This window comes from Borostomias antarcticus, assembly GCF_949987555.1.
Source record: "Borostomias antarcticus genome assembly, chromosome: 18".
NCBI classification, from domain to species: domain Eukaryota; kingdom Metazoa; phylum Chordata; class Actinopteri; order Stomiiformes; family Stomiidae; genus Borostomias; species Borostomias antarcticus.
In genome coordinates, this window is record NC_140251.1 from 5,703,146 (window position 1) to 5,765,996 (window position 62,851).

General features: G+C 46.6%; 4 protein-coding genes and 1 pseudogene across 9 annotated transcripts in view; 2 read left to right on the forward strand and 3 right to left on the reverse strand.

Moving 5' to 3' along the window:
- Positions 1 to 3,867, reverse strand: part of LOC311321017 (homeobox protein aristaless-like 4) — a 17,458-nt pseudogene extending 13,591 nt beyond the window's left edge. Inside the window, exon 1 of the transcript in view lies at positions 3,522 to 3,867. The product of the transcript in view is annotated as a homeobox protein aristaless-like 4 (transcript). The remainder of the gene's footprint in view (positions 1 to 3,521) is intronic.
- A 20,349-nt stretch (positions 3,868 to 24,216) lies between these two features.
- On the reverse strand, positions 24,217 to 26,081 carry lmo2 (LIM domain only 2 (rhombotin-like 1)). Its single transcript, XM_084452885.1, has 3 exons — positions 25,968 to 26,081; positions 25,166 to 25,381; positions 24,217 to 24,767 (listed from the first exon to the last, which is right to left on the reverse strand). Exons 1-3 carry the CDS (start codon positions 26,006 to 26,008, stop codon positions 24,545 to 24,547), a joined length of 480 nt encoding a protein of 159 aa, XP_084309011.1. The 5' UTR covers positions 26,009 to 26,081; the 3' UTR covers positions 24,217 to 24,544.
- Positions 26,082 to 31,652: 5,571 nt separating this feature from the next.
- Positions 31,653 to 39,369, forward strand: caprin1b (cell cycle associated protein 1b). Of its 2 annotated transcripts, none has more exons than XM_084452700.1 (18): positions 31,653 to 31,794; positions 32,607 to 32,786; positions 33,566 to 33,628; positions 33,750 to 33,836; positions 33,932 to 34,173; positions 34,331 to 34,413; positions 35,566 to 35,739; positions 35,867 to 35,919; positions 36,014 to 36,097; positions 36,261 to 36,410; positions 36,515 to 36,623; positions 36,742 to 36,803; positions 36,939 to 37,049; positions 37,310 to 37,453; positions 37,805 to 37,955; positions 38,204 to 38,389; positions 38,576 to 38,679; positions 38,815 to 39,369. In XM_084452700.1, exons 2-18 carry the CDS (start codon positions 32,607 to 32,609, stop codon positions 38,899 to 38,901), a joined length of 2,070 nt encoding a protein of 689 aa, XP_084308826.1. In that variant the 5' UTR covers positions 31,653 to 31,794; the 3' UTR covers positions 38,902 to 39,369. The 2 variants fall into 2 exon arrangements, with proteins under 2 accessions (XP_084308826.1, XP_084308827.1); XM_084452701.1 differs by lacking the exon at positions 31,653 to 31,794 and adding an exon at positions 33,154 to 33,218 and having other exon boundaries at positions 32,660 to 32,786.
- A 1,149-nt stretch (positions 39,370 to 40,518) lies between these two features.
- Positions 40,519 to 53,103, forward strand: nat10 (N-acetyltransferase 10). 3 transcript variants are annotated; one of them, XM_084453125.1, is made up of 30 exons: positions 40,519 to 40,804; positions 41,107 to 41,255; positions 41,593 to 41,714; positions 41,806 to 41,897; positions 41,995 to 42,166; positions 42,263 to 42,385; positions 42,475 to 42,536; positions 42,633 to 42,747; positions 42,828 to 42,935; positions 43,070 to 43,203; positions 43,350 to 43,443; positions 43,564 to 43,662; positions 44,059 to 44,195; positions 44,665 to 44,789; positions 45,113 to 45,263; positions 45,655 to 45,751; positions 45,892 to 46,008; positions 46,115 to 46,216; positions 46,337 to 46,411; positions 46,752 to 46,868; positions 47,178 to 47,311; positions 47,712 to 47,760; positions 47,850 to 47,946; positions 48,063 to 48,173; positions 51,307 to 51,479; positions 51,594 to 51,713; positions 51,832 to 51,930; positions 52,319 to 52,392; positions 52,484 to 52,564; positions 52,780 to 53,103. In XM_084453125.1, exons 3-30 carry the CDS (start codon positions 41,601 to 41,603, stop codon positions 52,895 to 52,897), a joined length of 3,090 nt encoding a protein of 1,029 aa, XP_084309251.1. In that variant the 5' UTR covers positions 40,519 to 40,804; positions 41,107 to 41,255; positions 41,593 to 41,600; the 3' UTR covers positions 52,898 to 53,103. The 3 variants fall into 3 exon arrangements, with proteins under 3 accessions (XP_084309251.1, XP_084309249.1, XP_084309250.1); XM_084453123.1 differs by lacking the exon at positions 40,519 to 40,804 and having other exon boundaries at positions 41,243 to 41,422; positions 41,552 to 41,714; XM_084453124.1 differs by lacking the exon at positions 40,519 to 40,804 and having other exon boundaries at positions 41,243 to 41,422.
- A 169-nt stretch (positions 53,104 to 53,272) lies between these two features.
- Positions 53,273 to 57,135, reverse strand: mapda (N6-Methyl-AMP deaminase). Of its 2 annotated transcripts, none has more exons than XM_084453110.1 (10): positions 57,023 to 57,135; positions 56,787 to 56,917; positions 55,587 to 55,647; positions 55,223 to 55,310; positions 55,066 to 55,147; positions 54,672 to 54,798; positions 54,486 to 54,566; positions 53,951 to 54,089; positions 53,579 to 53,679; positions 53,273 to 53,490 (listed from the first exon to the last, which is right to left on the reverse strand). In XM_084453110.1, the coding sequence occupies exons 1-10, from the start codon at positions 57,065 to 57,067 to the stop codon at positions 53,299 to 53,301; spliced, it is 1,047 nt and encodes a 348-aa protein (XP_084309236.1). In that variant the 5' UTR covers positions 57,068 to 57,135; the 3' UTR covers positions 53,273 to 53,298. The 2 variants fall into 2 exon arrangements, with proteins under 2 accessions (XP_084309236.1, XP_084309237.1); XM_084453111.1 differs by having other exon boundaries at positions 57,026 to 57,111.
- Positions 57,136 to 62,851: the final 5,716 nt, after the last annotated feature.

Genomic DNA, 62,851 nt, shown 5'->3' on the forward strand with positions numbered 1-62,851 from the left:
AAGGGGGGGTTAGGATTAGGGTTTTGTAGAGAGTATGGGGAGGTTAGGGTTCTAGAGAGAGTTTGGGAGGGTTGGGGTTCTAGAGAGAGAGTATGGGTGGGTTAGGGTTCTAGAGAGAGTTTGGGAGGGTTGGGGTTCTAGAGAGAGAGTATGGGTGGGTTAGGGTTCTAGAGAGAGTATGCGTGGCTTAGGGTTCTGGAGAGAGTATGGGTGGGTTAGGTTTTGTAGAAAGAATGGGGGGGTAGGGTTCTAGAGAGAGTTTGGGAGGGTTAGGGTTCTGGAGAGAGTATGGGGGGGTAAGGGTTTTATAGAGAGTATGGGGGGTTAGGGTTCTGGATAGAGTATGGGAATAGTAGTGTTCAGCAGAAAAGCTGAAATGTTCTCATTTAGTGGATGTGTGCTATTCCAAGTAAGGTGTGAACATAACAGATGCAACAGGCTTATATTTACAGTAAGTGCCAAACATTCCACATTTCATCTGTGAGATGAGTGTTCATGCAGTACCTTCACAGGTCGGCACAAACTGTTTTTTAGTGCTTTTATTTTGTGTTCAGCTGTGAAGTCAGCTTCAGCTCACCTGTGGTTTCACAAGGTGTCTTTTTGTAGCAAGTAAAGGGTGGCAAGACTATGCTTTTCGATTTATTTCCACAACCTTTGTTAGGCCTATAGGACATTAGGTAGCATGGAGTTGTAAGTAAAACTTTGAGAGGTTACTGTCTCTAAAGGAGGTACAGTTTGCGTTCTGTTGATGGAGACAGTGCATTCTTGCTTGTGCAATGAATCCTCCATTGAGGACCACACGTGATAACTTAAGTCTGTTGACGCCTGAGGCTTTGGCTACGGCCCAGGGCGTCCTCCTCGAAGCTATGATGCCTTCATCTGGCTGCAATATTCTTTAAATGATAGCACTGCAGAGTTCTCCTCTGGGGAGACGTATTGTATTTAATTATGCCGTTTAAATGGCGCTGTCATTGCACTTGCCAAGAGTTTTGTTTAATGCAGGGGAGCGCTACCCTGCTGGGGGTTCTGTCTCTCACCTTTAAGAAAAACACTTTATGCTGTAGTCTGTGTGTCGATGATTTAAACCAAAATAAAAGGTCTACAGTCACGGCAAAGCAGCTTACTTTGTGCTTTATGTGGTATTCCTTGGCACGGAGCGGTGCTGGCAGACAGCTGCGGTACCTAGTCAATCAACCAGACAACAGTCAGAATATAGCTCAATAGGCTATAGTGCGGTTTCTCTCCCCAATCACATTTACTCTTATCGCTTGATATCTATGCTTTTAAAAGTTATTTCGCTTTGATTGGTAGTTTATAGACTATATAAATAGCCTAATGAAATCCAAATGAAGGCAATTATATAAAATGGCAATTAATATTGTCAAGGTGGGCTTTAATTTTGTCAAACCACACTAGACAAATAGAATCGAATACGTGATTCTCATTGGAAAGGGCTTCGGATACAATTTAGAAAAGTATGGCTTAAATATATTTTTAAGTAGGCATTATGTTTCAAATACTCTGCAAAACAACAGCGCTGTTACTGTAGGCCTATATGTTCGGTCAAATTAGCAAAGAATTGAAAAGCCTTTAAAGTTAAGCTATATGAACCAATCGAATAAAAATGTGATTTTGTGTGAGTAGGCATTTGTATGAGTAGACTTAATAATCTGATATGTTTGCCTATGAAGTGTAGGCCTACAGTCATTAGCCTATGATTGACCTGTAGCCTCCCTTTTTGACATAGTGATTCTTACTATGGTTTTACTTGCTATAACCGGGCGTATTTAAACAGAGCACTGTGTGTATACAATGTTTTATTGTTATTCCCCAATAATGTAGTTTGTTTTAGTTTTGTTTCATGGGCCTCCAGTGTGGCTTTTCTCTGGAGCGTCGGTGTGTGTGTTCAGAGCAAGCTGTACTTTGCTCTACCCTTTCAGGTCCCATAAAAAGCGCAGCAACTTTGTAGGCATTCTTTTTAAAGGTCGCGTATTTATACAGCAGAATAAACTGTTTAAACAACAGCTGTAACGCAGTTGTTTTTAAACACTGGAATTTAGGTCTGAGTAATTGTCTAAACTGAATAGGCCAATCGGAAATGTGATTGAATTACTGGATGATAAAGCCCGTTTTCATGTGACTTTAGTTTTTAGTTTTTCGAATTAATTCCGTGACAGTTTTACCATAGACCGTAGGCCTATAGGCTACCGTAAGGGGAAATCAATTAAGTGAACAAATCATTATCCAGGGTTGTTTTACGCTGGTACGTAGACCATGGGCCATGTGTCAAACTAATAAACTGTCCACTGGACATTATTTATCATGGACTTCATCATCCAATAAAACTGAAGCACATTGTGACAAAATGATCTCTGTGATCTTACGAGGTCCTCTCCTCGGTGATGTCGCGCGTCCTCCCGGGAAAGACATATGAGGGTCACTGGTCATTCGGCGTATCTGGATTTAGCCTGTGAATTAATTGTTCTGAATTTTATAACACTAAACCTGGGACCTGGGAAAATGTTACGAGCTTTGAGTTTAGTCTGACTGATGTGTAGTATTCCAGGTCATCCTATTATCAACATTTATTGAGAGGAATTTTTATGTAGCATAGATATTGACTGAAAGGATGTGGTTCCATTGAAATCAACGTAACGTTAAATTATGTGCTGTTTAATGCATTGGCCTTGTAAAGATTTGGTCGTAAAGGCGGTAGCCATACTGCTGTCAAAAATATTTTTCTATGCGCCATTGTGTGTGTGTGTGTGTGTGTGTGTGTGTGTGTGTGTGTGTGTGTGTGTGTGTGTGTGTGTGTGCGTGCGTGTGTGTGCGTGTGTGTGTGTGTTGGAAAGGGTTGAAGCTGCAGTACTTGTCTCAATAATCCAAGACGCGTCCCTTCGGGCCCAATACAATGGAAATAAATGTTTATGCATGCACAGCGGTTATGACTGCACGGTGTTAAATGACTGATGGTGATGATGATGATGATGATGGTGATGATAATGATGATGATGATGATGATGATGATGATGATGATGATGATAAACTTAATAGGCTACTGGATGGACATTTCTGCCTGACTATCCTGTTTCTCAAAACTGCCAGTGGTAAATGTTAGACTTTGACATTAACGAGATTAGCCATATCAACTACCCTATTTGTTGTGATTCTAAGTGAATTAGTTAGTGCAGTAAGTAGTCCATTCTCAGAGTTCAATAGCCTACTCAATCAACTCGAACAAATAATTCAATCTAATGATCGCAATGGATTGACGAATTCTGGATTAGCCTTCTGGCTCATGACTGAAAAAGGATCATCCCAAATGTAAACGTTCCGCGTAATTACGCATGATATTAATGACTTCCCCACAACGTCCTAGCACGGCCATCAGCCTCCACAAACAGCGTATTTTAGCCTACTATTCTATCAGCCTACCTAGTTACTCCTCGAGTATAATGCTCGTGGCCGTCGGGGATGCGGAGTGTTTCCACAAACGTGACTCTCTGTCGTGTTTGACTCACCATAGCACGGGATGAGCGCTCCGTTGTGCCCGCTGTCTTGGTGTAGTTTGTTGCCTTCGGGGGGAGTTTTGCTGGAAGGTCGTTGCATAAACAAGTGGTATTTGTTGTAGGTGCCCTCCTCAGCGGCGCCCTCCAATGACTGGCACTCCTGCTGGAAGGGGCTCCGGGACTTCTCACCGTAAGCCTGTCCTTTACCCTGGATGAATGTAGGGCTGTATTTTGTTTCGCTCGTTTGGAATGTCCTAAACGGGTTCGCCTGGTGATCCCTACCTTGCGCTGTGGACGTGCTATAATATGAATCCATGGATGTCATATCGCAATATGAGACGCACGTATCTGCGTTCATTCCTAAAAAAGTTTTGAGAATCTCAAAATCCAAACGGTTGTCCTTCTCCTCGCGCCGCGGCTCAGATATTCTTCTCAAATTCTCACGCGCGGACAAACACGGGCGCACGCATGCACACAGTCAAACACGCTGCTGCATCTGGGTCTGGTTATGAAATGAATCAGATGTTTTCCAGAGGCTGCAGACTGAACAAATGCTAAAAGCCCCCTCAAGGTTTACAGAGGTAACAGAAATGGCTTGCTCTGAAGTTGATGCCGCCCTGCAGTCCTCGATCAGCACACGAACCTCCGACCTCCTAGCTCCATAGATTTGAAGTCAACTTGTTCACCGGTATTATGCAGACACAGGGATGGGAGGTCAGTGCTGGGGGGGGGGCTTTTTTCGTAAACACGCGGGAGACACAACACATGACATTAATTCAATTAAGGATGAATATAAGTGCTTTGATATGCATGGAGGGAGTCCCAGGGTACAATTTCATGGTTGCGCAAGTTCTTGAGTTATTTATTTTGAGTTATTTATTTTTTGTTAGTAGAAAAATATATATGTTTAAGTTATAGTTTATTGTTAGGGGGGCTTAGCCGCATTGTGGTACATTTGGGGAAATAGTTTTGCTATACAACATTTTAGGTTGCGTAATAGGCTACCTGCAATGAAACGAAAATAGGCTATTGATGTACGTAGGCTACTGATGTTTATGTTTGTGGTGTAGGCTTATATGAGGGCTAGGCAAATTATTCTGATCTAACAAGGATCCAACCAAATAGCCTATAGGATGTCTGATACTTGCAATAATGGCCTCTTCAGATATCCTAGAGGTTAAACATAGGCTACATCACAAATTAAAATGAAAAAGGGAAGGAATATTTTCCATCTGCCTTTGGTGCCCTATAAAAGCCAAATGTTAGACTGTATCTTAACCAGTTGTTGGATTCTTGTTAATATTGAATAGCCTACGGCCTTAAACAGCATAAGCCTACAACCTTAAATACCTATTTAGAATGATTAATGTGCAGGATTAACAATTAGCCACTAATTTCATTGGGCCTCCCATTTTGACGAGAAGTCAGATGCCTATTATCCTAATAATTAGGCCTATCCTAATTCGTTAATAACATCAGATTGGAATAGATTTGAAATGAAAATATTACCTTACCACGTCTTAAATAAACATCTTTTCACTTTCTCTGGAATAATTCTCCCTCATGCTTCCCGTTCTAAAAATAGTAGACTATCCTGAAATTAACAGGGAAACAAGATTGTTGAATATTAAATCATGACTTGAAATTAAATCATGAATTGAAATCATGTAGGCTATTGAATTTTGTTGACCATTCCATTATTTATGCTACTACAAATTGAAGTTAGCTATGGTAACGGATATTATGACAACGAAATGTAATAATGCAATTATGACTACAACAATACACATGAAGACAACAATATGCCAATATCATTTAGAACATGTAATTTATTAATTATTAGCCTGATAATAAAGGCCTATGTTTTCATCTTTAGGTTATGGCCTCATGAGAAAAGTAGAGAAGCACTGTTGAGCAAATAGTTTAGGATCTATAATAGTATGAATTAGATAGAAAATATTGTATAGCTTTTAAATCTTGCCGTAATGGAAAACTACAGTAGGTGCAATTTTATTGCATCAGTGTTTTGCATCGTGCGTTTGCAAGTCGTTGCTTTCTAAAAGCGTGACCAGCCTCCGCTGATCGATGTGGGCCGTCTGGTGGAATAGGAGGGTCATATGTGTGACCGTTATGTGATGCTTTCATTATCTGTATTTATCCAGTAGCCTATTTGTCGTGATTCGTTTCACAAGCCACGCAAACAATCCGTCGAAGCATGCTGCGTCATATTAATTCAGATAAATTCAAATAAATTAGTTTTGAATGCTTCAATTGAGTTTTGCAAATAGGCTCTTTGAACGGTACCCCTCATAGTCTGTCTTCTGATTGGATAAGAGTTAGGCTACATTTAGGCATATCTTTGATTTGATATTATTTGACTAGAGGCAGAGTTTATGATCAGTGACCACAGTATTTACTAATAGCCTAAAGAGATTATTCCCGGATGCACAATAACATCAGAGGTGGCCTGATCTCTATTCATCTGTATTTGTAAATCGATATTTTCAGATGAACAGATCCTGTGACGATAGCCTAATTTAGTCTAGCCTAAATGTAGGCCTATTATTGTATAAGGCCTACTATCAGGCCTATTAATGTAGGCCTATTATTTTATTACTAGGCTACTATTAATGTAGGCCTATTATTTAGCCTATTTAAAAATGTTTGGTGGATGGTTTCAGAGTGGATTTTCCGTTTTAAATTACATCTGTATATAGGCTATGACAGAAATTAACTGAAATTTAATACCAGTCCTCTTGTTAATTCTAAGACAATCAGCTGCCAGCCTGCAGGCTAAAATGTGAGACCTCTATTTCTGATTAATTTGAATCTTAATCTCCAGTAGGCTAACCACAATCACATTTTGAAAATCCAGGCAACCGCCTAATTGTCAATATAGCAATTTGCTCATGAACTGAAATAGGCCAACCAAATTCAAAACAGTTTACCTGGCATTCTGCACACTGTTAAGGTTGTTGTCTGATTCTATTCGCCTGGTTCCGTTCCTACTGTGCAGGTATTTGTTAACAAGACAGTGCATTCTGCATCATTGTTTTATTGTGAAGTTTCCTGTTAAATGGTGTTTCTCAATTTAATGTGTTTTGCAAATGTCGTTTCCTGTCCCACAACTCCATTAAAGGACTTGCCTCATGAATAAGGCATTATTACTGATTTACTTTACTGAAAAAGAAGGTTAATATTATGCCTGCTGTTAATATTGAGTCACAATGAAATATTTGGTAAATATTAAGTTGAGCCCATGTTGTTTTTGACTTTTATGAGTACAGCTCATTTTATTAAAATGGTTACCCACAGTATAAAATGCTGCTAAAAAACATAGATACATGATTGATGATAATAAACTATATGATAAATAAAAAGAAGAACATCGGTAGGCTACAGAGTCTGGTTAATCTCTGAAATTTATGAACTCAGTCCCGTTGATATCTAAGCTTCTGGAGGAGAGGTAGGGTTATGGACCCCTGGTTTTCTGTAAACTACCGCTAACACAAAACACCCCGATCGCTACAGGGTAAAGGTCCAAACGTCACGCGCATATACATCACTCAACCGTGACATTCTCTCCAGCTAAAAGCTTTGTAGTAAATGGGTTGCGCGGTTTCCTCTCGTCTGCGTGTTTGACTTCCTGGAGGAAACGTGGGCAGGCAGGTATTCACCGTGCTGCCGGGGCTGGGGGGGCGTGGGGGGGTTGGTTATCCCCAGACTGGACAGCCCCCAGCGCCTGTGGGGTTTACGTTGGCGGAGGGCTCCTCCGTATCTATAACAGACTGTGTAAAAGCTACCCTGGCTATCAGATCCTAGGAGAGACAGGTTAGGGGGGGGGGGGCGCAGAGAGAGTGGGGGTGGTGGGGGTGGTGGTGGTGGTGGTGGTGGGGGGGGTCATCTTGTGTGTGGGGAAAAGCTGTTGATAGGAGATGGAAGCTATTTAAAATAATATTCAATACCTCTTTATTTTGAAATATTGTATCTGAAAAAAGATTTTAGCTCACAGAACTAACATTTTGATTTGAAACAGTGACAGGGGAAGTCTACTATTCTATGAGAAATGCTCTGAGTCGTTCATGTTATATTCAAAAACATAGGGGTCAGTGACATCTAATGTGTGTGATTCTTTTTCAAAAAATGTGGTATTCAAAATAAAAGTATTTTTTTCTTGGTGATTATATTTCTGCCAGTCTACGTATGGATATATAAACTTGTGATTTTGAAAGATGGGCCAAATAAATAAATTTTTCGAGGGGGCACCCAGCGTTGTACTGAATGACATGAGACACCTTATACATCATTAACCCATAGACAGAGACAGAGCACATCACAGACTCGGCAATAACATGTCACTGTATATGGTACGCTGTACATACATGTGACAATTAAATCTGAATCTGAATCTTAGAGGAAAACAGCAGAAACATGCCGTCTCTCAGTCAGAGAAACAGCAGTGTACTGAGAGCTGGAGCTGGAGTTGAACCTGGACCCTGTGAAGTCCAGCCAGCTCATACTTGGAGTCTGGACTAATTAAAGGAACGTAGAGAATTCGTGGAATACCAGCTGAGCCTAACAAACCCTCTTCAGTGTGTCCGCCTGCCACATCACAGCGCTGGACAGCACTGCGCTAGATCTCATGGCATCAGTCTGTCATTTGGTCCCGGTTTTATTTTAGCTTAATATTTTCCTGTGTGCTGTCTGTGGAGAGTCAATCTAGCATTATTCTCCCAGTGCCTTAATTCACTCTCTCTGTCTGGGACAGCTGCTGTCTGTCAGGCTGTAGCCTATGGCTGCCTTGACTGTCATGCATTGTAGCCTATGGTTGAAAGGTATGTTTTACATCAAGGACTTAGATAGTGGGGAGTTATTACCACTGTAAAGCACTTTGAATTACATTCACATGAGAAGAACCCTTCAAAGCAAGGTCGCTCTTATCATTTTCCACTACATAACATAAGGTAACTAGTGAAGTGCCATTTTCCCGGTGATCAAAATGTTTCATGTATCATAGGCACTCCCCTATATGCTGTACTAGTGAATCAGAGTGTTTAGACCAGAGGTCATCAGTTATGGCTAGACGACATGGCAGCCAGATGACGCTGCTGTGGTTACTGAACCGTGTTGAACAGACAGCAGGCCGCCAGGGAGACGGTGTGGGTGCTGCGCCATGGCAACCTCCTTGGTAAACCAGTGACTCCTCTATGGTAAACACGCTTCACCCGGCTACGGTGTTGATCCCTCACCTTGGCAACCAGACGAAGAGCCTCCTTGATGTTGCCATGTGACTGCGCTGAGGTACGACACGTATACAATGCCCAGCCCTAACCCCAACCCTAACCCTAACCCTAACCCTAGTCTTGAATATCCAGACCTCTCTCCACACTTCGTTTACGCTGTGCCAGCGCTGGAGAAATTAAACCAGTTACCAACTCCGTTCGGGGATAGGGGTGGGGTGGTTACTGTATGTCTTTAAACCAATCACATTCATCTTCGACGGAGCGGTTGCTTGGTTATTGTAGTCTGGATTGAATCTGATTGGCCCGGGAATCAGATCCGTTGCCACTGATTGGGCAGTAATAAACGAATGACAAGGCTTATCCCCAAAACCTACATCCCATTGAGACAGACAAACTACCCTAACCCTAACCTTGGGGCTAGGTTATTTATAATGTGAATATCGCCCAATGTTTATAAAAACGTTTAATTGATTTGGTACTGGCAAATATATGAGTTTAACACCTGAATCCCGTGTGTGGACAGGTCGTCAGTCACCGTTCCCTGTATGGGGTCTGGACGAGGGCTGGGAGATGGGACGCGGGGGGTGGGATAGGGTCTCTCTCTCTCTCTCTCTCTCTCTCTCTCTCTCTCTCTCTCTGAGGATGGGCCTCAGAGAGAGACTCCAGATTTTTTATGTGTAGCTTAAATTGGTTTCACATGAGTTGGGCACACACTGCGTCAGCAGATTCTCTGATCAAATTAAACAGAGAAGAGAAAAAAAGACCCAGCGGTTGTACTGATCTATAATTCAATAAACAGGACCAAGGAGTGAGACAGAAGGGTGCTGTATCCTCCCTCCACCAGTCCGACCAGGGCAACCCGTGGTAACCAGCGCATGAGAGACCCAGCCCAGCCCAGGAGACCTGACCTCCATCTGTCAACACCTCAACAACTCATCCCGGTACCCTCCACTAGGACCAAGAGAGACCGAGAGAACCGTATGCACGTCGTAGACAGCCCAGCGGATCCAATACCTCTGTAGTGACAAGCGAGACTCTGTGGAGCTGCGGCACTTTCGGGCTCACTGCTAGATGATAGGTTTCCGTCCAACCCCATCCTTCACGACTCTGACCCAGACGTATCCTTTTCCCCCAGATTTATGACGTGCCGAGTAGCCTGGGATGCGAGAGAGAGAGAGAGAGAGGATGGGAAGACAAGCAGGAGGGCTCAGGGAGAACATTAGCGTTCCTCCATCCCTCTACAGGTGGTCAGGTCCTCTCCTCTCAAGTCAGGTCGTCTCACTGACAGGCGAGCAGATGCAGAATCCCTGATCACAGCGCTGTACATTTCCCAGAGGGATTTAGAGATATCAATGAGTTTGTTTGCTTTTTTTTGTAAATGGATAAATGAACTGCACTTAGATAGCGCTTTTATCCAAAGCGCTTTACAAGAAGGCCTCTCATTCACCTATTCAGACATACATTCACACACCAATGGCGGCAGCTGCCATGCAAGATGCTAGCCTGCTCATTGGGAGCAATTTGGGGCTCAATGTCTTTCCCAAGGACACTTCGACATGTCATCAGGAGGAGCTGGGATTCGAACCGCCGACCCTACGATCATTGGACGACCCGCTATACCTCCTGAGCTATTTAGATTGCTCTGATTCTTAGAAGCTAGAGATCCAAGTACAGTACTTGATCTGTGCAATAAGGCTCAGTCAGTAACATACATTTACATTTGGCGGCTACCATGTGGATAATTGGTCGGTCACATGTGGCTTGGCACCATGATCACGGTGGCACCATGTGCACGATGCCCCCCCCCCTCCTCTCTGTCTCTCTCTCTCTCTCTCTCTCTCTCTCTGTCTCTCTCTCTCTCCTTGTTAAGTTTACACATCGAGTTAGCAGCGATTATTTGGGTCTGGGGCAAATGGGAGGATTCCCAGAAATTAGTTCTCAGAAGGCCTTTTGAAGAGGTGGCCATATGTCACTAGATAGTATCCTCACTGTAGGGTTCAGGTGAGGGACTACAACGTTCTCCGCCACTACATGGAAACCCAAATACTACCTACAGAGACTGTGTGTGTGTGTGTGGGTGTGTGGGTGTGTGTGTGCGTGTGCGCGTGCGTGCGGGCGGGCGTGTGCGTGCGTGTGTGAGTTCTCCGTCACTGTGTTCAGCACTTGTTGATGACAGCTAGAGGCCATCTCTGTAGAGGAGGCTTGTGTAGGGTGAGTCGGTCTAGAATAGCACATGAAGATGAGTCCCACCGTTAATACTGCGCAAATTGATTGCAGACAGAAATTGGGCCATGTGCTGAGCATTCCGGAAAGATTACACTAATATCCTGCAATTTTTATGTTCACTTTAATATTGTTGTAGAAAGCCAGATGTGCTTTGTTCTCAAATCATCAAATGCAACATAGAAAAGGACCATATGCTCACAATTTAACATGACTATTATTGTCAATGCATATAGTAGTACTTACTGGCTGATCACATCTATTGGTATGTCAGTGCATATGCTGTAGTAGTACTTACTGGTTGGTCATATCTGCTAGTATGTTTTCATCTGTGTAAGGACAGTATGTGGTGTGAGGACAGAGAAGGCGGCAACATACTACAAATGCAACAGCCCCCTACAAAGGTTTTAGACAAAGACTTGCATTCAGTGACAGCTTAATGGAAGTCAAATGCTTTCAATCTGAAAATAGTACTCTATGCCTTTCCATTATTTGCCAGGAAAGACAAACTGTTCATTTACCGTTATCTACAGTATTTTAGATAACATAACTTGATCAACTTGCTGGTTGATAAACTAGTATTACAGGTCTTTAGTCTACAGGTTGACAGACTAATTACAGGTCTTTAGTCTACAGGTTGTCCCAAAATAATATTATTACCCACCCACGCTTGTCTACTGTAGTTTTCAACACAAGACGTTTCTCAACAGAGACCAGACAGATACCTATGTAGTCAGACGATTAAATCCACATTAGATCTCTCCAGATTGACGCGGGTTTGGTAAAGGTATTTCTAGGGACGTGTGTTCATTTGATTTTCCTTAATTTGGTTTCGGCTCGTATCTTAACAATGTAATAGGCCAATTACATCTGAATTAGGTTTATAGGGGTTAGTAGCCAAATAATACACACAGGTCCTTACCGTCTACTCTCATGCCTCATCTCTCAACCGTTAGAGTGTTTGTCTTACAGATCTGTTTTACACTAACATGCTTAACATCCTCTGAATGACGGGCCTACAGAATGCGATTGAATGGGAGGGTGACCACATAGTTATGTGTGATGTCACTGTCGACCTGCCTATGACAGAAGGACGTCAGCTACTCGCCTCGTCCCGGGGGTCGGAGGTGATCGAGCGAGAGTAACGACAGCGGAACATTCCCGGGACGTTATCTCTGACCCATGGGGTCCCTTCTTCTCTGTCTCGCTGTTTGAAACCAGTCTGAGAGCAAGTGTTTGCGTTGTAACAGAACCCTATGTGTGCGCTGACCCGACCTGCTCTTCCCACAGCCCGGACCGGGCCTGGGGAGGCCGGCGCGCGCCCCGATCGCAGGACCCAATGAAAACAAGCCGAGGGTCTGAGGGAAGGGGCGCGGGGACCCAGGGTTCAGACGGGGCCGATGGGGCGCCCTATCTAGATGGAGAAAGCGAGCCACATTCCCCCGAAATGAGCTTCTCTGGGATGAAAGCTCCGTGTGAGCCCCCCGGATGACCCGCGACCCCGTCTGTGTTTGTGCAGGGGGAGACCCTGATCTCCCGGGGAGAGGGGCTGGGGGCAGCCCGTCACTGTGCCCTCCAGTGTTTAGGTTGTTGTGGGTTGGGGGGGGGGTGGCTCTCAGAGCAGCGGGCACTGGCACGGATCTGACCTCTGACCCCAGCAGGAGCCCGGGGAGGGTCAGCCAGGAGGGTCGTCCCATGTCAACCTTTGTAGCCATAAAGTATATCAGAGTGTCATTATTACAATTCCGTTATCACATTCAGTCAGTTTCAGCTAGCATTGCTTCCATACTCACTCTATAATTGTTTCCCAATAAATCATATTAGGGTAACACTTCATAATAACTATCCGTTGTAAGCAATTTATAAAGCAATTGTAAAAGACTGAATGAGCAAACGAATGTTTGTAAGCCATTATGATTGATCAGTAAATGAATCATTTACTGATCATTCACAGATCATACACAGAACGGCTGCATGAGGTTGAAATCAAACCCAGACCTCCATTTAGTGATGCGCTGATATACTGTAGGAAATCCCTCTAGTAGAAGCGCTTCAGTTGTTCAGTTGGCAGGCTCCACTGAGTGTGTGTGTGTGTGTGTGTGTGTGTGTGTGTGTGTGTGTGTGTGTGTGTGTGCAAAGGTGTGTGTGTGTGTGTGTGAGTGTGTGTGTGTGTGTGTGTGTGTGTGTGTGTGTGTGTGTGTGTGTGTGTGTGTGTGTGTGTGTGTGTGAGCGAGCATTGTGAGGGGTCAGGTCCAGGCAGACAGACAGACAGGAGAGGAGGTCTATGGGAGGCCTTCCCTGTGCCATCACATGGAGGGAGGTGAGGAGAGGAGCTGTCGGCAGGAAGCTGTTAGCTGCCTGTATCTCCGCCACAGTAAGTGTGCTGACATCATGATGAACACCCCGCCAACCTCAGATAACCTGCAGCAGGGACGAGGAGAGGACAGAGACAGGGTCAAAGGCCACTAAACTATGACTCTCAGCCATGGCTATTCATCCATATTACATGATGGGACGTCAAGAGTGATGGGGTTCAAGGTTCAACAGCACAGGGCCGTATCCAGAGTCTCTTGGTTGAGGCTACATTCGTTGCGGTTGGAATGGGTGGCTAATGCCTGGGCCAAGCTCTGCACTAAACCCCTAAGGCTTTGCAGGATGTCAGAATCAAGCCCTCAAAACACGCCCAATTACAAACAAACACAGATGCCTTAAATTCCACTTTCACTTGAAACAGTGGAGTGACCCCTTCTCTACTAGAGCTAGCCCTATCCCATTCCATCTCCCCCTCAGGCCAACGCTAATCCAATAGAGGCTTGTCTGGAAGGGAGGTGAAACAGGAAGACACTGTGGGGTCAGTGCCGGCGGCCTCCCTCCCTGAACAACATGTCTTCAGGGGTGGGGGGCGGGGTGGGGCGGGGTGGGGGTTCTTGGAGAACAGAGGACCATCCTGACCTGCCTGTTTGGATTTCGATGACCCTCCGCTGGTAACCTACAGCCACTATCATCTTCGTGGCTTAGCCATGGCTTAGCTCATGTTCTCTTCTCATTTGAGTTTTCTATGTCATCATTTTGCTGTTGTGCTGGGGGGGAAATAATTATTGTTAGTGACAATATTTTGTGTTTGATATGATGGCTTCGGTGTGTCGGCTTGGCTGTGTCCTCGTCTGGCTGTGTGTTGGGCTGACCTGCCCTCCTGTGCTGTGCTGGACCCAAGGTCAGGTACGAGGTCACGCAGAGATTGGCTCTGCCCTCTGTTCCCAGAAACACCACAGGGCCTGGAACTGCCTTCACAGGACAAGCCGGGCCCTACTGCACTTAGGCTCTGGATCTATCACATCAGCATGTGTGTCTGCCATAAAAACACCAGACCCACTATATCTAGCATCAGCATGTGTCAGACCAAAAAAACTCCATAGCTCTATTCCTCATTGTCCTCTCTCTCTCTCTCTCTCTTTCTCTCTCTCTTTCTCTCTCTCACTCTCTCTTTTCCTCAGCTTTTGTCTCTGTATGTCTCTATCTCTCTTTCTGTCCCCATCCCCAACTCTCGTCTTTTCTTTCTCCTTTCTCTTTCTTTACTTTCTCTCTCTCCTTGTGAGTGGGCTTGGTTTGCAACATTTAGCCCCCAGAAGGCAATATCCGGATATGGTTTGTGGCTGCGTCGTAAAGTATCCCTGACCAAGCTGTATTCCCCTGTGAACTCTGGGCTCATTCTGTGGTCAAACATGAGGACCCCACTTCAGTCACAGCGACTGTGTGGGTCCCTTAAACTTTTTAACATGATGAAATAATGTTAGTTAAAACATAGCTCTCTCTCTCTCTCTCTCTCTCTTTCTCTCTCTCTCTCTCTCTCTCTCTCTGATCTAATGTTTGAAATGACTGACCATTTCTTTTCTATTTTTTATTTTTTATATTTGGTTGTTTGTGAGTCCCCAGCCACAGAAAATATGGCACACACAACATATAGCCACCAACATTTTAACACTGAACTTCAGACTATCTCTGCTCCTTGCAAAAAACTTTTAACAAGTTAAAAGTTAACAGCCCAGGGCTGAGTTTCCCAGAGGCATCGTAGCGCTACGTTCATCGTAAGCTACGGCGTTCATCGTAGCGCTACGATGAACGTAGCGCTACGATGCCTCTGGGAAACTCAGCCCAGTACTGTTTCTGTCTTTAATTTATACTGGACTTCTGCTAGTCCTGTTTATGGGCTGGTACAGTAGAAATGTACTGTATGTCTTTAGTTTATACTGGACTCCTGCAGGTCCTGTTTACGTGCTGGTTCAGTAGAGCAGTATGTCCTGGGTGTGTCATGCGTCACATGTTGCTCCCTCTCTGCGCATCTTCTAAACATACTCTCAGGTAGTGCGACATCGCTGACCCCGAAGCCAGAGGTCGTCGAAGAGAGACAAACAGAGGCTTACTCATCCACCCTAATGGTCTGGAATGTCCACATGGAGACAAGAAAGAGGCTCTTTCACATGAGTCTTAATAAGAGTCATGCTGCGCAGGCTTAATTTGGGAGGACACTTGTTGAACAACTGCCCTGTCTTCATTCAGAGGCCCGGTGTCCGATTCACCCCTGCATGGACCACTACAGGCCAATATCTGTCCACAAAGACAGACAGACATGTCTCTCTCTCCCTCATGCCAGCCATACCCATTCAGAGCCACTTATAACAACCCACTGTTGTTGGTCTGTGGCCTGTCTGGTTCTTAGTATGGTATGGAATGGTATGATATATATAATGATATGTATGGTATGGCTGGTCATACATTTCCCACATAACATTCAGGGGAATGAAAATACAGAGCAGGTGTAAAAATTAGGGATGATATTAGGGATAACTGAAAACATGTGAAGCATCTGGGACAGAACGGCAAGATCAAATGACCTTGTCCGTGTTCATATTTAGATTGGGAGCCAGTGTCGCCTGTCCGAGCAGATCATCCTCACCCCTGACAACATTAGTTGCTGGATTTACAGTAAGTTGCAGGCCAGTGATAGCGAAGCCACTGCAGCTACTGTAGACTCCGGGACAGAGAGTTGGAAATGAATATCGTTCACTTTATACGATAGATGTTTTACAGCACAATTTTGCGAAGCTAGACTCTTCCCCTTCTCCTCATACTGTATTTGACGACATGAAAGATAACGTCATATGGCCGTTTATCTGCTATTATTGGGTGTCCGGATCAGTGTCACGTGGACGCTGTGTCTCTGCAGAGAAGCAGCATGTGATTCCGCTGGCCATGGTGCCTTCGCTCAGATGTGCTCTGCCTGAGCCAGCTGCAGTAGTCATCATCGTCTGTCCTAGGAGTCTGTAACAATTATTGTCATAAAACTTTACGACATATCACAGGAGACCCAGGTCCTCTGGGTGCCCCCCCCCACACGGTGGGCCTGTGCAGAGCGCCATTGTAAATCTACAGGCCCAGTCAGTGCGAGCTGCGAGGGTGTAGTCTAGTGTTTTACTAAGGTTGGCAAGGGGTCTGACTGCGCATTAAGGACACATGTTGAATAATACACTTGTCTTTACGCATTCAAATGCTTTCAGATGATGGCGAGGATTTTCCAGTATTTCTGTAATACCGGATTTAGAAGTATCGATTTTTTTTGCCACTCACTGAAATTGCTTTTGATTCTCAAAACCCTCAGAAGGCCACATCCCTTTTGGTGTCGCAATGAGACAGGTTTTACAGACCTCAGCTCCTCTGGTGACTGTAAGTTAGCATGAGAATTAGCAGACATCAGAGTAAAGCAGTGCATCAGAGTAAAGCGATGAATCTGGCCATTTTCATTTCTTTTTCTTGTAATGCCAGCCATTTCCTGCTCAATTTACATCAGCAAGTGCAGACTGACAGTGAGCGGCGGTGTGTGTGAGGGGGGGACTAACTGGTCCACACGCAGGGAGAACTCTGCATTCTGGGATTGGTTATGTTACTACCTCCATAATTCTGGATAATTGCTCAATACCCTGTCATTAAAGTTCCTTCATTGGAGGTCCTGTCTTCTCTGTCCTTGAAGGCAGTCCCTCAAGTGCATCCCCTGACATGGCTGTTCAATGTGCTAGGCAGAATTAGTCTGATTACAAACATAACTTAGACTGTCTCTCACGATAAGAAAGGATTTTTGTGGAAATACTTGGCCACTGACTATCATAATTGGAATGTTTAGCTCAGTTTGAGTTCAGGCTAAAGATAGTGTCTCACATGGCGAACACAAGACATGAGAGCAACAAGTACAAAATCTGCAAGGTTCGTGTCTCCTCAAATTGGTCAACTGGACACTTAGAGTGGTAGGGTCCATCCAGGGGTGCTGGCGGAATGCTGGTCCAGGCTCGTGATTGGGGCTGAAAGGTAGCAGCTATGAAGAAGGGTCATGGACAAAGGCTCCACTCACCAGCGTTCTTTTGCTTTACGCCTCAAACTCACGCGCACACTGCCCTTCGATTGCTTATTGAATTAAGTCTAATCACTCAATTAAAGTCACATGGAGGAGCAGCATAAGTTTCCTCAGCCAAGCCACTGGTCCCCAGATAACGGGCACAGTGTTGTTGCTCGTGGGAAGTTTCAAAACAAGAAGGCCGACATGTTAGCACCATGATACTGTAGCTCTCTCCATCTTCTCCACTGCTGTGACCGCTCCGGAGGATGAATGCTGAGGACAAGGACTGACAACGCCTCCGGAGGAAGAGAGGACATTTTGTTGCCAGCACATATTGTACCAGCGGTGTCACCTGATCCGGAGTTCATGCAGCACTCAATCATTCACACAGCTTAGTTCAGAGAGTGGCACCACACCAGGTAAAAATTCAGTAGCAAAGTCTCCAGGCCCTGGCAGAGTGGTGTAACACATCTCAGCATATTACCACATAGCAGGCCCAATCCTAGGGGTCCCTTCAAAGGTTTCAGTACAGGCTGTGAAGCTTGGCTGTGAGGCTTGGCCGTGGCTGAGGGGCTGCTGGTCCCGGGGACTGAGGAGGAAATGGACTCTGACATGTTGACTCAGGAACCAATCCCCCTGGACCCCTCAAAAGGCCGCTATTAGGCTCTAATGGCCCTGCTGTCATGGGCACGCTCTGGAGGCACGCTCTGGAGCTGGCAGGGACTACTGATGACTGGGCAGCCGGAGTTCAGCCAGCACCCTCCTGAACGGGACAGTCTCAGGAGGTTTAGTAACAAAGGCCTGGCAATGTCTGAAATACGAGATTGAATTCCTTTATATTATTTTCAAAGTTCTGGGGGAACAAATGCCATTATCCAACTCTCCCATGTACCGTAAGATGAGAAAACATGACGTGCGTGCGATTCCTTGAAGCGCTGAAGTTTACGAAACGCAAAACGTACGCGATGGGTTAACCCACAAAACCTCCCTCTTCTTCCGAGACTCCAAAGTCAATTTCATTCCCCAGATTTACTGAGGTTGTTCTTCACCAAGCGATGCCCTTTGTTTCCATCGAGCGGTCCTTATTTTCAGACACAGGGCCAATTCTGCAGTTGTCCATGGTACAGAGGAGCACCAGAGCATTGTCTCAGGCTGGTTAGCTTAATGACATATGAAAGGTTATGTCTGTTATAGTCTGGAGATGAGAAAGAACTTGTTTCCAGCTACCAGAGAGATGGAGCAAGAGAACAAGAGAAATTAACTCTCAAAGGGAGGAACTGAGCTTTCATGGACACTTTGATTGTGTTACAGATTGGTTCCAGGTGCGGGAAGGCAAGCCAGAGAGGAGAGCATCAACAGTGAAGATGGCATTCCACCATCCCTAACCGACAAGCATTAGAGTCGGATTTACGTAAAGAGGTGTGGAGAATTGGTGAGGCTTGCATGTTATGTTGAGGTGGGTGGCAACACAGCAAGGTTCCTCAGAGGGTTGGGGCCCCAATGTGGCCGTGCACTATGGAGCGTGTACCCCGCTGCACCGCAGACCAGCTGTGTAAGGTGATGAAAATACACAATACACAGTAACACAAATTCCTTGCACTGTCGGAATCCTTTTGGACATTGAAGTTGAAGCTCGCTACCTTTGGTGAGATCAGAGTGGATGTGCTCTGGTGGGAGGCGGGGCCTCCGTGGTGCCACTCTGGCCCAGCGCAGCCGGGTCTGGCCTGATTGGAGGCAGGCTTGGTGCGGTGCGGGAAGCCCAATTAGAGATGGAAATCGAAGCGAGCCCAACGACACGGCGCTCTGCCAAGCCGTGGCCGCCTCGTCACTTACCTGGACATCTGCACTGCTTTTGAAAAGCCAGTAGCCGTGTTTTTTTCACCACCTTAATTGGACTTTTCTCCATTGATTTCATGAGAGAAATACAGTACGCTGCTACGGTCTAGTTCCAGGAAATGGTCTGGCTTTTCACTGGTGTGTAATATTTGGGGAGAAGGGGGTGCCTTTTAGATTTATGGCGCACAGTCAAGAATCTGTTGTTCAGATGCTGGTGATCTAAATAGACAACCCTGAGCGTGTTTCATGTATAGTTGATGAAATGTGCTATCACTGGTGAGACAAATATTTCTTAATGCAGGAAGATCATGCATATTGAGGGTAGTTATATTTAGGCTCAGATGCTAATATAGCAGAATGTAGAGCCATGCACAGTATTGTACATATTCCACAGAGACTGGCATTTGGGGAAAAAAGATGATTAATGTAGATATAGATTAAATAGATTAATTGCCAAAAATACTTGCTGTAATGAAAATCATTTGTCTACTCTGTAAAAAAGGTTTAGTCTTCTTATTGCAGGGTGCTCGGTTTAACCTTTGACCTTTCAGACAGTACCCACTCACTCATAGTCATACCGTCTGGAATGTTTTCATGTGTCGTACTAACGCTCTGGCCAAATATGCAAAAGAATAAGGCAGTGGTTTTTAGATTATGGAGCGAAATCCCTATATTTTGTAGTCCAGACACCGTTACTTTATTTCCCTGGGTGAAAGCCAAAACAGACAGGGGACATTATCATTCTCAAAAGGTCCTGGATGGTGTCCCTATCACCACCCCTGATCAGACCAGCCAAGAGTCCTTAGACAGAGGGACCTCAATTGGTAGGCCAGACTTCAAAGAATTCAAAGAAAACATACATTTGTCAATATTTTTGTCCTTTTGTTAATGAAAAAAACACAGCCCCGTGCAACTAACACACAATCTTAGTGTTTTTGTTGTGTTTTACCTTCACGGCTGCAGAGAGCCGTGTGCCCACCACCACAGGTCCATGTGAGAGCTGCAAGCGGAGAGCTCAGCTGGCCAAGCATCCTCAGTCTCAGAAGCAAGTCTGTGGGTCTCGGGGCTGAGCCCCTGGTCCACGGTGTGCTGGTTCATCAGGAGCCAGGAACACGGCTCCACATATGGGGATCATTTCAGAGGGAAAAATGACTTACGGTCCCAGAAACATGTGTAAAAGACATAGATGGGCTTGAAGCAGATTTACAACGCTTGCATCAACGATTTTTGTCCATCTAGTGTATTTTATCATTTTGCCAAATCATAATAGATTATGATAGGGTGTGAAACCTGTCAATCATGAATGTACTGTATCTCAGTATGACTTACACAAAGGGCATGACATTGACTTTACTTTGTAGGACCCTCCATGATTTCTTCATGGATACTCAAGAATTACACGGCTTGAATATTCCAATACTGACAACCCTCTGTGTTTGTGTGTGTGTGTTCTTGTGTGTATGCATGTATTCTTGTGTGTGTGTGTGTGTGTGTGTGTGTGTGTGTGTGTGTGTGTGTGTGTGTGTGTGTGTGTGTGTGTGTGTGTGTGTGTGTGTGTGTGTGTGTGTGTGCGTGCGTGCGTGGGGGTACGTGCATACACGTGTGTTCTGATTAATGCCTGTGGTCTCCTGGCCTCCTAGTCTGACACGAGCAGATAGCTGGCCAGGTAGTAATAATCACAACTATCACAGGATCCATCACAGCACACATCCACACACATGTGTGCCAAACCCGGGGAGACGGGGGCAAGATGGGAAATCTGGAAAATCTGAGGGTGAACGACAAGAGGAGAGCCGAGAGGGATGAGAGAGAGGAGGGAAAGAACAAAGAAAGAAACCAATAGGGAAAATAGTGTGAGTGAGTTCCAAAAAAGGGAGTGCATGCTCAGAGACAGCTCAGCCCCGGTGGTTCGCGGAGGCCCCAGCGGTCAGCCGGACAATACATCCTCAGCACATATTTAATCCAGTCAGAACACACGTCCAGGGAGAGTTAAAGGATGCACGTTTATTACACACCTACCCACCTCCGAGTGTACTGCCGTGTGCTCTCCCCAACAAACCCAGCACTCCACCTCCCACCCCAACCACCCCTACACCCATCCCTCCCCCTGGGCTGTCCCTCCCCCCAGACGGCAGGCGCTATGGGCTATCAGAGATCGCAACAGGAATGTGGCTCCTGACAGGCAGACCTCTGAAGACCACAGATGGAGTATGTTACCAATTAGACCCATCTGATAAAGTGTGAGTGCAAGTGAAATCTAAGGCAGGCGTGATCAATAGCAGTTAGCTGGTTTCATCAGATCACTTCTGACACTGACGGATCGCGCTGTGATTAATCACGCACGTGTCCTAGATAATTGCCCGACCGCAGCTTCCTCTCAAGGTGTCATGGAACTCGGTCGTCGTGTCTTTAGAACTTTTATCTGTCTGGCTCTTAATTAGCGGCTGCAACTCATCTGTTCCGGAACCTGAACAAAATGTAGGCCTTCAACATTGCTTTCTTTCTATTACTTTTATCTGTATTTGCATTGCTCTCTCTCTCTCTCTCTCCCTCTCTCTCTCTCTCTCTTGCCCCATCCAAATCACCACTGGATCTATGCAATTTACCGTTATTCACATCTATCTGAAACCAAATCGCCATCTGCTGGTCACACAGAGCATCACACCATAGCATGAGCAAGGGAGGGGGGGCGATGTGTGGAGGCCGTTTTAAGGGCGAGCTGTTTGACAGAAACAAGCTGCAGCGCACTGCGGTTTCATCCTCAGAAAGTCTTCTTGGTTTCCATGAGCGCAGCTGGATGTTTTTAGGTCCACCCGTATGTATATGCTGTGACATCGGGTACCGGAGACGAAGCAGGCCTCCTTCTGCACACAAACACGGCACTACACTCTCTGCCTTGTGTGCAGCTGCCAGGGAGGACACTAGAGGCACAGGGCTTTATTGAGTTCTGCCGAGGGGCTGGTGTGTGAGTCAAGCCGGCGCTCTGGGGAGGCTCAGTCCGGCGCAGGCCTGCAGGGGGCTAGGGGGAGAGGGTGGGCGGGTGGGCGGGATGGAAAGCAGGCCGCCTGGCTGGTCGACCCGCCTGGCTCTCTGTGCTCTGTAGGGATGCGGTGGTGGTGATGAGACCCGGGCGGCCCGGCCTCTGATTGGCTCCGGTCTGATTAAACCCGGTGAACTCAGGGAGCGGCGAGGTGCGGCCCCACGGGGACGCGCCGGAGCAACTGCACCGCGTGGCGGTCAGAGCGCACGCCGTTACAGTCAGGACCCCCGTACACGCTGCTGCGCTGGGTCATCTAGTAGTTTATCAGTACATTGCTATAATTCCTGTTCGGTGTAGCTCAGCAAGCCTGTAACAGTAGGGGTATTTTCTCTATGAAACCAGCTCTTTCAAGGGCATGTCCTCACATCTCCCGACATCCAAATGAGCACAGGGCCTCTGTGACTTTATATTCCCATTGCTGGGCAGAAGCCATCATCAATGAATCTCTGCCTGTGAGTGAGTGAGTGAGTGAGTGAGTGAGTGAGTGAGTGAGTGAGTGAGTGAGTGAGTGAGTGAGTGAGTGAGTGAGTGAGTGAGTGAGTGAGTGAGTGAGTGAGTGAGTGAGTGAGTGAGTGAGTGAGTGAGTGAGTGAGTGTGTGTGTGTGTATGTGTGTGTGTGTGTGTGCGTGCGTGTGTGTGCGTGTATGTGTGCATGCGTGTATGTGAGGGTATGAGAGAGAGAGAGAGATGGGGGAGGGGGGGTGGGGCAGAGAGAGGGGGAGGGAGAGAGAGAGAGAGCACCTCATTTCAGCATGGGTGGGTTTTGGTTCCAGTACACGTCTGGCCCTTCATCATTCCCTCATCCAGTAAGCCGTTCGTTGTCAGATCTCCCAGAGAAGACCTCATCTCATACTGCAGCTTCTGTACTGGGCTCTCATCTTTTGTCCTCCTCTCTTTTTCCTATCCCCCCTCTCTCTCCGCCATATGGCTCAAATTGTTTCCTGATCACATTCTCAAACCACTTGTTAGTGTCCGCTGGTGTGGCTTCTTCCAACCTTTAATACGACACATTCAAGTGCTTTCTTTCACGTCCTCACACGCAAAGCAGAGGTCTATGGCTTCAATTATGTCCGTTAGGGCTGTAAAGATAACTGGAGGTGGCAGGGAGTTGTGAGACTGCACCGGAGGAGCACGCCTTGTGGGCTGCAGGCTGGGAGCTGACGGCGGGCAGACATGATGAGAGCATTACCAACCTGATGGGCACCAGATTTACAGAGAGGCTGCGGATCCTCCAGAGCCCCGTTGCAGTCTGGGAACATCATGACCTCATTATCAAACAAATATTTCTCTGTTGTTGTTGTTTTTTTGTTTTTTTTATATCCCCCACTCTGAGAGGCTATTAATACCACTAGAGGAAACGACTATTGTGATATAAATATCTGCTGTCAGTTTAGCTTATATCAAATTTTAGTATCCTTAATAGCAATGTTCACTGATACCTGCTGCTTATCTCCTCTTGAGGTGGGTAAATTGACATGTTTTGTGGTTTGATTGGGATGTAAGTCCATCTGATCAGGACATCTCCAGTGTAAAACGTGAAATGCTCTACTTTCCATAAAACAAGTAGGCCTATGTTATTTGAGCCATGAACCTTTCAAATAATCAGTCATCTTTCAAAGGTTTCCAAAGGCTACTGAAATAAGAGAATAGGTTTACTATAATATTCATAAACAAGTCTGTTTAATTAATAAGATCATTAAAATATATATTTTTAAATGTATTGATGTTCAATACTTACACTAACAAAACACAAACACTGATAACGTCTTTTGGGCCAGTAGAGGTTGTATTGCAAGGATACCCTGTGGTCACCAGGGGGCACTACCAGCTCAATCTGGACACCAAGTACTGTACAATAACTCTGAACAAGGCTATTTCAGAGTGAACTTTACAGATATTGCATTGCCACGTCGAAGGAGTATATCAAAAATATGACTATTTGTCTTTGAGATGATGTAACAGTGTTAAGACTACAACAAATTCCAGACACATTTCTTACATTTCTTTCAAATCTCGAGAATATACTGTGTGTAGGAAGTACAAATTATTGCATGTATACATTAAAGCATTGGCCTTGTTTTTTTGCATTAAGAGGGTGGAACCTCAAATATTACAAAGGTTCCCCATTTTGCTGATGGAGCCTTCATATTGCCATGAGTGCATTGGTGAAATCACCCTTTCCAGTGTATTAGGTGTGATATCCATTCAAGTGGTGTGACAGAGCCTGTAACAGGCAACACAATGTACTTTTAGTCATCTGACATACATAATATCTTCCACTCGGTGTTCCATAAAGGCGCGGGTCTTCTTAGACCATGCTGTTGTTGAGTTTGGTCCACTCAAAAATGTCCTGCTCACACACAATGTCTGAGTTGATGAGTAGGTAGCGGTCACCCACACAGAAGTGCTTCTGGCACGCAGCACATTTGAAGCACTCCAGATGGTATACCTTGTCCCGCACGCGCATGGTCATCTCAAACGCCCGGATCCGCTTCTCACACGAGGCACACAGCCCGTCCTGGCCAAACAACCTGCATGGAGACATGGGAGGAGAGGTGGAGAGAAATTCAGAGATTTAGGCCAGATGACGTCTTGTGAATAACACAGGGGGGGGGGGGCGGTGTCAGCCTGCGTGACGATAATATACATGGTAAATATTAAATGGACTGCACTTATATAGCGCTTTTATCCAAAGTGCTTTACATGAAGATCCTTCATTCACCCATTCACACACACATACAGATACCAATGGCGGCAGCTGCCATGCAAGGTGCTAGCCGGCTCACTGGGAGCAATTTGGAGTTCAGTGTCTTTCCAAAGGACACTTGTCAGGAGGAGCCTGGTTTCGAACCGCTGACCCTACGATCATTGGACGACCCGCTCGACCCGTATCAACATGGCCAGACTGGCCGGCGAGGGCCACACCAACCTGAGGTAGTCTCTCCGGCACAGCTTGCGCCCCAGTTTGTAGTAGAGCCTGCGGCCCACCTCCCCCAGTCTGCAGCCGCACAGGTCGCAGCTAAGACAGTCCTCGTGCCAGTACTGCTCGATGGCCTTCAGGAAGAACCGGTCCCCAATGCTCTGGTGGCAGCCGCCACAGGTCAGCAAGGCCGGGGGCATCTGGAGGACCTCGTCCACTGGCTCCCTGTAAGCACACAGCGCAAAAAAAACACTATGAAACCAATCTTCATCAACCACGATGGACTGGTAGCCTATCAGTGAAGCTAACCCCACAGGGGGAGAGCCATTTGGCTTTGCAAACGTTAACTACGTAGCCTAACCTAGGCCTATATGTTTTGAAGTTATAATCTAAGAAAATACTCAAATAACAAAACTAAATAATGATCAGGCTATTATACAGTAATTACAACATGTAAGACGTTTTCCTCATGTTGTTATGATCTGAACATGATCTGAACATGATCTGAAGCGCAAACAATAGCCATAGCCTATAAAACAACTAAAGGCTTTAAAATCATATGGCTCATCCAAAAATATGTATTTTTCTTTTTCAAAAATGGCATTAATTAAAATGGCATTAGTAGGCTACTTTGACCTACATTAACATGTACTGACTACAACACCGCCTATAGCTTACTAGCTCAGTAGGCTACAGCATCGTTAATTTAATTAAATCAACTCTAAGCATCTAGCGTCCTTGAACTGAACACGTCTGGGCAACGCTAAATGTTGTCCTAGACAGAAATTGGATAGCTGATTGAACAACTTACTCGTTGGCCTCTAACGTCTTTCTCTCAATTGCGGATGACATTCCTCAGAGTACAGATGTATTTTAGGTTGAAATCCAAGTTGTTTCAATGCCCACTCGTGATCCAGATTGTCCGTAGTCCGAAAAGTCCAATTGCTCTCCAGTAGCCTAGGTTAGATGTGTATAGGACGCACTGCACCTGCTCTCGTTTTATAAGGACGTCAGTTGCGCGCGGATTTCTCGTTGATATTTTCATCCAGTCCAGCGGATTGTATCTCAGGCAAAAAATGTGACATGTGATGTCCCAGCGATGATGGAGCCTAGATTATTCTCGTCATTTCCTGGGGCAATGTGGATACCTCGATATATGACATTCTCAATATATTTCAGAAGTGCATTGGAATTCAAATGTGACGACCAACGTATGCCACAAACGCCTCGGATTGTATTTAATTATGAAAAATACTTGCTGTGTCGGTCACTGTTCAGAACGTATCTATCTTTACTGTCATCCCCTAAGCGCAGAGAATGAAAGCTGCGGTCCCGTTATTGTTCGGCATCGTGTTTTTAAATACATCTGCGCCCTGGGTCTCTGGTTTCATTTCCCTCTTCCTGCTCACGACTGTATGACAAAGGGGGGAAATCGTTCTTAAAGCGACAGATAGTGGCCGAAGCCTGGGCTGTAAAGCCCTCCATCCATGAAATGAGTCGTGACTGCATAGGGTCACGAGTTCAACAACATGGCCTCTATTTTGATAACAAGCAGAGGCAACACAAGTAGGCCTACCATTCACTCGTGACACGACATGACAAAAGTCTGCCCATGTATTCATGTGCCTTATTTTGCATAATTTCCCAATTATCAAGAATTAACTGGTTACTGCAGATCAATTACTAACATTCAGACATACAGCACTCAACTCAAATGTTATTTATAAAGCACATTTAAAACCACAACAAGGTTGACCAAAGTGCTGTACACAGTACGGCATGCAGCAGAACACTACAATACACCATACACAATAAGCAATATAGAATACAGAACAATACAGGGGCCATCTGGTGTCCAGCTCAACCTGAGTTGAAGGCATTGGAGAAAAGGTGAGTCTTAAAAGAAGACTTAACCAGGCCAGGTCCAGCCTGGCTTATGTGCGTGGCTGGCTTGTTTCTGTTCATGACTGGTAGGACGGAAGCTAGTCATGCCGCTGAAATAGCTGTGAATTGAAATGACATGGAATAATGTCTGATAAATTGAGATAGGTCTTGTCACCTGGACACATCAGTTCCAATGCTAATCCAGCACAATAAGAGTGGGATAGCCAGTTAGCTCATGAGCTCACTAGCAGCAGCTTCCATAACATTAATGGTAGCGGTCAGTGGCTAAAGCAGACACTGATGATTCCTGTAACGTTATCTATTTTGCTGCAATTGGTTCAACTTCTGTTTGTGGACAAAGGTAAGGGATAAACCCAGATAACACAAGGCTAGCGGACCTACAGCGGGTCCCCGATGGACGAGTTGGCGGACCTCCGGCGGAATATAACACAAGGCAAGCGGACCTACAGCGGGTCCCCAATGGATGAGCTGGCCTGGTTATGACACACTAACCTGTTTGTCAAATGTAAAAGCACTGTCAAAGGTCACCCTGAGATTTTTGACTGAGGAACGAATGTTTGGTGTGAAGGGGCCCAACAAACCAGTGGTACAATCTGAGGGGTCATGACCAAACATAATGTTGTGAGTCTTATTTTCATTAAGATTTAAAAAGCTCATGTCCATCCAGGATTTAACATCTCATAAACAGTCCAGCAGTAAGTGAACAATTGAACAACACACAGTAATCCAGTCTGAAAGAGATTTAACTTTCCTCGCTCCTTCACCAGAGCAAGGAGAGCTATCTCCTCAGACTGTATTATCTGGGTCCTCACACCCGTCCCAACCAACTCTGGTGGGAAGCCTCGCTATTATCTGTTGCCAGGGCCTCCGGGCTGCTGCTTGAGGGAGGGACAGCAGTTGGACTGGACAGGGAGATAAAACCCTTGTACTGGGGCAGGGTGGGCAGACTCACTGGGTAGGGAGAGTAGGCCCTACAGGCAGATACTATATGTTGGCTGAACGCATCCTTCCACTAGATGTTGGAGTGTTGTGTAGTGGTCCAGTGGACAGATATGAGGAGCTTGCAGAGAGGAGTGTGAATGGCAGCTTGCCCTTTCTCAACTGGACTTGAAACAGAACGCTTCAACAGATCAAAAGCACTAGGAGTTCCAGCAGTCTCCCTTTATGGTTATGTTTAAATAGTCATCCATTTTGTTTTATGTCAGCACAATGGTCACATCATCATGCTCTATTTTCAGAGTGACTAACCCTAACCCTGATATGTTGATGTTTAGTGACGGAATGAAAGAACTGGACCCATGTTCTCACTTAGGTTTTGGATAGGTCAAAAAAAAGGAAAGAAGTCAAAGGCCATACTGTTAGTGCTGACATGATGGTAGGCTATACTCAAGCCACCCACTATTTCCTGTGGATTTGACAGGGTACAGGCTGAGAGGATGTGCAATAAGCTAGTAGAGATGAGGCTTTCCCGGGGGGGCGTTGTAGCCTGCATGTGTTATTTCCTCCCCCTCTCCCCCATGGCACCCCTTACTTACTTGGCTGTCCTGACTCCAGATGGCTCAACCTGATAAAGCAACGAAGCTGACGGAGCACCATAGAGACCCAGTTTGTGGCCATGATTAGGCGGGAAAGCTGCTCTCAGTCCCCCAAGGTTTCCTTTTCATCTCATGAGGGAAGTGGTATATAAAAACACTGTACTGTAACCTCTAAATTTAGAAAGGCACCTCCAACATGGCTGAAATGGGGGCTGCTGCAGTAGGCGCATATCTTTCTCTGGAGATGTTTTGATTTTGTGAGACAACATTTAACCTCCCTGTGAAAATACTGACCAGCTGGGCCTACAGTTCAAATTATCACAACTTTTATACGTCTATTTTTCTAGTATAGTATTCTTTGAACAGAACATACATTGTTTACCTTTCATACTTCCCTCAACGTTTAACAATGGAAAGCAAACAGTTAAGAATCTAGACGACCTTTTGGGAAGTGGTGTCACTCATGTCTACCTTCCTGTTTGGACTGTTTGGCAACGAGCTCGTTATGGAGTTGAAGGCTGTGTGGAATCTGAGGGCAAGTGGAAAATAAGAGTCAGGACTAAACAAACTGTAAAACTGTAGGCTGGTTAGAGACCAATTGTTCCTCTCTTTCATCCATGAGAGGTGAAGTTATTGGGAATTAAGTTAAACGTTTGATATGGCCAGTAGTTGGCTTTTACTGAAACTTTGCAAAGACGGTCGTTATATGGACTGTCACTGTGTAGGCTACTTTTGAAATTACTATTTGATTATACAGCCCTAGTTATGTTTCTTGACCAGTTATTGTTCTCCAATTAATCGGGTAGCAGGACAGAGGTGGTCACCCATCACAGACTATCTAAACACAGAAATTCATGCCAATTTCCTGCAATGAGAGGACTATGGACATGTTGTTGATTCTTTGATAGTGCAAACTCTGGAACAGCAATAGCTGGGATACTGCTTCCTCTAATCTGACGCATAGCCATCACTGGCTTCTTTTTCGAAGCCCCTCTTAAATCTACCTCTCACAGGTAGACATCTACATGAATAAGTATGACAGGTTACCAAGGGAACCTGAGGGCAGAGAACTTTGACGAGAATACAGTTGATGACTTTAACGTCCAACGCTGAGAGCGCCAGAGGTCAGACTCAGAACCACCCAGGCCTTTCTAGTGTTGTCTCACTGAAATACAACAGGCTGCGGAAATGAGTCACTCGTTGAAAGGGAGCTTCGCTTCCCCCTGGGGTCCTCCCATAATCAGTATTATCCCAGAGAGAAAACACCCTTTCAATGAAGCAGTGCAATCAAAGAGCAGTGTAGCCATGTTAACTGCTTCCTGTATTTGCCAAACAAAACCTCATGTGAGCTGATTTCACATTCTTTAAGACTTTTGGTTAGTTCTGTTTCAGATTTTGACGTAACATATGTGCTCTGAGATATAGTAAAAACATGGATGAATTATTGACTATGAGAATAGTGAAACCATTGATTGGAAATGTTACATCCCTTGGTCTGGCTGTGTCTTGTGTGGTGTTGTGATCCTCCTTCTGCACCCCACCTTGTGAGACCGGTCCAATTAACCATCATCTTCATTCCATTCAGCTGTGTCCGTCCAATCGGCTGTCTCCCTGCCTCCTATATAACCCTGCCTGTCTGTCTGTTCTGTGCTTTGTGCCACTTGATTGTGTGTGCTGCTGTTTCTTATGCTTTATGTTATACCTTTGTTTCCTCTAGTCTCATTTTGTAGCCATACCATCCTTTGTTCCCTCAGTTAGTTAGTCTCAGTTATGTCTCTATACATGGTAAGTATAGTGGTTTCCTGTTTGTAACCGTTTGCCTTAGTTTTTGTACCTCGCCCAGGGAGCAGGGCGACAGGTAAGCTGCCCATCGGTATACATACCCATCATGTAGTTTCTCCTGTTAAATACTCCAGGTTAGGAATGTGTGCCACCCCTTGTATGTTTTGGTAGTTGGAAGGTTTTTTTGTTAGGTAGTTGGAAGTATAGTTTTGTGTTCTATTCTTTGGCACTGTTAGTCCCCTTGTTCCTTGTGGAATAGGTTTGTCAAAATAAATATTCTTTATTCATTTTGTATTTCCCCGCCTCTTGTGTTGCTGCCTCACTACCACTGGTACCCCATGCCCTCTAGAAGGCGTAACAGGAAATTAGTTATCTAGTTAGGATAGCTATATAGCAGCAGTTAATGTAGCCTACTTATTTAGCATATACTGTATTAATGTGTATATAAAGAAAAAGGGTAAGGCGTGCACTTGTAGGGCCTACTGAATAAAACGTGGATAAGGGTTATCAATGTTTAATAAGTGTCCCATGCCAAGATGGATAAAGCTCTTAAGCTTGAACAAGGTAGGCCTACAGTACCCTAGATGTTAAAGTTGGTCCTCCACACTTGACCGCCCCCTGCCGATGCATTACGCCTACGGATTTTGAGAGGAGACAGGGGTCACTGTCTGCCTGTATCCACTGATCTCGGTCTAATTGATAATACATTTAAAAAATAAAAAAAATCGGTCCCATGTAACAAGAGTACGGGTAGAAATAATGCTACAAATCTTGTAATTGAGCGTGTGCGTTGTTTTGATCTGGCATATTTTGGACGTCTGAACAGGCTGTGCTGTGTTTAAATCCAATGCACACAGAGAACAGCAGCCTGGGCTCGAGATGGGCAGGCGCTGCAAAAAGTGATGCGATTGGATCAAAGAGGGTATTCTAAACGCTTTGATTGGATGCACTTTTTGGCACCAACTTGTAGCCTCACAGGCGAGCCGCCAGACTATTCCTGCTCGGTTTCGATTTCGAACCTATGATTTGAACCTGTTCCCTTAAAGTGTACATGTCAGGGATGTAACAATGAGAACACGGGCAATGTAATTTATCCTGACAATTTTTAGGGTTAAACTACCTTACAATACCCCCGTGGTTTAGCTAGACATATTTAAAGCAACCGACAAACTCGTGGTTGCGCCGGGCAGTGTGCCTTACTCCCAGTAGATTGGATATAGACGCTCCGACCTGAAACAGGACCTTCTCTATTATAAAGAGTTTCTTCGCCAATAAAACGGTCTCAGTTGTCGGTGAGGCCGGCGGGGCGGATCCCACAGAATAAAAGATAAATAACGCAACACAATAAAAACATTAGGTCATTTTGTATATCTCTCGAGCAAGTTCCCCTGTGGATAAATACACATTGAAATAAAGGTAAGCAAATCCAGGACCACATGGGCCTAATGCTAGCTAGCTAGTTGTCTGTTCCATGATGAAGCAAGATAGCTAGACTAACGTTAGCTAGCCTAGCTAATTTAGCTAAGGTTAGCTGCACCTACGCTGGTAGCTTTTGAATAAAAGGCTAGGTAACTAACGTTATTCTTCAATCTTGCTAAGGTATAACACCACAACGTACTCGCTGGTTAGTCAAGTTACTTATCTGATTTATATGTTAGTAAACGTTTACGAGACTCGGACTGGACAGATTAGCTAGTTCACGTCCCACGTTCATTTAGCTAGTAACGTTAGCTAAACTAAGGCTGGTTTCTGGATTGATTAACCAACGAGCCAGACCAACTGCTGGCATGCCGGCGGTATTCTCTTTGATAGCAGTAATAAAGTCATGGCCTTTCGTGTCCCTGTTTTGGTAATAGATAGGTAATAGCCCTGTCTGGTAATCGGTAAGTAATTGTTGGCTGTCTAGATCAAATCCCCTGCTGTCATTTTCTGGGGCCTCAAATGTTCCATGTTCTTGTCTTGATGACTTGATACGTCCAACATTGGCTAGGTCTGAGGCAGTTCCATGTATGTCACATGTCAATATTGTGCCCGACACAAGTTCCTACACTACACTGATGCTGCAGTAGTGTATCTGCCAGCTTTAAATAAAAGGTACTGCCTAGGATTAACCAATAAATGTTGCACTTGCTAATTTGGCTGCTGATAACAGTTTGTTAGTCCCCTATCCCAACCCAGGTGACGTTACTGGGCCATTCACCCGCTGTCTTATTCTTGCTCCTGTTCAGATGCCCTCAGCGATGAACGGCAACAGGACCCTGCAGTCCGCCAGCCCAGACATGGGATCAGCTCCTGGGTCGATGGGCCAGTTTACCCTGGGCGGACAGTCCTCCGTAGCCCAGACCGAGGCCATGAAGCAGGTGCTGGGTGTCATTGAAAAGAAGGTTCGCAACATGGAGAAGAAAAAGGTGAATATATCCACACACAGTGTCTGCCTTTTTGGCACCAGTCATCACATGCTCATCACCAGAAACATGTAGTGAGCAGATTTATGCAGGCGTGACAGACAAGTCTCCAGAAAGCTGGTTTACTTTTGGAATATGAATGAATATCATGACATTTTCCACTTGTGAGATTGTTGACCCATAAAGATGAGATACTGTATATGTGATTGTTGACCCATAAAGATGAGATACTGTATATGTTTACTATGTTTACAGACAGTCTGCATCATTATTCAATGCATAGATGGGGTCAGGGTCAAATTAACAATCAATTTTTGTAATGTAGGCCTGCCTGTACTTTCAAGTTTCAAGTTCAGCTCTTTTCTCATAGGAGGTGGTTCACAGTTTGTCTGGGAAATTGTCTCCCGCTATAAGTCCATGGATGGTGTAACACAGGTGCATACTAGGGTTAAAGGATGTGTGCTTTACTAGGAAGGATTAGTCTGAGCAAGTAAATTAATCAAGAAGATAACAGCATTTGCTAACAAGTTAGCTTGCTCGTATCCTCAACCAGTAGGTCCTATTAAAAAAATAAATAATAAAGCTAGCCAGCTAGTGGGCTGTTACTATTCTTGCACCAAGAAATATAATACTGACAGTTGCATCAATTTGTATTCTAGGAAAAGCCTTGGGCCATTGCTTATATTTTTAAATAGAACATTCGGTGTATAAATGAATCAGTAAGTGCGTAGAAAAGATATGCACGGCTACACCTTTAATGAAGTGTCTTCTCTCCGTTTCAGGGCAAGTTGGACGATTATCAAGCCAAGAAGAATAAAGGGGACCGTCTCAATCAGGACCAGCTGGTGAGTCGATGAGCCTGAAGACAACCTCTGCCTGAATCTAATCACTCTGTACCGTGACTGTACACACCGAGCGGAATGTTCTGCTTACAAAGCATCTGAAGCTTCTCCTTGGTCTTCTCAGGAGGCGCTGGCTAAGTTCCAGGAAGTGACCAATAACCTGGAGTTTGCCAGAGAGTTGCAGAAGAGCTTCCTAGCTCTGGGACAAGACGTAAGATTACATCCCATGAGCCTTTTATGTATACCGCTGTGCAGGCCTAGCATGTGACCGACGTTGGCCTTGTCCCACCCTTCCTCCTTCCTCAGATCCAGAAGGCGGTGAAGAAGGCCGCCCGGCGGGAGCAGCTGCAGCGCGAGGAGGCGGAGCAGCGGAGGCTGAAGACGCTGCTGGAGCTGCAGTTCCTCCTGGAGCGGCTGGGGGAGGACGCTGTGCGGCAGGAGCTGCAGCAGGGCGCCACCGGGGGAACCTCGCTGCTTACAGACGCCGAGCTCGCCGCCCTCGACGACTTCTACAAAGTGGTGGGGCCAGAACGCGACCAAAACATCAGGTCGGTTCGGGTGGCGCCAAACACACACACACACACACACATTTGGGGGGAGAAGCATATGTTTATGATACCTAAGATTACTTTTGGGTTAAACAGAGTTTGATTTCACCATTATCGTTGATAGACAGAAAGTCCACTAACTCTGCGGTTCTTCCAGGTTGTCTGATCAGTATGACCAGGCTTCTCAACACCTTTGGGATCTGCTGGAGGCGAAGGACAAGGCAGTGGCAGGAACAACATGTAGGTCAAATTAAGAGTCAGCAATTATTTTTCTGTGGCTCTAAGCTGCCAAAACACCCATGTCCCTTTTTCCCCCAAATTCTAAATGCCACAAAGTTGCTTTGGGGTTTTAATTCCTCCTTCCCTTGTTTCACTTTCGGTTCAGCCAATGTTTTTCTTTGTCTAAAGACGGGGAGGGCATTTATAATTCAAGGCCCATTCATTTAGTTACCCAGCAGGTGTGGAAATATTTGGCAGGACATTGTGGTAGATGGCTTGTAACACAGCAATCAGTACAGACTGAGACTGTTCTGTGTGCTGGGACTTGGACTGGACATGAGAACTGGCAGTCACTCCTCCCAACTGTCACATAAACTCTCAGATGGAAGGATTTGTGCTGGACACCCCCAGGCTGTCTTCAGGACTGGGGGCGATGGTGACTGGTAGTTGTTCCCCCAGGGCATGCTTTTCTGCGCTGTGACTTCTGAGGCCTTGGAGGTAGATAATACGGCGTGTTTTGAATCTGATTCGGAATTCCTAAGTGTTGCATGTGCACGGTGCTGAATGATCAGGGCTTTGGGGCCTAGAGGAGTGTTGCATTCTTGGTGGTCTGGCCTTGGGACTCGGGCCTTGGGCGCGCACTCACACACACACACACAGTGCTGCATTCTGCTACTGTAGGAGGCTGCTGAATGCCAACGGCTTGCCCTGACTCAGCAGCATGGCAGAGTGCCAGTGGCCCTGTCCTGTCGCCTGGGGTCCCACTCAGAGGACTCATTCACTCAGAACCGCCTGGCCAGCACTCTGGAGCTCTGCGGGGATATGGGTGACCCAGTTTAGCTGATCGGGACTGGTCAAGCTTGTCACCCTCCCGTAGGAGAGCTCTGACGGAGACCTAGGGGGTTATTATAGTCCAGGCAGTCGGGCACGGGCACAGGAAGTTTTTCTGTGAGTCGAAATGAAGGCAAAGTCGTCGTCCCGCACATGGCTAAGAGAACACTGTTTTAATTGGGGTCCGGTTTACAGAATCAATATTTTGCTAAAGCAGTATGCATTATGCTTATATCCATTGCACATCTCATGGGACATTGGATGAAAACCGTTTGTCAGTTCCAGGAAGTATCCCAGCTCTCAACCATTTTGTTGATTTTTTTTGCCCTCTCCTCCTTCCAGACAAAGCACTGAGGGAGAGCTTGGACCGAGTGCTGCTAAGCGGGTACTTTGACCAGTCCCACCAGAATGGGATATGTGAGGAGGAGCAGGAGGAAGAAGAGGAGGAGGAGGAGGAGCTTCAGGCAGCCACGGCAGTGGAGTCGTCGGAAGCAGAGGAGCAGTCGGGCGATCCAGGTCACTTCCCATCGGCCGTTAACATTAACCTAAAAGCGCTATTTTAAAATATGCTAACACAGTTAAGCAATAGGTGTAACATTTTATTTTGAACGCTGGATTCCAAGAATTGTTTTTCTCCGAACAGAGGCTGACGTAGTTGAGGAGTACACAGAGCCCATTGAGGTGGAAGCCACAGAGGTGAGAGGTCAAGTCCCACCATGTCTCGCTGTGACAGCTGGTGTGGGTGTAGCCTCGTCCTAATGTGGCGTCGGGACATGTTGTTTCTCTGCAGTTCGTAAACAGACAGTTCATTCCAGACGGCACATACAGCAGCACTGAGAAGGAGCAGGGAGATGAATGGACCACAGAATCAGAGGTACTTTTCCTCGGGGGAAGGGGGGGGGGGGGTATACGACTCGCGAGGGGGATCTAGTTTCTTACAGTGCAGTAATACGAAACCTCTTGATTCACTTTTGGTTGTCCTGTTTTCGGAGGTCATGATTGCCGTGACTTCCACTGACACTGCCCCTCCCCCTCAGGCGGTGCAACCCGTACAGTTAACCCCTCCCCCCGTCGCCTTGGAAACCCACCCACTGAGCTCGCCCACGCCGCCCGCGGACCCCGTGGTCCGGAAGCAGGCGGTCCAGGACCTGATGGCACAGATGCAGGGGCCGTACAACTTCATGCAGGTAAGGAGCTGGCTGCCCCCCCCCTCTCACTTGTCGGACGCATGGCCCAGAGTCTAGCCTCCCAGGATGACACCGTGGTGGTCACTGTGCGTGTTCCTTTCCAGGACTCGATGCTGGAGTTTGACGGACAGCCCATCGACCCGGCCATCGTGTCGGCCCAGCCCATGAAGCCTACCCAGAGCATGGACCTTGCTCAGATGGTCTGCCCCCCTGGTGAGTACCCCAGGCTCCTCCTATACAGATGATCTATGAGCTAATGAGACATTAAGTCATTTACTTGGAAAAAGTAGTTCTCCATCTAGTGTGTAACGGTGGCAATACTTCTCACCAGTTCACCCGGAATCTCGCCTGTCGCAACCCCCCACTGCTCCCGTACCGCCCGAGTCCACGCAAGTGAGTTACCTGAAGGATTACTACTCCTGTATTACTACTCCTGTATTACTACTCCTGTATTACTACTCCTGCGGTGTGGAGTCAAAGCAGGCTGCTGTGTGTTGGTGTCTGATCAGGTCTCCTCCTCCTTCCCAGGTCCCCATGGCGTCCTCTACACCCGAGGTCTATTCCACACCGCCCCCCATGTACCAGCCCTCGCACACACCAGACCCCCGGCCCCCCACAGACTCCATCGACCCCATCCAGGTACTGCCGACCTACGCCCTGGCCAAACCTCCCATCCCCGGTGGTGGAGCAAGCGTCAGCTCGACTCTGTAGTCAGGCCCTGTCTTCTCTTAACTTTATCACTTTATTTAAAAGAACAGACCGCCTCAGTGTGTTGAACTTTAACTCGACTCCTCTCCTTTAATCGGATTAAACTTTAAACTAATCTGATTCAGCCCCTTACGTGTGAGACACGGACAGCCGCGTATCTGACGGTGGTTTGGGCTCTTCTCTCCCGCCAGGCCTCCATGTCCCTGTCGTCAGACCAGCCCCCCCCCTCAGCGCTCCCCGCCGCCCCTCAGACGCAGGTCTTCCAGCCTGTTTCCAAATCCCCGCACAGTGGCGGCATCAACGTCAACGCCGCACCATTCCAGTCCATGCAGACCGTAAGTGATTATCACCGTAATAAACTCAAATCAAGATTTTTTTTTAATTGAAGCAAATCTGCTTAAGCAGCACTGGCTGCCTGGTCTGTAATGGCTCTTGCATGCCCTCGTCTCTTTGAGTTGACCTTTTCTAATGCCTTGGAGACGCTGCAGTGATGGAATGATCCCAGAATCTCATTTACACTGATGAACTGAAAATTGGGTTTACATTTTGGCTGTGTTAAGCTGTATGTGATCCAGTAGGCAATTCATATGGTCTGGATTTAACTCCTATTAAGCCAGAAACCTTTTCTCTGCTATCCCTCTGTGAAATTAAACACAAAAGTGAACCTTTTTTCCTCCTCTCTTCAGGTGTTTAACCTCAACGCCCCGGTCCCACCAGCTAATGAGACAGAGGCCTTGAACCAGGCCAGCCAATACCAGAACAGCTACAGCCAGGGCTTCAGCCAATCACAGCACCCCGTGGAGCAGACGGAAATGCAGCCAGAACAGCTGCCGTCAGGTGAGAAGGGCGGGGGCAACTTTGTACCGACAGTAGCAGGCCTGGCAGAATTCCAGTTAACAGTATTGATGGAGAAATTAAAACATCTAATTGTGGGACAGTTCACATTGTAAACCTTGTATCCTAAGGCTCAGGATAGGAACTGTCACTCCCGTCATGGTTCTGAATTGGTTGTGTTGGGCTTGAGGATGACCTCATGGGGGGAAACTTTTCCGATCGCTTTGCTCCTTCCCCACATTTTTCCATAGTTGCTGCCTTCCACTCCCAAGACCAGCCTCTTCCCAGCTCAGGTCACCAACAGCCCTCTCCGCAGGGCCCAGGCTTCAGCCGGCAGCCGCAGGCCTTCTACAACAGCAGAGGCATGTCCCGTGGGGGACCTCGGAATGCCCGAGGCATGGTCAACGGTTATCGAGGGTCATCCAATGGCTTCAGAGGTAGGCTGTCCTCTCTGCTCACTAAGCACTAGGCCCACACGGTAGTCACCTAATATGGCCCCAAGATTTACTTATGTTATATAATTATGTGGTGTCATTTATTGGGGGGGGGGTTGTTTGGAGAGGTGAAAAATGCTGTCTAAGTAATTGTAGAGATCTATCTAACTGGAGCACTGTTTATTTCAGGTGGATATGAAGGTTACCGGCCTCCTTTTGCTAATAGCCCAAACCCTGGATATGGACAAACGCAGTTCAACACACCTCGGGACTACTCCAACAATTACCAGCGGGTAACGATGGCCTCACGATGACCGCACGCCTCACACATGTATTTGTGGTTCAGTTTCTCCACAGGTGGTTTTGTCGATTTGTAGAGGTAGTATCTTCGATGTCAATGATTTACCGCTGTGCTTCCTTTGCTTCAGGATGGTTATCAGCCGAACTACAAGCGCGGATCAGGCCAGGGGCCTAGAGGAGTGTCTAGAGGCAACGTTCAGGCCATGCGGTCCTGAGAGGCATGAGTTCATGACTGACTGACTGACAACTTGGTGCATCCAGAAATCGAGAATGCGTTCGCCCCAGCTCATTTGTCCTTTTTTTGTTTTTAATCAGTGGTATTTTTCCTGGCTTTTTGATCAAAGTATGCCTGCTTTGATATTTGAAAATATTAAATGTTTTAATAAGTCTAAACACGAGCCAAGCTGTAAATCCTTAATGTCACAGTTTTAACCAAGCCTGTGTTTGAAACAAATATTCCTGTAAACTTGAAAGATTTCATTAATTTATTTTTTGTATAAAATAAAACACAAAAATACCTGCCACTGCTTGTCCAATGCCCCTTGAGTTTCAGCCCAACCCCCTTTTTTGTTAACAAAATCATTTTGGTTCTAAAAGCATTTTTAAGTTCTAATGAAGCTCCCAATTCTTCAGTTTGTAAATTGATGTTGCTTCAAGAGTTTCAATAAAGATGTGTTGCGTTACGCTTGTTTTGTGTTTGGTATGTGTACTACAAATGTCTTAATTGGCATATGTGTATAATATATATATATATACTGTATATATAATGAGAATCCTTGAAAGTTTCACAACTTATAATTATCATATTACTTGCAGTCATTCAAAAACGCTTTTTGTACTACCTTTAGGCCAGGCATTCGATTAGACTGCAACTGTGTTTACGTCGCATAATTCTGACGTCATATCGGAGGGGTATTTTATGCTGCGTTCTATTGCACTCGGGACTCGGAAAGATCCAATCTCCGACACGGAAAAGTGCAATAGAACGGAGAATAGTCCAGCTTCACTTAAGTCGGATTTCCAAGTCGGGAACTCGGGTGACATCCACCAGGTCCGATAAACACCTGACGTCAGTAGCACAATGGCGGTGCACACAACACATTGTGAACGGTAAGCAGAATTTTTACTTTATCTTGCCACGCTTTGTGTTTTCGAACGACTTTGTACCTTTTGTAACAACTTTTTAGCTTTCATGTCAATTTCCATTGAGTTGAGCATGTTTTCCTGAGCAGATGGAATAGAACGGATTTAGATTGGAGGTCGGAACTACTGACGCGGCAGTGACGCGGAACTACCGATCTCCGACGTGCAATGGAACATGGAACGCAGCATTATTCCGCAATTTGAGGTGTATTTGTCCAAGCGCCTATGTGACCATTTATCTGTAAACGCAGCTGAACTGGCAGTCCCAGTCGTGTTACAGTGAGTTGAGGAGGTCCGACCAGATAGGGTGGTGGTGTGCACAAACTCCAAAACTGTTGGATAGTATAGCCTACAGTCAACAAACACTCTTAACGAGGACCTGTTTGTTTGCTCAGACTGCACAGGGGTGGAAGGGATGTACAGTTCTGGGTTCCAGTACACGAGGTTGTACCAGTAAATGAGTGTGCCGATACACATGTACTGGCAAAGGGGGCACAAATGAAGTCTCACTGTACCTGTTCCACTGGGTGAAAGATGAATGAAAGTCTCGTTAGAAGAAAGGGACTGGCGATCTGGCAGCACAGATGTGAAGGGGACCTGAAAGTGGGGGGGGGGCTCCAAAAGTCTGTAGCAACGAGGAACTGTACAGTTAGGTCTAGAAAGGAGGACATTATGACATGACTGAACCGGATTAGGTAGCTCTTTATTTATGATGGGAAAGAGGGATAGTATAATAGCCTAGGCTAGACGCGTGGTCTGTGGTGTGGAAAACGTTGAACACATTCTGTTACACTGCACCAAGTTTGAGGGAGAAAGGAAGATACTACGGGATGAGATCAGAGAGGCAGGACGAGATTGGAGTCTAAGGAGGTTATTGGGCACTAAAGGTGAGGGGGTAGGGCTCCGCGTGGAGGCATCACATCCTTGTGGAGCGGCTGGCCCTTGAAACGGTTATAGGATCTAGGATTTGACATGGTATTACACACTCTTGTACAGTAGGTATCAGACTGCAGGTCTGCTGCAACAATCAAGACCGAAGACTTCCTTTTGTCGCTGCTTTTTATTAAATCAAATAATTATCCATTCATACACTGCACTGTAACTTTTATTCCTGTATTTTATTTTTCCTGCATTTTGTCTTAAATGTCCTTTTTTGCATTTCGTTTTATATGACCTATGTGTTTCTTGCATTTTGTCTTGATGCATTTTCTCATGCAAAACACTTTCAATTGCCTTGTTGATGAAATGTGCTATACAAATAAAATTGCCTTGCCTAGGTGGCGGTATGCACATCTAAGCTGTTTGCGATCCGCCATAAAACCCAAAGAAGAAGAAGACGTCATATCGGGTTGGTGCGCAATCCGCCAATAAACTGAGAGAAGAAGACGACGTCATTTCGGGGTCCTTGTGCTACAGCCGTCCCCACGTGAGTGTATCAACAGCATGACTACTGACATGTAAACTAAAATTAAGAACGTGTTATACGAATTTAAATATTATTTTGCGTTGTATGAGGACTTCACACTAGTACGGCATCTAACAACGTTCGGTAAGAACGACTTTTAAAGCCAAGTCTGCAACCTACAGTGCCAGGTACGATAGTCGAGATGTTTGTATGACTGAACAATCAAGTTTGCCCTTTTGAAGTGAAATAGACACATGTACTTTAATGCCACGTGTCGATAACATGTCCCTTGGTTGTCGCATTCTTTGCAATCCTAGTTCAACATTTTTAGGTGGCTCATACTCTAAAATCTGAATAGGAATCATCATGGCAACATTTCGGAAGAAGGTGGACAACCGGATACGTGTCCAGATAGAGAATGGCATGTCTCTGAAGCATCGCACCCTGTTTGTTGTGGTTGGAGATCACGGGAGAGACCAGGTAGAATCTCCAGTAACCTTTCTTGTAATTTTGCCAATTAGCCCTGAACCTGGCTTAACCTCTGACATATTTTCCCTTTCATTGCATCCAGGTTGTCATCCTGCATCACATGTTATCCAAAGCTGCAGTCAGAGCCCGTCCCTCTGTCCTCTGGTGCTATAAAAAAGAGCTGGGGTTTAGCAGGTAATTATCATATCGTTAACTGTGTTTGCATGATGCAAAAGGACGTGTTGAAGGGATATGGTTGTGGTTAACTGTTGTTTCATGATGTCTTGGACAGTAACCGCAAGAAGCGCATGCGGCAGCTGCAAAAGAAGATCAAGACAGGAACTCTGAACCTGAAGCAGGACGATCCGTTTGAGCTCTTCGTTGCTGCGACCAACATTCGCTACTGTTACTACAACGAAACGCACAAGATCCTGGGGAACACCTATGGAATGTGCGTCCTTCAGGTAAGTCACATGGATACAACTGTCTGAGACAAGAGTCTTTGTGCTCAAATCTGGATTTATACTGATCCTTTGATTCTCTCCCTCTCTTTCTCCAAGGACTTTGAAGCTCTCACGCCAAATCTCCTGGCCAGAACCGTCGAGACTGTGGAGGGAGGCGGCATCGTGGTCATTCTGCTCAGAACAGTGAACTCCCTCAAACAGCTCTACACAATGACTATGGTAAGCCCCCCAGTCCAGCCCCTCTTAGGCTCTCTGCCTCTGTGTGATCATCTTCAGTGTTCTTATTGTTGTTTTTCTGTCCCTTCCAGGACGTCCATTCTCGGTACAGGACCGAGTCCCACCAGGATGTGGTGGGAAGGTTCAACGAGAGGTCAGTCCAGCGTTACTGAGAGTCTTGTAGAGCAGTTCTCACAACATGTTAGGTGTTCGCACAGTGGCATTCACCACCACTCTGTTTGGTTTCCAGATTCATCCTGTCCCTCTCGTCCTGCAAGACCTGCGTCGTCATCGATGACCAGCTCAACGTCCTCCCCCTCTCCAGCCACATTGCTAACATTAAGCCTGTCCCTCCCAAGACTCAGGTAGGTGCACCCCACGCTCCCAACACATGCCGTTGTGTGTTACAACCTGACCGAGCCCTGGCCAATCGTCTCTCCTGCAGGAGGACAGCCTTTCGCCACGGGAGCAGGAGCTGAAGGAGTTGAAGGAGTCTCTGCAGGACACACAGCCTGTTGGTGTGCTGGTGGACAGCTGCAAGACCATGGACCAGGTCTGTAGATCTTCAAGAGACATTGGTCACATGGTGGCAATACACCCTCAATGTCTTGTGTGTCTTCTGTGTATTGAGTTGCTATTCACTATGTCTCCGTCTGTAATGCTTGGTATGTGACGTAACTCCCCCAGGCCAAGGCGGTGCTGAAGTTTATCGAGGCCATCTCAGAGAAGACGCTGAGGAGCACCGTGGCTCTGACTGCCGCCCGTGGGAGGGGCAAATCCGCTGCACTTGGATTGGCTGTTGCCGGAGCGGTGGCTTTCGGGTAAATGATCAACCTCTGCTCCACCAGTTGTTATTATCATATGCACAGATACACACCGGCCAACCAAACACATCTCCTTTAAGTTTTTATATATCTATATCTCTACATTGGTTTTTCTTGGACCGTTTTCCCCTGTCCCTCCACAGATACTCCAACATCTTCATAACCTCGCCCAGTCCAGACAACCTGCACACACTGTTTGAATTCATCTTCAAAGGCTTCGACGCCCTCCAGTATCAGGTAATCAATCCTTCAGCCTAGCATATCTAATCAATGTCTCTCATCTTTGTCTCAGTCAGATTGAAATCTCACCAAGCGCACAGTGTTAAACTCCTGTAATTTCCTCCATTCTCATTTTAGGAGCACCTGGACTACGAGATCATCCAGTCTCTGAACCCCGAGTTCAATAAAGCAGTGGTGCGGGTCAACGTCTTCAAAGAGCACCGCCAGACTATACAGGTGAATCATCAGCATGGACCATGATGATCGTCATCATGGGCGGCTGTGGCTCAGGAGGTAGAGCGGGTCGTCCAATGATCGTAGGGTCGGTGGTTCGAATCCCGGCTTCTCCTGTCCACACGTCGAAGTGTCCTTGGGCAAGACGCTGAACCCCAAATTGCTCCCGAGGAGCAGGCTAGCACCTTGCATGGCAGCTGCCGCCATTGGTGTGTGAGTGGGTGAATGAGAGGTCATTGTAAAGCACTTTGGATGAAAGTGCTGTATAAGTGCAGTCCATTTACCATCATTATCGCTCATTATTGTGTGACATATGATAATAACCCTTCTGTGTGCACGACGACTGCGACGGTGGTCTAGGTGACGTGTAACGAGCGGTGTTGACCTCTGACCCTACAGTACATCCACCCTGCTGATGCGGTGAAGCTGGGCCAGGCCGAGCTTCTGGTCATAGACGAGGCGGCCGCCATCCCCCTCCCCCTGGTGAAGAAGCTGCTGGGACCTTACCTTGTCTTCATGGCCTCCACCATCAACGGGTCAGTAGTAGTGTGCATTTGCTCATCTGTGTCATTGTGTGAGAGACAGATTGTGGTTAGAGATGTAACGGTAGGAAAATTTCACACCACGATTATAGTGACCAAAATTATCACGGTTATCAGTATTATCACAGTCAAATGTGCTGACAATTTAAAAAAAAACTACTGATACCGATACTGAAATAATTTCACCAACTTTTATATTGAAAACCACAAATAAAATTAGCAGCACAATACACTTTTTTTTTAGCATAAACATTAAAATAATGCGTCTTGGAGACTTACTAACTTTGGTTGATGCTGGACAGTATTTACAGTGAGTTTTTCAAAGCGTGGCAATCAAACACGGTTTTTATGATAATTTGATCACAATAAATGTAATCGAATTTTATCGCAGTTCATCATTATACCGGTTATCGTTAATCCCTATTTGTGGTGTGATCCCCAACCGTCGCTCTCGTACGTGCAGGTATGAGGGCACCGGGCGTTCCTTGTCTCTCAAGCTGATCCAGCAGCTGAGGCTTCAGAGCGCAGACAGCCAGCAGAGTCTGTCAGCCGAGAACAGGAACACCAACACAGCCAGGCTGGCCGCAGGTAACCAACCCACAGGCTTTGAACACAACACCGTTCTCATGTAATCGAGACACGGATGCGTAGAGGTCTAGTATTGCGTGCCTTCAAGAAGTATTACCACACTCCTCCCTCTTAAGCACCTATTGTATTTTTAGTTTGCTATTCTTGCACTTTGCCTTCAGCACTAGATTGTGCTCTTAGTCAGTTGTTTTAGAATGAAGATGCACTTGTGAGTTCTGGTGAGTAGTAGCACATTGGCTTTTCGTTCATTAAATGCAATTATCGTAAGTCTCTTTGGATAGCTAAAAGACTGTACTGTAGTGGAAATGTGTTTTGTTCTACAGCGCGGTCCCTCCACGAGGTGTCACTGCACGAGTCGATCCGCTACGCCCCGGGAGACTCCGTGGAGAAGTGGTTGAACGAGCTGCTGTGTCTGGACTGTCTGAACATCCCCAGGGTCATCTCCGGCTGCCCCCTCCCGCAGACCTGCGACCTGTATCCTCTGTACAGTATGTCTCTAAATGCTGCGCTCAACTACAAACTGAAGACATTCGTCTAGTTTTTGTTGCTAAGAGTGGGTGGAAACAATTTGAAAAAAAACTGCATTGCTGAACCAATCCAACGTCTTTAGGCGGGTCCTTCCTAATGGAGCTGGTGAATGTTTTTCTTTGATTCTCCACTCCAGTTTGTTTGGAGGACAATTTCCGGTAAGGCGGGTCTTTCACCCTATTGGGGATGTAGGCAGTGGCTCTGATTGGCATGGCGAGACTATCCTCTGTATGACGCCATCTCTGACAGCTGTCTGAGAGCAGCAGTGGAGGTTTTATTAGCAGTTGGTTGGTTCTCCTCCCCGTGGTGGTGGTGCTCCTTAGCCCCGGCGGTGCAGATACTATGTGAACAGAGACACACTCTTCTGCTACCACAAGGCCTCCGAGGCCTTCCTCCAGAGGCTCATGGCCCTCTACGTGGCGTCGCACTATAAGGTGAGAGGGGAGCCTGAACACCACACCTTGTTTTTATTAACCCCCCCACCCTGTATAGGCCTCCTCACATGCTTTCTGGTCTCACCTGGTTGTCTTCTTCCCGTCTCGCCTGGTTCGTCTTCCCCCTCTGGTGGTTTCAGAACTCGCCCAACGACCTCCAGATGCTGTCGGACGCCCCGGCCCACCACCTCTTCTGCCTGCTGCCGCCCGTGCCGCCCACCCAGAACTCCCTACCCGAGGTCCTGGCCGTGGTACAGGTAGGAGACCGTTCGCTGTTCGTTCTTGGCATTTGAACCTTGCGCTGGAGTGCGCGGTGTTGGCGTCTGTGCGGCCGTGTGGCAGCGTTGCCGTTTGTTCCCTCAGGTGTGTCTGGAGGGGGAGATCTCTCGCCAGTCCATCCTGAACAGCCTGTCGAGGGGAAGGAAGGCCGCCGGTGACCTCATTCCCTGGACCGTGTGTGAGCAGGTAGGCTGGTTTTGTCATCTGCACGGTTGGACCTCAAGTGTGCAAAAATGCTCCTTTTGCATTTCTACATGTACGGCAATAACACCCTGTCAATAACATCCTCTCTCTCTCTCTTATTAGTTCCAAGATTCAGAGTTTGGCAGTCTCTCTGGAGGCAGAGTGGTGCGCATCGCTGTCAACCCAGACTACCAGGGGGTAAGTCCTTCAGAGAAGAGTTATTTTCCCTCCGGTGTTGCTCTGAAAGGGTGTGTTTGAAGGGGTTCCATATGTAAGTAAGTAAATGTAAGTAAGAAAAGTAAGCGCTTTTCTCAGACATGGTCACAAAGTGCTTCACAGAGATGATAAAAACAAAGGTACAAAGAAACAGAGCACAGAACATTACCCCCCAAGAACAACAAAGCAAAAAGGAAAAAATAATGCATCAAAGATAAGAGTGCATAATGCACAGCAGAGAAGGCAGAGGTGGCGTGTTACAGAAATGTACGGAGTGATGGCTTTTCTTCACCGTGTGTAACTGTGACCCCCTGCTGTGCAGATGGGCTACGGCTCCAGGGCCCTGCAGCAGCTGCAGCTGTACTATGAGGGCCGCTTCCCCTACATGGATGAGAACGCCCAGACCGCTGCCAGAGAGATCACCTCAGTCAGCAGTGAGGTGACTACAACACATTTACACCCGCCCACATGCATGTGCCTTACTTTACGCCCACCCACATACTGTACATGTGCTTTACTTTACACCCACCCACATACATGTGCCCACCCATATGCGTATAACTAACTTTTTACTACCTTACTTTCCCTCAACCAGAAACTTTGATTAATGTTCATTGTTATTTAGTGATGTGGGCCCAAACTAGACTAATAATACTGGCACATTTACAGTACTGTTAATCTACAATCTGCCACTGTAAAATGAAGGCAAATAAAGAGTGAAGTAAATGTAAAAGCTGTGTGTCGTCAGGCCGTCAGTCTCCTGGAGGAGGTGCTGTCTCCCAGGAAGGAGCTCCCCCCTCTGCTGTTGAAGCTGAGCGAGAGGAGGGCGGAGAAGCTGGACTACCTGGGCGTGTCCTACGGCCTCACCCCTCCACTGCTCAAGTGAGTGTGACCGCCACTGGAGGTTTGGTCCTGATGTCTGCAGTCCTCAAAATGTGCTAAAGGGCAAAATACTTTTTTTCTTTCTATTGTTTTCCTTTTTTTAATGAAAATTGTAGTTGTGAAGAACCCACTCAATTTAACAAACAGTTTTAGGATCACTAAATAGTCATATTTTGTCATCAAAGTCCTTGTCCTGTGAGAAGTGTGAACAGCTCTGAATCTTTGATGCTCTTTTTCTCTGATTTCAGGTGTACCAACATTCATAGAAGCATATCTTTTTTAAATATTTTGCAGATTTCGATGCATTGCACATAATTTGAAAGCTTACAATTTACACTCATAATGTGAAAAAAAAACAAAAAAACGATTATGACACAATTATGTCCTTTTCACATGGCAGGTTCTGGAAGAAAGCTGGCTTTGTCCCCGTTTATTTGCGACAGACTCCTGTGAGTAGCACACTGTCCGTCCAAAATGATTTTATTATTCACACCTGCTTTGGCAGACCTTCTCTGATCTGTGGTGTGGTTGTTCCCAGAACGACCTGACGGGGGAGCACTCGTGCGTGATGCTGAAGGAGCTGAACACAGAGGAGGCTCCAGAGCAGGGCCAGTGGCTGTCAGCCTTCTGGAAGGGTGAGGCCTCTCCTCCTCCACCACCACAACGCCTGGGGGCGGGGAGGGGGCGCCACTAATCCACTCGACCACAGCTGACATCTGCTGAACACGTTGCTGTGCGTTTCCCCCCCCAGACTTCCGCAGGCGCTTCCTGTCCCTGCTCTCCTATCAGTTCAGCAGCTTCTCCCCCAGTATGGCGCTCAACATCCTGCAGAACAGGAGCACCAAGCAGGACCCCAGCTCCAGTAAGACTCTCATCCTACCACTACACTCATCCTACCACTACACCTCTACACTCATCCTACCTCTACACCTCTACACTCATCCTACCTCTAAACTCATCCTACCACTACACCTCTACACTCATCCTACCACTACACCTCTACACTCATCCTACCACTACACCTCTACACTCATCCTACCCCTACACCTCTACACTCATCCTACCACTACACCTCTACACTCATCCTACCTCTAAACTCATCCTACCACTACACCTCTACACTCATCCTACCACTACACCTCTACACTCATCCTACCACTACACCTCTACACTCATCCTACCCCTACACCTCTACACTCATCCTACCCCTACACCTCTACACTCATCCTACCACTACACCTCTACACTCATCCTACCTCTAAACTCATCCTACCACTACACCTCTACACTCATCCTACCACTACACCTCTACACTCATCCTACCACTACACCTCTACACTCATCCTACCCCTACACCTCTACGCTCATCCTACCCCTACACCTCTACACTCATCCTACCACTACACCTCTACACTCATCCTACCCCTACACCTCTACACTCATCCTACCACTACACCTCTACACTCATCCTACCCCTACACCTCTACACTCATCCTACCCCTACACCTCTACACTCATCCTACCACTACACCTCTACACTCATCCTACCTCTAAACTCATCCTACCACTACACCTCTACACTCATCCTACCACTACACCTCTACACTCATCCTACCTCTACACTCATCCTACCACTACACCTCTACACTCATCCTACCACTACACCTCCACACTCATCCTACCCCTACACCTCTACTCATCCTACCACTACACCTCTACACTCATCCTACCTCTACACTCATCCTACCACTACACCTCTACACTCATCCTACCTCTACACTCATCCTACCTCTACACTCATCCTACCACTACACCTCTACACTCATCCTACCACCACCTCCACTCATCCTACCTCTACACTCATCCTACCACTACACATCTACACATCCTACCACTACTATCATCCTACCACTACACCTCTACACTCATCCTACCACTACACCTCTACACTCATCCTACCACTACACCTCTACTATCATCCTACCTCTACACTCATCCTACCACTACTATCATCCTACCACTACACCTCTACACTCATCCTACCACTACTATCATCCTACCACTACACCTCTACACTCATCCTACCACTACACCTCTACACTCATCCTACCCCTACACCTCTACACTCATCCTACCACTACACCTCTACACTCATCCTACCTCTACACTCATCCTACCTCTACACTCATCCTACCACTACACCTCTACACTCATCCTACCACTACACCTCCACACTCATCCTACCCCTACACCTCTACACTCATCCTACCACTACACCTCTACACTCATCCTACCTCTACACTCATCCTACCACTACACCTCTACACTCATCCTACCACTACACCTCCACACTCATCCTACCCCTACACCTCTACACTCATCCTACCACTACTATCATCCTACCACTACACCTCTACACTCATCCTACCACTACACCTCTACACTCATCCTACCCCTACACCTCTACACTCATCCTACCACTACACCTCTACACTCATCCTACCTCTACACTCATCCTACCTCTACACTCATCCTACCACACCTCTACACTCATCCTACCACTACACCTCCACACTCATCCTACCCCTACACCTCTACACTCATCCTACCACTACACCTCTACACTCATCCTACCTCTACACTCATCCTACCACTACACCTCTACACTCATCCTACCTCTACACTCATCCTACCTCTACACTCATCCTACCACTACACCTCTACACTCATCCTACCACTACACCTCCACACTCATCCTACCCCTACACCTCTACACTCATCCTACCACTACACCTCTACACTCATCCTACCTCCACACTCATCCTACCACTACACCTCTACACTCATCCTACCTCTACACTCATCCTACCACTACACCTCTACACTCATCCTACCACCACCTCTACACTCATCCTACCTCTACACTCATCCTACCACTACACGTCTACACTCATCCTACCACTACTATCATCCTACCACTACACCTCTACACTCATCCTACCACTACACCTCTACTCATCCTACCACTACACCTCTACTATCATCCTACCTCTACACTCATCCTACCACTACTATTATCCTACCACTACACCTCTACACTCATCCTACCACTACTATCATCCTACCACTACACCTCTACACTCATCCTACCCCTACACCTCTACACTCATCCTACCCCTACACCTCTACACTCATCCTACCCCTACACCTCTACACTCATCCTACCTCTACACTCATCCTACCTCTACACTCATCCTACCACTACACCTCTACACTCATCCTACCACTACACCTCTACACTCATCCTACCTCTACACTCATCCTACCACTACACCTCTACACTCATCCTACCACTACACCTCCACACTCATCCTACCCCTACACCTCTACACTCATCCTACCACTACACCTCTACACTCATCCTACCTCTACACTCATCCTACCACTACACCTCTACACTCATCCTACCTCTACACTCATCCTACCTCTACACTCATCCTACCACTACACCTCTACACTCATCCTACCTCTACACTCATCCTACCACTACTATCATCCTACCACTACACCTCTACACTCATCCTACCACTACACCTCTACTATCATCCTACCACTACACCTCTACTATCATCCTACCTCTACACTCATCCTACCACTACACCTCTACACTCATCCTACCACTACACCTCTACACTCATCCTACCACTACACCTCCACACTCATCCTACCACTACACCTCCACACTCATCCTACCACTACACCTCCACACTCATCCTACCACTACACCACTACACCTCTACACTCATCCTACCACTACACCTCTACACTCATCCTACCACTATACCTCTACACTCATCCTACCACTACACCTCTACACTCATCCTACCACTACACCTCTACTCTCATCCTACCACCACACCTCGACGCCTCACTCTCATCCTGATATCAGCTTCTTGCCAGCAAGCCCGTACCCGACTCCGCTCATCTGTCCACAGAGCTCAGTAGCTCTGAGCTGGCAGCCCAGTTCAGCCCCTACGACCTGAAGCGCCTGGAGATGTACTCCCGCAACATGGTGGACTACCACCTCATCATGGACCTGGTCCCGGCCGTGGCGCGCATATTCTTCCTCAAGCAGCTGGGAGACGTTAGCCTCTCAGCGGCGCAGTGTGTGAGTGAGAGCAGGACACACAGCACACAACCTGTCCTTTGAACGGAGTCTTCACGTACAAGCCTGCACCTCTCTCCTCACTTTGTATGTGTTGCCACCTCCGTCTCCCCCCAGGCATTGTTGCTGGGAGTGGGACTGCAGCACAAGTCTGTGGACACCCTGGAGAAGGAGATCGACCTCCCCAGCAGCCAGCTCATGGGCCTCTTCAACCGCCTCGTCCGCAAAGTGGTGCAGGTGAACGAGCACGCACACGGGCGATGCGGCCCCTGAAATTCCCCCTTCTGATTCATGAGTGGTTTAATCCACGTGCTCACACGTGCTCACATCTCCCCTTCTCCACGCTCCACTCCAGGTCCTGAACAGCATCCAGGAGAAGGCGGTGGAGGCAGAGATGGTTGCTTCCAAAGACATCACCATGGAGCCGACTATCCGGACTCTGAACGAGGATCTGGTACGGGTCTTAAGAAATCACCACCTACTCTCTTTACTCGCAAAGGCAGCCCAGTCAGAGGTTTCACCTCGGGATAGACCCAATTATCGGCCTGGCCAATATTATCGGCCGATATACTTTAACCACGGTGTGGTGAACACAGACTGATGGCACCGACTGCTTTTCGAGTCTTAACGGCATTTCAACAAAGTTTTGTATTGGAGTTTTGTGTTTTTCTAAATTCTGACGCAAATATGTTAATTTTTACTGCAGATGTATATCGGATCCAAATATAGGTTATCGGTCTCCTTGATTGCTAATAATCTATCGGCCCTGAAAAAGCCATATAGGTGGACCCCTAGTTTCATCAGAGGTGTGATGGTTGCCAATTAAATATTTTACTTTTCAGGATGAGGCGGCCAAGGAGTTTAAGGAGAAGCACCAACAGGACATGGAGAAAGTCAAGGAGATGGACCTGGCACAGTGAGTATGGAGCGAAGGATGAGAGCCTTGGACAGGACTCCTAAAGGGGTGAACGGTGGTGGGCTGTTGTTCTAACGGTCGGGTCTTGCAGGTACATGATCCGTGGAGATGACGAGGAATGGGACCAGGTGCTGAAGAAAGCAGGAAGCACTGCCGTCGTCAGCATAAAGAGGTGAGCAGAGGAAAAAAACAGAATAATTTTAGTGAACATGCATGGTATAGAAATGACTCGCATAACCAGGGGTGTAGTAGTGACTTAAGAAGCGGGTATACTGTAGCAGAAATGTTAGTTTTTACATTAGTGGTGGTTAAATAAGTGGGTGTACTCCGTATACCTTCATATACTGTCTACTACACCACTGTCCCTAACAATGTCCTTTCCTACAGTGACAAGAAGAGGAAACTGGTGGGAGGAACCCAGGGCTCCAGCCAGGGAGACCCACGGCACGGCAAGCTCAAGAAGACAAGCAAGGAGAAGAAAAAGAAATTTGGAAAGAAGCCGTAATGTTGTACACACAACACGGCAACTGTACTGGTCTGTGGCAGGCTGTCGAGAATGTGTGTGAGAAGTTGAATGAGGACTTTCTGAGTGGACATACAGTATCTTGCAACAACGTGACTTTTTTTATGTTTGACATTTTTATTCAGAAACCCCTGAGATGCCCTGTATGTACAGTATGAGGTAACAAATAAACATGTCTGACGCGCTGATTCCTGTGGCTCTGCCTCATCATGTACCTGAATTAGCAAAGCCACAGGATTCAATTCGATTTTTAAAACCAACAGCCCCCTCCCTAAAAACAAGACTTGGGGCAATATCCTTCATTCACATCAAGGAAGCCTGAGGTATACTGTAGCTGGAGGTATTGATGGTGGTATAAGAGGTATAGATGAAACGCGGACGTGTCAGTGGAGAACTTGAGGCCGCAGCTCCGCCCATCTCTGCTTCAGCTGCTTCTTCAGAGGCTCCGGGGCAAAGCTGCAGTCTATGGCCCTCTGGGACAGTGTCCACATGGCTTCCTGACTCAGCCCAAATGTAGTGGCAGCCAGCTGGTACTCCTTGGAAAGGTCTGTGCAGAAGACGCCCTTGTCGTCAGTCTGAGAATGAGAAGAGAGTGAGAACCTTTTACACCCCTATCAGCTTTACAGGGGTGTAAGCTGATATAAGACTAAGTAGCAGACTCACACATATTACACTGGGATGTCCCAACTGGTACCAGTACCAGAAGTGGTGTTGGGGATAATCTGGCACAGTTTGACCCTTCACATTAGAGGTCAAGCATAATTCTGTAAGAAAGAAGGGAAATGTCAGGTAATGTCATCTCAGGTGAGTGGTTCTGTTTATTAATACTAGTGTAAATAGGCTGTAGTGGTTGTTCTGCGAGTTCTATGAACCTATCTGTTTAAAAGGCAATTATAATGCCCACCCTCCTCCAGGAATACCATACAGCCACACTAATACAAACATACCTCTTAGGACACCTGAGGTTACATTTTGCAAATAAATTAGCCTGGGCTCTGAAAATGAGTGTCGTTATAGAGGACATAACATTCTTACCCAGAGGTATGTTGTACTTCCGAATCTTATCAACAAGACTTTGTGACCCGCCCACTTCAGGGTGTAAAAAGGTACCGTGACCAATCCTGTCAGGTGGAATGTCAAGCAGCAATTCAGACTCCTCCAGCTGGGAAGGGACCTGTAATACAACAGAGTACTGATCCACAGACATACTGCAATGACAGAGGGCAGGGCTGGACTGGCCATGTGGCGTACCGGGCAAATGCCCGGTGGGCCGGACCTACTTGTGGGCCGATCTAAAAAAACGAGCTAACGAACGGCCCATAGAGCAGGGACAGCGGCCCATTGGTCCATTTTCTATACTGACACTGGGCTGGCCCAATCATATGTAGGCTCCACCCCTCCCTCTGCTAGTTTCAGGTGTCATTTGCGTGGGCCGTTAGAGAGCCGCAGCAGCACCCCTCCCCCCCCCCCCCGTCAACAAATCGCGCAGCGATTCCCGGTAGGAAATATTCACCCAGTCCAGTCCTGACAGAGGGTCTGACTAGCAGCGGCTACTAGTAAAGTCGCCTACCTCTGACATGTGTAATGCTAATTTCAGTCCACTGTTCTTGGCTTTCTGCAAGGCAGGCAGTAGATTTCTGCCATGTCCAACCTTTGGAATAAAAAGTGTGTAACACAAAAAATGTGTTAGTTTCTTGTCAAATAGCCTAAATAGTGTATAGAGAAATTAGTCGGCTGGAGACGTTGTATCCCTCACCGTTGGATCTCCACTCAGGTCCAGTCCAACCACCAGCCCATCAGTCGACAGCATAAACTCCTCAGCCAGTTTTACAGTCTCCATAGCGACTCCAGGCCCATTTCTGCGGTCAACAGCTACCAGGAACCTATAAAGAGTGAGTTAAACGTTTGCATACCCTAACCCTGCATGTGTCTAACTGCTATTGTATATATTGAACATATTGAGTGTTTGAATATATGTGTTTATGTAGGCCTGGTTATTTGTGTTTAAATGTATTGAATTTCCCTTTGGGGATTAATAAAGTCAGTCTGTCTGCCTATCTTATCTATCTCTCCTAATCTAATCTAATCTTAAACTTGAAGCATCATGTGTTAACATCATTCAGGAAACCAGGAGTGTGTTCAGCACGTACCTGACTTCAGTGTCCACGCCCTCATTTTTACATTGGCGGATGGCTTCGATAACTGTTTCCACATACCTTCTTTTGGTCAACCCTGCTAAATGCAACACAGGTGTAAGTCTGGGCAGTGCACAGAAGAGACTAGAGAAATGTCTGGTCAGCTCCTTGCCTGATGTCTTCTCCTCTCTTGGTGTACTTCTCAGTTCTAGATACTTCACTCCATCATCCGCAAACTCCTTAATGACGTCTTTTGCCACCTACGACAACGGAGGGTTTCATGGAGCTTGTTTAGATAGGATAGAAATAATAGGTGCTCTATTGATCCCATGGGGAAATTGCATCGCTACAGCAGCAGTACACAGTACAATCAAGAACAACATTGGTGATGTGTACCAAAAATACAATAAAAGCGGATTTAAATAAATCAAAAACTACAAGAAATCCAAAAATATCAGGCAATAACAATGATAATAACATTGGTTTGTGGGAAAACGGAATAGCCTATAGGTAAAGACAATCTGGTTCTACTTTACCATGAGAATGTCTTCCTCAGTGTCCACTAACTGATGGATGACTTTGAACACCTGGAAACATCTAAAGAATAGCACAGGTTGGACACTGAAGTCAAATACACTCTTGAGAATAAATCAAAATACTAAATTAGCAGAAAGCCATATTATGCATTAATGTTACATCAAAAACTCTTCAATAGTGCATGCAGTAAGTGAGGCACACATGATTCTTAGCTGTGCTCACAGACTCATGGGGTGCCTTCTTCCTGGGACTGCTGGGATATAGAAATCTATTGTAGGGGGATCAACCCCTTGAGATGGATCATCTAGTTTTCAAGGGGGTCCCAAAAGTATCCCCCTATACAGCCAGTCGCCTTGCCCACACTGGTTATTACGCCAAGTATAGCCACACTTACGGTTCTCTCTGTCAGACATTTTTATACAGAGTAAAGGTTTTTAATCATTGAAAATAGACACTCTTATTTCACCATACGTCTGATCCTCTCAGCATCCCCTCACCTTATTTAAATAATGTATGAGCTTAACGAACTGGATTCATGTCTCTGTCCCCTCATTATAAACCTGTGTGCCTAGATTAGACTCCCAAAGACCACCCCTCGTGTAACAAAGGGGTGGCGTTGTCCTGCAGCGTGTTTCAGTAAAGCTGCTACACATGCATTATCTCCTTACTACAACGCCCTCCCTATGGTCTCCCCTCCCCTTACATCTTATCAACAGGTTAACAACTCTGCTGCCAGCCTCCTGATATCTACCCCCCCCCACCAGGATCTCCACTGGCCACTGATCAGGACAGGATTAATTATCTCCTGCTTAAGGCACCCCCCTACCTACCTCAGCTTCACTGTACAGGACACTCAGTTCCTTTGGCTCGGGCCTCTTCAAGACTGAACTACACGTCATGTAAGACAGGGATTTATCTTCTACTGGGCCCTGCCTCTGGAATACCCCCCCCCCCCCCAGCACGAAAAAGGCTGATACTCATTTAAACATGCCTATGTTTAATGTCTGTCCTTTTATATACCTTTGTGTCCTGTTCTGTATCTAAATATTTTATGTCAAGCACTTCAACTTTTGTGAAGTGCTTTATAAATAAAATGCATTATTATTATTGAGATTATCACAGTTATTGTTGTTATTATTATTATTATTATTAACAGGTGTGATCTATATTCAGGCAGAGCCAGGGGCACCCGTACGTACTCATCCATTGTCCTGCGCTGGCCACTTCGAATAGCGGTCATGCTGTGTTCGATGTTGAGATGAGGCTTGCGTGCGATGAGCTTCTCGATTGTTGTGAAGCTGACAGAGCCATTCAGGTGGGCATGTAACTCCTGGGGGACAACAGTCACGCTAGCTAGCTCTGCTTCATAGATTTAGTGACTTTCCAGTACTAAATAGGCAATTCATTAAACGAATCGGTTTCAATGTTGACTTACCACCTTTGGCAGCTCTCGGTAAAATACATCAGCGTCCTTCTCCATTCCTAGAATAAATTAGAACCTTTACACGCCTGACAGCACGTTGCACGTTATTGGTGATTGTATCCCTGAGCCTCGGGTGGCAGCAGTGGCAGGAACAGGGGCCGCGGCCTCATAGGCTGACATGCAAAAGCGAATCCGCCCAGCCGAGCTCTCCGCCAATTGACGATTGAGTCGAATCGCTATCGGCTTGTCCACATTTCCTTGTTGCATTGAAACAGATGATGAACTAGTCCCACTTTTTCATAGGAGCCAAATCAATAGCTCCCCCACTCGAGACTAATTGGGATGCAGTGTTTTTAAAACTGTAAATGGTCCCGGCGCAACTCGACTCGACTCGCCTTTTTTGGTTTTCAATCGGGCAAAAGTTGTGCGTCGTACCTGGTACCTTGCAGACTGCTGATTGGTCACTAGAATCATCATTGCGTCATCATTGCGCGACAGGGGTTAACTTGCACAAAGCATTTTTAAATAGCTGAGCTTGCGGCCACAGTGTTTACAGGACTACTCGATTAAATGGCAACCCGCAAAAACGCTGCACACTGGTCAAATGATGAGACGCAGACATTCCTCTATGTGGTTGCTGACGAAAAGATCCAGAGAGAGCTGGACGGGGCCATGCGTAATGAGAAGGTCTACAGAGAAGTCGCTGAACTGTTGGCCACATACGGTTACAAAAGGACATATCAGCAGTGTAGAGAAAAGTATAAAAAACTTAAAAGCGACTACAGATCTATCAAGGACCACGATGATTCGAACAGAAAGAGTTGGAGGTGGTTCGATCAGATGGACACTATACACCGCAACAGACCCGTGCAAAGGAGGGAGGGCAGCCTGGACTCAGCCACGGCTTCGTTGGAATCGATTATGTCGGAGGATTGTACGTTTTCTTTCAACTTTACTTTAGACTAACTCTGTAACGTAACTGTTTGAAATCTTTGTTTTCTCTTTTACCTACCTCATCTTCTACCTACCTTATCATTACCTCCTTCCCTACTTTTTATCTCTTTTTATTCCTCGTCCACTGTTTGTATTGTCTTATATTGTTTAAATCTACGGTCTTTATTGTCCTGTTGTATTTATCCCCCCTGATTTTAGCAGTGATTGAGCGCCCCCCCCTGTCATTTCACTGCCTGTTTTACCCTGTATTACTGTGCATGTGACAAATAAACTTACCTTGAACCTATTTCACTCTTAAATTTGTGTAAAATCAATATTTAAAAAACAGATATTAGCCAAGCTATGTGCTATGGTTTACATTCAGTTTTCTAGAGTTGTTGCTATTTTGTATTGTGTTGCAGAGTAATTTGTGAAGTCTCTTGTATAATCTTTCTGTTCTAGATTGTTTAGATAATTTAGCAAAAAAGAACTGATAAAACGTGCTTTGTGTTTTCTTCATGATTGTCCAGGCAGGGGGGAGTGGCATGGGGATCAGGAGGATCTGACAGCTCTGAGGGAAATGCAGAGGGCAGACGGGAAGCAGCACCAGCAGCTGAACCAAGCACAGCAGGAGCAGCATCTCCAGACGGCCCTGGATGACGTGGTGCGGCCCAGGGAGCTGGAAGCGGCCGTGAGGAGGGAGGGGAAAGATGAAACTGCAGCCTTCAATCAGGCCCTCGCTGAGCTCAGCCAGCTTATGCAGGCATCGACTCCGGCACCAGCACTGACACCAACACCGGAGAAATCCTGTGCCAAAATTACACCGAAGCATGCATTCATAGGTGGGCATGGCAAAACACCAAGGAGTTAGTGCACCAATTTACTTTTACGATAAGATAACTTATACTTATACTTGTCTGTATTGATATAGAAATAACAACATCGTACATCATTTCTCAATTGAATATTGGTTGTTCTCAAACCAAATTCCAATGCAGTCAATGGAGAAAAGGCTTGTCTGTGAATCTGTTTTCTGCACTAAAATTAAGAACCTGTGGTAAAAATTGAGTTTAATATAATTGTATAACAATGCTTTGATTGAAAAGTGAATTGTCTCTAGCTCCAAACTGAGGCATTTACCAAAAAATAATTGATAAACGTGCTTTGGTTAAGCACCTTTGTTTTTTTCTTCATTACTGTCCAGGCACAGGGAGACGGCGTCGGGAACAGGACCATCTGACCATCCTGAAGGAGATGCAGGTGGTGGACGTTGAGCAGCAGGAGCTGGACCGAATACAGCAGCAGCTGAATCGGGAACAGCGCGAGCAGCATTTTCAGATGGCCCTTGATGACGTGGTGCAGGCAAGAGAGCTGGAAGCAGCCTTGAGGAGGGAGGAGAACGTTGAAACTGCAGCCTTCAACCAGGCCTTCCTTGCTACGCTGGGCCAGCTGGTGCAGGTCCAGCGTGCAGCGTCCACGGCCCTGGGACTAGACCCATTTCCTCTGCCTCGGGACTAGATCCATTTCCTCTGTCCTAGGACTAGACCCATTTCCTCTGTCCCAGGACTAGACCCATTTCCTCTGTCCCAGCACTAGACCCATTTCCTCTCTCCCGGGACTCGACCCATTTCCTCTGTCCCAGGATTAGAATAATTTCCTCTGTCCCAGGACTAGACCTATTTCCTCGGCCCCTGGACTAGACCCCGTATGCCTTATGTACTGTATATAGTTTGTACTTTACACTCATTTGTATTTTAACCACCCTGCCTAATGTGAATGATTAAAAAAACGCCAAGAATGTAAAATTAGGTTTCAAAATCATATGCAAATAGCAGTATTCTCTGCTCTGAAACTGGATACCATTTGTTGGGTGGCCGGTGCTAAAGAAAGACAAGGTGTCACTTGGTCCATGTTTGCCACTACCCCATCAACAGAATTCCTTGTCATTGCTATATTGATGCACATAAAAGATCACCCATTTGGATCAGCAGTTTATTTTCCTATGGATTCCACTCTGGGAACAAGGCAAATATAACATCACATGCACTAACTTTAGCTACAAAATACAACAAAACTACAGGGCTTTTACAGGATAGCCAGCCATACTGGAGATGATGACAGTGGGGTATTTGTTAAATGGCAGACTGCGAAGGTTAAACTGATATGGACTGACACTCACTCTCCTTCAAGAGAAAACACAAAACACCAGCATTCAGGACATACAGCTATCCGGGCCATGTGGGTGACACCATCTCAGGACCAATGTGATGCTGTATAGTTCATGTCTAATGGGGTAGCAACAAAATGTTTCCTGCCGAGGGTTGGAGTCTGACCCTCACTCTCTGAGGCGGGACCCAGGGTTACTGGTTCGGATGCTATTGCAGTCATTCAGATCATGCAAACATCCTCGTTCTGTTGAGGAGAACAGAGCCCATGATTAGTTTGATAGAAAATGCAAGTTGGTGGCACCCCCACTTCGTCGGGGTGCCTGGTGGTTAGCCGAGTGAGCCGATGTTGGCGTCCCGTGGTTGGTACACAAAGTGCAGTGGCCGTGTCATTCGTCTGCCGGTCATAATTTCAAAGGGGGAGACTCCCGTGGCCTCGTGGGGTGGCCATGAGTACCAACGGTAGTTTGATGTCCCAATCCTTGTGGTTGGCTGCCACATACTTCTACAGTACCCACTGTTCAATTGGCGCGTTCGACCTTCCCCGATGAGATGGGGTGATAGCTGATGTGGAGCTGAGATTTGACTCCCAAGAGCTGCTATGTCCCGCATGATGCTAGGTCCTGCATGACCTTGCAGTACCATACCTCGAGAAGACTTGATTCATCAGTAAGCAGGCTGTTGTTTGGGCCATGATGTTCGGTGCTGGCAGGTACTCCACCCAATTGGTGAATGCACAAGTGACTGTGAGGAAGTATTTATTCTGTGATTGGGGTTTGCGGGCTGAAACTGGCAGCATACCAAGCAGCCTTTCACACATTCTGCCACGTCTTGATGCATACCTGGCCAGTAGGCTACCTAGCGCGGTGCATTGTGGGTTGCTTTTATGCCACGGTGGCCTGCACAAGGCATGTCGTGAGCATATGTTAGCATTACCCCCCTTTGGCTCTGAGGAACCACAAACTGAGGAGAAGTGTGTTCCTTAGAGACATGAACAAGAAGATCGCTTACGAGGCGGAGGTTGTCTTTAACCTTCAAGAGGGGGCCCAGGTCAGGAGAGAAGGCGAAAATATCCTCGGAGAGGGGGTGATCATCTGGGCCCCTGAGGTAGAGGGTCATATTGCGGATGGCCGGATATTGGCCTTGTAAGGAAAGTGTAATTGGAGAAGTGGTTGATGGCCCAAACCGTTGCCAGTAGGGCCTTCTCGCAGTCTGAGTATTTGCACTCAGGCTCGAGCAGGGTCTTGCTGGCATAGGCTACGACGCGTCTGTCATGGTCATATATTTGATATAGCCCAGCGCTCAGGCAGAGCTTGAATGCTGCTTCAGGTCTTGCATACCTATGTCCTGAGCTTCGACCCCATACCAAAGGTGTGTCCTTATTAAGAAGATGGTTGAGGGGTCGTGCCAGATCCGCGTAGTTCTCTACTAACTGACGGGAGTAGTTGCACACCCCAAGGAAGCTGCGCAGTTTGGACACATTGGCCAGCGGTTTGAGGTTCTGTATTCCCTGGATGCGGGTGACCTGGGGTTCAACACCTTCCGGTCCAGCCAGAAAATACACGTAATTGACCATTGTCCAGGCCCATTGGCCTTTTGGGAGGGAGAACTATGCATCTGTTGTGGCCAGCTGGCCCAAGACATGGTTGATTTTGTTGAAATGGGCATCGAGGGATGAGCTCCTCATAGAGTCCACATAGACAAGGTTGCCTTGAACTCAGCGGGGGAGTTTGCGTAGCCAAACTGACACCTGTTAAAAGTGTATTGCTTGTTGACGAAAGTGAAAGCTAGCTTGTGCTGGTCTTCCGGGTTGACAGGGATTGTCCAGAACCCAGACGCCACATCAATGGTGGTGAAGACCTTGGCTTCTCGGACCTTCAGAAGCTCTTGGTGGTCATTGGCCACCTTGTCAGGGGACCTTGTTTTTTCAGTTGTCAGTAGTCAATGGTTGGCCTCCACTTCCCGTTAGGTTTCATGACCGGCCAGATGCGAGCAGAGTATGTTGCATGGGCAGATGATGCCATTGAGTAGCATGGAGTCAATGATCTCCTGTATGGGCTTGTATGATGCCAAGGGGATTTTGTACTGGCACACAAAGGAGGGTGGGGCCCCAGCTCAGGTGGGGATCCGCACAGAGTGTAAGGTCATAACCCCAATCTAAGGAGTCCTTCGCAAAGGAGTATTTGTACTTGTACAAGAGGTCGTGAAGTCTCTGCTGGTCAGCCATACTATGTAGGGCATCAGTTTGGTCAAGAACTAGTTGCACTTGGGCTTCAAACCCAGGGCACAGTTCTTCGTCCCCCTGAATGGGGGTAGCTGATGCCTCCTGCTTGTCCATCTCGCCAGGAAGGAACTGAGGTGAGGTCTCTTGAGGCTGACGGGTGTTGCGTAGTGATAGAGTGAATCACCATTTGTTGTCTTGGGTGAGGTCAACCCGGACGACGGCATCACCGACTGCTGTTGTGGTGACTATGATAATTCGCGACGGTGTGGCAAGGAAGTAATTTTCCCCACCCTGCTTGGGCTACAGTGAAGGTGGGATTTGCCCAATCACTGGAACAATGAAAGTCGTGGAATTCGGAGCTGATCAGTAGCCCTAAGGGTTTGTGTTTCGAACCACCAAGGAAGTGCTCCTAGCCTTCAGCTCCAAAAGCAATGTGGCCTCTAGGTCGAGGCCAAGGTTCAAGAACTCTGGAGATGGTTGGAAGAAAGCCAGGGAGTAGTCCACCTTTTGGCTGGACAT

Excerpts from the sequence above, each read along its gene's own strand:
- lmo2 (XM_084452885.1), bottom strand. The coding sequence starts at position 26,008 with ATGTCATCCGCAATTGAGAGAAAGACGTTAGAGGCCAACGA. Across the intron at positions 25,382-25,967 it reads AAGACGTTAGAGGCCAACGA|GGAGCCAGTGGACGAGGTCC; the intron begins GTAAGTTGTTCA and ends GTGTGCTTACAG. Across the intron at positions 24,768-25,165 it reads TGCCGGAGAGACTACCTCAG|GTTGTTTGGCCAGGACGGGC; the intron begins GTTGGTGTGGCC and ends GTCTCCATGCAG.
- caprin1b (XM_084452700.1), top strand. The coding sequence starts at position 32,607 with ATGCCCTCAGCGATGAACGGCAACAGGACCCTGCAGTCCGCCAGCCCA. Across the intron at positions 36,624-36,741 it reads TCAGATGGTCTGCCCCCCTG|TTCACCCGGAATCTCGCCTG; the intron begins GTGAGTACCCCA and ends ACTTCTCACCAG. Across the intron at positions 37,454-37,804 it reads CATTCCAGTCCATGCAGACC|GTGTTTAACCTCAACGCCCC; the intron begins GTAAGTGATTAT and ends TCCTCTCTTCAG.
- nat10 (XM_084453125.1), top strand. The coding sequence starts at position 41,601 with ATGGCAACATTTCGGAAGAAGGTGGACAACCGGATACGTGTCCAGATA. Across the intron at positions 41,898-41,994 it reads AAAGAGCTGGGGTTTAGCAG|TAACCGCAAGAAGCGCATGC; the intron begins GTAATTATCATA and ends TGTCTTGGACAG. Across the intron at positions 52,565-52,779 it reads GCCGTCGTCAGCATAAAGAG|TGACAAGAAGAGGAAACTGG; the intron begins GTGAGCAGAGGA and ends CCTTTCCTACAG.
- mapda (XM_084453110.1), bottom strand. The coding sequence starts at position 57,067 with ATGGAGAAGGACGCTGATGTATTTTACCGAGAGCTGCCAAAGGTG. Across the intron at positions 55,648-56,786 it reads CAGCGCAGGACAATGGATGA|ATGTTTCCAGGTGTTCAAAG; the intron begins GTACGTACGGGT and ends GCTATTCTTTAG. Across the intron at positions 55,311-55,586 it reads CTGAGGAAGACATTCTCATG|GTGGCAAAAGACGTCATTAA; the intron begins GTAAAGTAGAAC and ends CCGTTGTCGTAG.